The sequence below is a fragment of the Mustela nivalis genome (assembly GCF_964662115.1).
Source record: "Mustela nivalis genome assembly, chromosome: 6".
In the NCBI taxonomy this organism is placed as follows: Eukaryota; Metazoa; Chordata; class Mammalia; order Carnivora; family Mustelidae; genus Mustela; species Mustela nivalis.
Window position 1 is genome coordinate 123600890 of NC_139025.1, and position 72089 is coordinate 123672978.

At 35.4% G+C, this 72089-nt stretch overlaps 2 protein-coding genes and 1 long non-coding RNA gene across 9 annotated transcripts in view; all 3 read right to left on the reverse strand.

The window, feature by feature from the left end:
- Positions 1–4153: 4153 nt before the first annotated feature.
- On the reverse strand, positions 4154–43924 carry LOC309867601. 3 transcript variants are annotated; one of them, XR_014313261.1, is made up of 9 exons: positions 42642–43317; positions 41900–42051; positions 25802–25931; positions 24378–24489; positions 23064–23214; positions 20821–21923; positions 6000–6128; positions 5111–5148; positions 4154–4391 (listed from the first exon to the last, which is right to left on the reverse strand). It is a non-coding gene; the product is annotated as an uncharacterized lncRNA (long non-coding RNA). The 3 variants fall into 3 exon arrangements; XR_014313260.1 differs by lacking the exon at positions 5111–5148; XR_014313262.1 differs by lacking the exons at positions 4154–4391; positions 5111–5148; positions 6000–6128 and having other exon boundaries at positions 21301–21923; positions 25802–34269; positions 42642–43924.
- A 3307-nt stretch (positions 43925–47231) lies between these two features.
- SNRPN (small nuclear ribonucleoprotein polypeptide N) lies at positions 47232–55142 on the reverse strand. The gene is made up of 7 exons (XM_082736600.1): positions 55004–55142; positions 53609–53760; positions 51248–51359; positions 50674–50826; positions 48070–48208; positions 47511–47636; positions 47232–47407 (listed from the first exon to the last, which is right to left on the reverse strand). Exons 1-7 carry the CDS (start codon positions 55004–55006, stop codon positions 47370–47372), a joined length of 723 nt encoding a protein of 240 aa, XP_082592726.1. The 5' UTR covers positions 55007–55142; the 3' UTR covers positions 47232–47369.
- Positions 55143–59433: 4291 nt separating this feature from the next.
- Positions 59434–72089, reverse strand: part of SNURF (SNRPN upstream open reading frame) — an 18178-nt gene continuing 5522 nt past the window's right edge. The window contains exons 2-5 of one of the 5 annotated variants that reach the window (XM_082736603.1): positions 70049–70088; positions 67668–67763; positions 60213–60366; positions 59434–59465 (exon numbers count right to left, since the gene is read on the reverse strand). In XM_082736603.1, coding sequence (XP_082592729.1) covers positions 60261–60366; positions 67668–67763; positions 70049–70088 — 242 coding nt within the window. In that variant the 3' untranslated portion in view covers positions 59434–59465; positions 60213–60260. Of the gene's footprint in view, positions 59466–60212; positions 60367–67667; positions 67764–70048; positions 70089–70343; positions 70420–72089 lie in introns of all 5 variants that reach the window. The other 4 variants (XM_082736602.1, XM_082736601.1, XM_082736604.1 and 1 more) reach the window with 4 other exon arrangements.

Sequence of the window (72089 nt, forward strand, 5' to 3'; positions counted from 1 at the left end):
GGTTATTTATTTAACAATTTGCATATTCATTTAGTTGATATTTCACACATTTTCAATCATTAATTTTCGCCTTCTGTTTTCTCCTTTATGTATTTTATGAGACCATTTGCTGAGCCTCTGCTAACAAGCTTGTCACTAAAGACAGTACACAGTTTGATATAGGATGTGGGGAGTATTCAGATTCCATTTTGATCCAAAGCCTTGGACCATATCCATGCCTCTATAAATATATTGCATTTAGTTTACAATTTATAACTTGGTATGATGTTTCTACTCATATCAGAGGACCTGCACTTCAGCAACACCAAGCCTGCCTTTGAAAATCATATTCATATGACTAAAAACATTTCATTAAATCAACCAAGTCATTTTTGGAAACTTAAAACATCTTTATTCTGGAAACCTTCCTTTAAATAGCATGAAATTTATGATTGTGAGTAGACTTCTTAAAATACCCCTGTCATAGACAGCACAGAACAGAATTTAGGGATATACAGGTTTTAGCAAACATAACCACTGCATTGTCTGTATCATCTGCACAGACAGCACTACAGAGGGATGGGGAAATATTGAGTTATAACATGAATAAAAGCTCAGAAAGCTGAGGGTACATCTTCAAATAGCACCTCAAATAAAGTTCATTCACTATCAATCTCAGACTCCGTAAAAGGTTATGGCAACTTAAAAAAAAAAAAAATGACAACAAAGGAGAAAAACTATTGATTTACATCTACACAGAATATCAGATGCATCTGAACCAACTCCACTGCCCTGCCTCACAGTCAGTTCAAATTAAAAACAAAAACAAAAACAAAAAACACTGTTGAACACCCTGCCAATAATGATACTACCATCACATTTCCTTGATGGAACTTATTGCTAAAAACCATGCTCTTCTCAGGCACCTGGGTGGTGCAACTGGTGAAGTGTCTGCATTCAGCTCAGGTCATGATCCTCAGGTCCAGGGATGGAGCCAGCATCAGGTTCCCCCTACTCTGCAGGAAGCCTGCTTATCCTTCTCCCTCGGCCTGCCACTCCCCCTGCTCATTATCTCTCTGTCAAATAAATAAAAAACTTTCAACAACAAAACAGTAATATACTCTTCTCTGTGATGTGAATGCATTTCATTAACCATGCCTAAAAAAGTTCTACCTACCACCTGCATTTCAGACCATAGTTTAGAGATGAGCTTCACCAAATCCTTTAATTAACTCATTCCCTTCTTTGTCCTGTAGATCACAATCTCATTTTTTCACTACATATTTTCAATAAACATTTTGTTGAAAATTTCCCACAAGCCATTACACACAAATTCCTCCTGTGAGAATAAGATACACAACCAATAAAAGATTTTGAAAAATCACCAATGATTCTACCTAAGAATCACCTGTAACTGTTAAAACTACTAGCATAAAAGTTTGATGATAAATAGGAAATTTACATAGATTCCCTACAGAATATTTACTAATTACAAAGGAATGTTAACTTTAAAGTGGATAAATCTATTGGACATCAACTGAAACAAGTGATCAAAATTAATGCCATTAATAACAGGAAAAGAGGTATAATTTTCCACCTGTTGTGAATCGCTGAATTGGACAGACAGAAGTATGAAATATGCTTGACAAAATTGTAGAACCTAAACCTATTCAGGAGGAAACAAAAAAATTCAAATTTGAGGGATCTATTAAAAACTATTAGCCAATACTTTTTAAAGAATATTGATGTCATCAAAACACAAAAATGAATGAGAAACTGCTCTAGATTAAGTGAGACTAAAGAAACATGACACTTGATTGAACACAATATAGAATCTTTTTTCCAGGTCCTGAAGGATGAAAGAAATTGTCATAAAGAACAGTACTAGAACTGGTGAAATCTAATAGCAGACTATATATTACTGTAATATGTTGGTACTATTAATAAATTTCCTGATTTAAAAAAACTGTACCAGAGTTAAGAGGATTTACAGGCTCTCAGAAAGTCGATTCTGAGACATTTTAGGATATAATTACATAAAATCTCTACCTTACTTACGAATACTTAATAAAGTAAGAATAACATAAGGTGGGGGAGAGAGAGAAGAGACAGAAAAAAAGAGGGAAGGAGGAAGAGCAGGGAAAATAAAGAACAAACAATGTAGAAAGAAAGTTTGGGTAAGAGCATCTGAAAGGGATCTCTATGATTCTTACAACTCTAAATCTAAAATTATTTCAAACTTAAAAAGTATAAAAAAAAATACTACTGGTATAAGGTATGCTTAAGACAGTATGCTTATGTACTGGGGATCCTGGGTGGCCAGTCGTTTAAATGTCTGCCTTCAGCTCAGGTCATGATCCCAGCATCCTGGGATCTAGCCCTGTGTCAAGCTCCCTGTATAGTTGGGTGCATGCTTTTCCCTTGGCCTGTCACTTCCCCTTCTTGTGCACTCTCTCTTAAAAAAAAGAAGCTTATATACCTCCAAGAATCCCTCCACCAAGAAAAGGTCAATGGTTTCTACCTCTAAACAAACAGGATGACTCTTGTGATTGGAGGAAATGTGTACTATTTTTATTTCTTTCTTAAATAAAAACCATAACATTTATGGTCTTTATTTTAATCCATGGCCGGTTACTGTTTAAGAATTAAGTTAAAAATATGATTTTCACCTATTAGATTGGTTGAAAACTTAATAGATTGATAATATATATCCTATATAAGTTTTTATGAAAATTACCACAGCCACTACACCATAGCTATGTGCTGGCAATTTCACAGTATCTACTTAAATTAAAAGTAAGCAGAGCTGATGATTCCACAATGCCACAATTAGAAATCTATCTTACAGAAATGGAAGCCCAAGTGTTTTAATATTATAGATATATACATATATATGTACATATATATATATAATTATATACATTAAAACATTTTATGTAGCAGCAAAAATAATGGTTTAATCTGCATTTCCCAAGATAGAAAAATGGATAAACCCATTATATCTACTTTATAACCAATGAAATGTTTGTAGGTATGCTTCATTTACTGGTTTAGAAATATGTCTACAATATATTAAAGAAAAAATATAATTGCAAAACCATAATGACATCATATTTAGAAAATATGTTCCAGATAAACTTCTATATAAGCTTAGAAATGTTATAAACCACTAGCACAACTGATTAACACGACACACTTAAGAAATAGGAATCATGAGAGACTATGGACTCTGAAAAACAATCTGAGGGGTTTGAAGTGGCGGGGGGGTGGGAGGTTGGGGTACCAGGTGGTGGGTATTATAGAGGGCACGGATTGCATGGAGCACTGGGTGTGGTGAAAAAATAATGAATACTGTTATGCTGAAAATAAATAAATTAATAAAAAAATAACTCAAAAAAAAAAGAACAAGTAGGAATGAAAGAGGATGAATGACCACATTTTGCACATTTTGTTCTAAATTGCTTAATAACCAATTCATCCCTTATGGCCCTGATTCAATGTACTAGGGATCAAACTTGTCTATTGAAACAGGCTGGGCAATGCACTTAGTAGTTCTCTGATGACAGTGTAGTTTATGCTCCAGAAAACTCAGTTAAAACTTCCAAAAAACACAGCCATTTATATTAAGCCCATTTAGGTTAAACAGAAAACAAATGAAAATCAGAATAATGTGAATGAAAGTAAAATATCTTCATGGCTTGGGTTTTTTGGTCCAGTTCCAGTGATGGCAATAAAATGATAGAACTGTGTGTTCTACAGTCTGGATCTTCCTTACATAGCTGGAATTGTGATAGCATCTGAGTCTTAAATCAGGGTGCTAAGGAAAACATCAACTATAATCAGGCTCAGATCCTGTTCTAGAGGGAGACCTAGTAGGTGCCATAAAAAGTCAAACTATAAATGGTCTATTTGCATGTAACACAAATATTTTAAAAGGATCTATTTTGGGGACCTCTCTAAAAACTGTGGGCTCATGATTCAAATGAGAAATAAAGTATTTTACAAATAGTATCCAAACTGGCCTATGGCAGGCTTGTGACAAAGCCTGGTTAGAATCCTTTAGTGTGACCAAGATGTCCATGGGATTGCATTAATTATATTTACTACACACAAATCTTATTCCCGCTTCTAATGGAAAACATAGAGGGGGGAAAAATCAATGAGGTAAACAACAATAGAGGAAAGCGTAAGATATATTCAGAGAACAAAAAAGTACTTAACATTCTGGGCAATTACTTGCCAAAAAGAAGATCACTTCTATTCCTGGTGGTACATATATAAAACTTGTGCCTTTTGAGATATAAAGATGCAATGAGCTTCCAAAAGTGGACATAATGACAGGAAATAGGTGATGCTGTGCATGGTACCACTGCAGAAGGTATTGATGGTCCTCTTGTACATATGTTCAACACCTGGGATAGTGCAGAGGGTTGATTACAAATGGAAATAAACAAGTTATCACAAAGCCATGCATCAGGACTGATGGATATCACCCTTCCAGTCAAGTATTCTACTGTATCCATGAAAAACAATTCCTATGAGCCAGATACTAAGTATCTTCCAACTACAAAAACCAGATATATTTACAGTAGGAAAACAACAAAAACTTAATTTTACTTCCTCAGCCCATTTACTGTGATTTAAGTACCAATATTGTATTCCAAATTATTTTCATGTCATTTACACACCCATACATCCATTCTTTGAACAACCATTTCTAGTGTTAACTTCACAGTGTTAATTCATATACCAGTCAAAGGTTAAAAAATAAAAGATAATGGTACAAGAAAATACTAATAATCTGCCCTGTAAATTTCATAGGAATCTTTCCAAAAACCAAACCCCATTATCACAGTACCCACATTATCTATTCTTCCTGCTTTCCCAGAAGTTTATTGTGCTGCTTTTGATAGCTTTAACTAGAAGAAAACTTCTACATCCTTAAGTGTTGCTTACATACAATTGAGAATACTAAAACTTTAAGTTAAACTATAACCTCAAAATAATCATGTAGGTCCTATGAGGTTTGATGAAAAATAAATTTACTGTCAAATAACTCGAAAACTTAACTATCAATATAGCCAAAAAAGATCTCTTAAAGATCAGAATATACACACCTCAGTGTCCTTACCTGTAGACAGTTTCTTTGATCCTTGCTTATGAAACATGCTAGAAAAGGAAAGGAAAGGAATAAGGAAAAAGGGAAGGGGAAGGGAAAGGGGAAAGAAAGGAAAAGAAAAGAAGGGAAAGGGAAGGGAAGAAAAGGAAAGGAAGGGGGAGGAAGAAGGAAGGAAGAAAGGGGAGGAAGGAAGGCGGGCAGGCATGGAATGAAGAAAGAACAGAGAAAGGGAGGAAGGAGGGGAAAGAGAGAGAGAAGCTTGAAAATAATTGAAAAATATCTTCATTCATCAAATGAAAGGGTGTTAAGGATCTAACTTCTTAACATTAATAATAGAATAGAATATTCCTCAACTCCTGTCTATCTACCTTACCTAAACACTGATAATATTACCAATACACTAAATTATTCATCTGGAAAAGTATTTTAGCTTTCTGCTATCATTAAGACCCACATAATTTGCAGCAAATTGTACTTCCTAATGGCTTTCCTTTCTAGTGCCATTTTATCCTCTTTTCACTTTATTCCTCACCTGCCTGACTTCCTTGTCTCCATTTATCCATCCATCACTAATGCATGTACTTCAAAACATTTAATATTTAAATGAATTTAACATTTACTGAGTGTACCGACAGAGATTATAGTCTCTGCACAACATCACATTTTATGATGAGTATATTAAAAGTAGTAAATCAAAATCTACACAATCTATGTATCAACACTGCATCAAAATTTAATGCCTTTTTAAATCTATTCCATTCCATATAATTGGCAATCACTCCACAATTTGATAAACCTATGATTTTCTGGAATTTATATATGGTTTAGAACCTTAAAATATTACCAATTTATTCTACATCAAAAAAGAAACAAATAATACACCAGTGTTAGTGATTCTTACCAGTACTTTTGAAGAACGAAGTCCACAGAAATGAGAAATAAGTACAAGAATTTGGATTGATATAGAAATGTCAGATATTGAAGCATCTAAAATGTCTCAGTTCTTAAGCTGGTAACACCTCAGTTAAAACTGTGGAAAATATGGGAAAATTGTCATATACCATGATCAACATAAAATACTGATGGTAAAGTTGACTCTTGGATCAATCTCTTAAGAGTCCCCCAATTATTAAAATATAAAATGGAAACATAGAAAACAACTCTCATATTTTCACTATAGTTGGTTTTTGGTTTCTTTTTGTTTTGTTTGGTACTTTAAAAATACGACTATCACAATACTTTGAGAGCGCAATCACTTAATTTTTGTAAAAACTTGTAAAAAACAAATTAGCCTATATCCCTCAACAGTTGCTCCATTTTTTAATCCAAATTTAGATACATCATTTTATGATATTAGTCTATTCTTCCAGTAACAAAATTCCTATACCATCCCTTCTTGAATTAAACCATCTATGCATCCGTATATCTATTAATCCACCCTGAAAGAATCAATGATATTATCACACTCACACAAACCATTTATGTATGCATTGATCCTTACATTCATCATTAATGTAGCCAGCCATATGTGCACCTATGAATCTAAACACCCATTTATTTGCAGATGATGCCTGCATCCAACAATCCATTCTAGAAACCACTTAGATTCTAACATCTATGTATCTAAACAACTATACCTTCACTGAACATTAAGTCCACCAATCCATATATACCTCTGTCTTTCTGAAACATTAATTCTTTATTCTTGCATTAACAATCCACTTAAGATTCTAGTTTTGATTCATTCTTTCAGTCATTCAATTCTGCACTGATTCATCCATTGTTGTACCCTCAGTTACATAAAGCATTAGTTCATTATATCTACTTTCACAGCTGACTTTTAAAGTATCCCATCTTACATTCCTTCATCCACTAATTTTTATTTTATTTGTGTATTTATTTGATAGAGACACAGTAAGAGAGGGAACACAAGCAGGGGGAGTAGGAGAGGGAGAAGCGGGCTTCCTGCTGAGCAGGGAGACTGATGCAAGGCTCAATCCCAGGACCCTAAACATCATGACCTGAGCTGAGGGCAGAGCCTTTAACCCATTGAGCCACCTAGGTGTCCCTAGATATTATTTATTTGTCAGAGAGAGATCACAAATAGGCAGAGAGGTAGGTAGAGAGAGAGGAGGAGGCATGCTCCCTGACAAGCAGAGAGCCTGATGTGGAACTCAATCCAAGGACCCTGAGATCATGACCTGAGCCAAAGGCAGAGGCTTAACCCACTGAGCCACCCAGGCACCCCCCATGACATAATCTAAGTTTTACTACCTAAGGAACGAAAAAATGCATGAGTGTTTAAGACTTAAAATGAGTTTTAGGCACAACTCTCTATAAATAGAAAAGTTCTGTACCTCCCTTGGAGGATATTTCCTACATTGCTTTCTTAAAGGCTCTTTCTCTCTGACAAAATCTTTAAAAAAATGAATACTTTAAAAAAAAAAGGAAGTTCCTATGTCTATTTATCAAGAGTAGGAAAAGTGAGATGTAACACGCACATCAGTAGAAATCACCTCCGGATAAGAGCGCACAACTGAGAAATACTGGACTTTGAGCTAGATGAATCTTTTTTTGTTTGTTCCCAATGAGAAGGACACACAATTTTACGTGTAAATACAAAGTAAACTCATTATATGAAGTCTGAGAGGTGTCCTATGGTAGATATTACTATTGATTCATGTTCTACTCTCCCTTTGAAGACATGGGAGAAATAGTTTGTAAATCCTCTAAGTTTAGAGACGTGTATATGATTGATTTTACCCAAAACAAAATCTAAAATATTATTTCTCAAGTTATGTAATTTTCCAAACATCTCCAAGTGACAATAAACTCTTATGTTGTGATCATAGTGACATGAGAGAATCATGGTCTTTCTGGTATTTGGCCTATCAGTGACTGTTATTGAACCCAGGACACCTAGCAAATTCTTGTTGCAACAGTCTTTAAGAATACATCCTCGTAATTTAACATAACCGAAATTTATGAATTAACCTTTCCTGAATCAGTCTACCCATATATTCTTTCAGGGATATATCCATCAAATCATTCATCGTTATAACCATCTATTCATCTGTTCATTTCACATTATCAGTGTACATCCACATGTTTCTTATCCATACTCCTTTCCACTCTCACATCAGAACTGAGAGTAGTAAATAGGTCCTAAATTATTTGCTTAAAATGTGCATCAAATCAGTCTGACCACAGGATTAACCTCAAATGACATCTCTACTTTATAATCTTTGCAAAGTTATGATAAGAACTGGGTGCTGTATATAAGTGTTCAATCACTATATAGTATACCTGAAATTAGTATTACACTGTATGTTAGCTGGAACTTAAATAAAAATCAAAATCTGGGGGCGCCTGGGTGGCTCAGTGGGTTAAGCCGCTGCCTTTGGCTCAGGTCATGATCTCAGAGTCCTGGGATTGAGTCCCGTATCGGGCTCTCTGCTCGGCAAGGAGCCTGTTTCCTCCTCTCTCTCTCTCTCTTTGCCTGCCTTTCTGCCTACTTGTGATCTCTCTCTGTCAAAGAAATAAATAAAATCTTTAAAAAAAATCAAAATCACTAAGTAAAAATAAAATAAAATGAAATTTTTTCATAGAACCTCAGGTACCTCTATTATGACTTTGCAGTATTGGCCAAATGCTTCAAGAGCTACCGTGAATCATTATGAGGGATTGGGTAAATGAGAGTGGGAGATGAAGCAAGAAAAACTGGATGCTGAGAAACAAACTGAGGGTTTTGGAGGAGAAGAGGGTAGAGGGAATGGTTGAGCCTGGTGGTGAGTATTGAGGAGGGCACATTTGAATAGAGCACTGGGTGTGAGGCATCAACAATGAATCTTAGAACACTGAAAAAAATAAGATAAAATTAAAGTGTTTAAAAAAATCATTCTGAGGGAAAACAAAAGGAGAGAAGAGCTCAGGATTTTGGAAATATTCATTATCCCCAGTACCAAAAAAAAAAATGCTGTCTTTAGATTTACACATTTTTTTTTATCTTCAGCATATTTCTTTTAAAGAAATACCAAATCTTTTCTTTAGAATATTAACAAAACCACCAATCGCTTGAATTGTTACCTAAATCAAAATGTATCCAATCCTTTTATTTCTAACTTATTGCATTAAAACAGCATTTATTTTGTAGGACATTGAATATAAGAATTAGCTATTCATAAAATTCTGTAAATAGAATTTACAAATTCTATTTAATTCTTACAAAAGACCTGAACTGTTTTCAGATACTACCCAGGCAACAGGAACAAAGAACATTCACATAATTGTGATGATAAAAATCATTGTTTTGGACCACCTGCATGGCTTGGTTGGTTAAGTGGCTGTCTTTGGCTTGGGTCATGATCCCAGAGTCCCTGGATGGAGCTCTGAGTCAAGCTCCTGAATAAACCTTGGAGTCTCCTCCTCCCTTTGTCCTTCCCTCCCTAATCCCTCCCACACAAGTGCACACACTCTCTCTCAAATAAATAAGTAAAATCTTTCTTATAAGCCATCATTTTGTAATCATCACTTCCTACATCCCGACACTTATATCTTATTTATACTTATATCCCAGAAATTATTCCATAGTACCTTATATGTACTTACCAATCAATTTTAAGATTACATATTACTACAAGATGTATAATGAATTTGCCACAAATTAAATAAATTCACTAAATACTCAATCCCTATCCATGTAAGTTTTACGTTCTACACTACCACCATCATATGGTTTTACCAGATTCCCCTCCCTTCAGCTTGCTGAAAGAGAATGTTGTCAAATATCTGGACTTACTGGAAATCTAATAGCTGAGACATTTATTATATCCTGTTTGTATTGTTAATTATAATTATACTTAGTATAAACAAATCCAAGGATACTTCCATATCAATTTTTACTCCTTCCATGACTATTTAGTCATAGGTGCCTGGGCTGCTCAACCCCAGCATCACGGGATTGAGTCCCACATGGGCTCCCAGCTCTGCAGGGAATCTGCTTCTCCTTCTGACCTTCTACCCTCTCATGCTTTCACTCTTCCCCACTCTCTCTCAAATAAATACATAAAATATTAAAAAAAAAGTAAATGACTTGTCCTTAGATTTTTTTTGGTAGTTTTCTACCCCATATTAGGATCTATCTGTATTAGAAGATTTCAGCATTCTTATATTACATATCCTTTCTTAATTATCATTTGGTGTTTGCTTTGCCTATTATGTTATTTTAACATTATGAAATTCATCACTTCTTTTCTTAACAATTCTAGAATTTTAATAATAAGGATTTAAATATCCTTCACTCCTAGGTTAAGAAAATCAGCATGTTCTGTAATTCTGTAATTTCCTCAGTTTAATTTAAACCTCTGAGTCACGTAAAATCCATCCTGCTCTATACTGGAAGAAATGCATCAAACTTCATTTTTCTGTATTTGGCTAACAACTCCCTCCAGTGATGGCAGGTAATTCTATTGCACTTTCTATGTCCTAATGAACCTGTAAAGTTCTTGATTTTCTGTACTATTGCATTACTGTGCATTCATGTGTAATACATTTCTTCTTTTTGATGTTCAATCTTAAGATAAACTTGGTGGCAGTTATCACTGCCAATTTTAAGACCTCAACTCTCAATATTCTATCGTTTGCAGTAATAGATATAAGGAACAGATCTATTGAGAACAAGATTCTTCTGTAACATATTTATTGCAGATATAAATATCTGGGGGCCCCTGGGTGGCTCAAGGGGTTGAAGCCTTTGCCTTCGGCTCAGGTCATGATCTCGGGGTCCTGGGATCAAGTCCGCACCTGGCTCTCTGCTTAGCAGGGAGCCTGCTTCCTCCTCTCTCTCTCTCTCTCTCTGCATGCCTCCCTGCCTACTTATGATCTCTGTCTCTCAAATAAATAAAATCTTTAAAAATAAAGGAATAAATAAATATCCAAATCACTCTAGAGGAAACAGACAGCCTGTATATTTATATGTTCTTATAAATATAATGCTATCCTTAGCCTAGAAGAGCCTTTTATTTGAAATACAGACCTATTCCAAATTTCCTTAATACTTCTGTCTTCTGTTTCACCTTAATATCAATAAATATTGCTTAAATGATTACCAGACATGTGATTATTTAATAGAGCAGAAGATGAAAAGAAAACAATAATCGAAGAAATCATACTGTTAACTTTTTTAGAAGCTAACAAGGTCATTATTATTTTACTCATATGTGCAATTTAAGAAAAAAAAAGGGGGATAAACAGAAAAAAAAAATGTCTTAAACCTAGAGAATCGTTGGTTACCAGAGGGATGGTGGGTAGGAGGATGGTGAAATAGCTAAAGGCAAATAAGAGGACACTTATTGGGATGAGCAATGAGTAATATATAGAATTACTGAATCACCATATTGTGCACCTGAAACTGGTATAATACTGCATGTTAACTACACTTGAATAAAAAATTACACTTAGGGGCGCCTGGGTGGCTCAGTGGTTTGGGCTGCTGCCTTCGGCTCGGGTCATGATCTCAGGGTCCCGGGATCGAGCCCCGCATCGGGCTCTCTGCTCCGCAGGAAGCCTGCTTCCCTCTCTCTCTCTCTCTCTCTCTCTGCCTGCCTCTCTGCCTACTTGTGATCTCTGTCTGTCAAATAAATAAATAAAATCCAAAAAAAAAATTACACTTAAAAGCTAACCAAAGGCAACTTATGAATACACCTGAAAATTTTTTACTTTCCCCTATTCATCACTTATCTGCATTAGAAATTGTTTCCCATGAAGAAATGACTAGGTCTTCCTGAACTTTTTCCTAATCAAAACCTTTCATGCATTTTCTATCCATGAAGACCAGATATGTGAGATGAAAAGCACATTCAGTGTAGAATATTATGTGACTTGTACTCTGAAAGAAATCTGAGAAGGTGCTATCAACCATAACTAAAAGAAATTAAACAGTACTTTCTGGGTGCCACTTGATAAAACATATGGACCACAGAAAAACACAAAATGACAAAATAAGATCCTCTACTATCCTTACGAACTAGTTTTCAGAAAATAATTCAACAAATTGCCACTGCAAAAATGGTATTGGATTAACTAACAGCCAACACATTTACTTGATTCTCATACATTTTATTAATTTTTATTTGCTAATGCCCTCCCTCTTCTTAAACATATGAAAATATTCATGCAACCTACAATCTTCCAGTAACATATGATGTATTGACCTTTATACTGAGTTTATGATGAACGTTGCCTACAATCTTTAAGAACATAAAACTAGGGGTGCCTGGGTGGCTCAGAGGGTTAAAGCCTCTGCCTTCGCTCAGGTCATGATCCCAGAGTACTGGGATCGAGCCCCATATCAGGCTCTCTGCTCAGCAGGGAGCCTGCTTCCCTTCCTCTCTCTGTCTGCCTTTCTCCCTACTTGTGATCTCTGTCAAATGCATAAATAAAAAATCTTTAAAGAGTTAATACTTATTCTTCTCAAACTATTCAAAAAAAAAATAGAAAAGAAGCAAAACTGCCAAATTCCTTCTCCATGGACAGCATCATCCTGGTAACAAAACTAGACAAAGAACCCACTAAAAAAGAGAACTACAGGCCAATTACCCTGATGAACATGAATGCAAAAATTCTCAATAAAACAGTAGCAAAACAAACCCAACAATAAATTAAAAAAAAACAATCATTCACCACAATCACATGGGATATATCCTTGGGATGCAATGTTGGTCCAAAATTTATAAATCAATCAAACTGATAAATCTACACTGACAAAACAGAAGAACCATATGATCATTTCAATAGATGTAGAAAAATGATTTGACCAAGTAAAACATCCATTCATGCTAAAAAAAACAACCTTCAACAAAGTAGGTTTAGAGGAAACATACCTCAATATAATAAAAGCTATACAGGAAAAACCCAAAGCTAATACCTTCGTCAGTAAAAACAACTTTTCTTCTACAGTCAGGAACTAGAGAGGGTTTCTCACTGTCACATGTTATTTACCATAGTACTAGAAGTCCTAGCAACAGCAAACAACCAAAAGGAATCCAAAGTGGAAAGAAAGGCAAATACTTTTCACTCTTTGCAGATGACTTGATACTCTATATTGAAAACTCAATTAACACCACCAAAAACCTGCTAGAACTGATGCACAAACTCAAATAGTCAAGTCACAGTATACAAAAATCAAAGTACAGAAATATGTTGCTTTTCTCTATGTCATTAATGAAGCAGTAACCCTAGAGAAATTAAGAAATCAATCCCATTTAGAACTTCACCAAAAGACCACATTAACTAGAAATAAAGCTAACCAAAGAGGTGAGAGACTATTCACAGAAAACTATAATATATTGATGAAAGAAACTGATGAAAACATAAAGAAATGGAAAATCATTCAATACTCATGGATTGGAAGAACAAATATTGTTAAAATGCATACAGTATCCAAAGCAATGTACTCACTTACTGTCATCCCTATCAAAATACCACTCATATTAGAGCATGTTGGTGGCTGGATGGGGTAAGCCTCTGCCTTTGGCTCAGGTCATGATCTCAGGGTCCTGGGATTGAGTCCCGCATCAGGCTCTCTGCTCAGCTTGGGAGCCTGCTTCTCCTTCTCTCTCTGCCTACTTCTGACCTCTCTCTCTCTTTATCTCTATCAAATAAATAAGAAATCTTTAAAAAAATAATACTACCTGTATTTTTCACAGAGCTAGAATAAACATCGTATAATTTGTATCAAAGCACAAAAGACCCTGAATTGACAAAGCAACTTTGCAAAAAGAAAGCAAAGCTGGAGGCATCACAATTCTACATCTCAGGTTACACTGCAAAGCTCTAGTAATCAAAAGGTTGTCGTGTTAGACAAAAATGGACACATAGAAAAGTGGAACTAAAAAGAAAATAAACCCACAGCTATATGATTAATTAATCAACAAAGCAGGAAATCATATCCAATGGCAAAAAAAGTCTCTTCAATAAATATAATGGGGGAAACCGTAGACAGCAACACACAAAAGAATGAAACTGGACAACTTTCTTACATTGTACACAAAAATAAATTCAAAATGGATGAAATCGCTTAATGTGAGATCTCAAACAATAAAAATTCTAGAGAACACAGGCAATAAATCTGCTGATATCAGCTGAAGCAACTGTTTTTCTAGGCAAGTCTCCTGAGGCAAGGGAAACAAAAGAAAGAATAAACTAACATTAAAATAAACACATTAAAACACATTTAAATAAACACATTAAAATAAAACAACACATTAAAATAAAAAGCTTCTCAGGTGCCTATGGGGCTCAATTGGTTAAGCTTCCAACTACTAATTTTGCCTTAAGTCATGGTCTCAGGGACATCAGATCTGTGCTGAGCATGGACCCTGCTCCATGGACCTCTCCATTTCCCTTCCACTCACTCTAACTCTCCTGCTCTAAAAACAATAAAATATAAAAAAAATAGAAAGCTTCCATACAGTAAAGGAAATAATCAACAAACTAATGAGCAACATAACGAATGGAAAAAGATATTTGCAAATGACACATCTGATGAAGAATTCATTACCCTAAATATATAGTCATATAACTAAACACTCAAAAATCATAATAAATAGCAAATATATGAACAGACATTTCTCTAAAAAAGACATACAGATGGCCAAAAAACACATGTAATAGTTTCAAAAGGCAAGTATCCTGATATTTTCCAAATATAAATAGAACATATTATTTTTATAAGGAATTACACATTAACAAGCCACGTGGAATGGAATGCATCATTATTCAAGTGCTGATTTGAATGTAACTATTTTAAAAACACATTACAGGGGCACCTGGGTGGCTCAGTGGGTTAGGCCTCTGCCTTCGGCTCGGGTCATGATCCCAGGGTCCTGGGATCAAGCCCCGCATCGGGCTTTCTGCTCTGCAGGTAGCCTGCTTCCTCCTCTCTCTCTGCCTGCCTCTCTGCCAACTTGTGATCTCTGTCAGATAAATAAAGAAAAAATCTTAAAAAAAAAATAAAAAAAAATAAAACCACATTACATATGAATAGTATTTTTTTTAAGATTTTATTTTATTTGACAGAGATCAAGTAGGCAGAGAGAGAGTGGGAAGCAGCCTCCCTGCCAATGCAGAGATTCAGGGCTCAATACCAGAAGGCAGAGGCTTTAACATACTGAGCCATGCAGACATCCCTGAATAGTATTTTTTTTTTTTTTAAAGATTTTATTTATTATTTATTTGACAGAGAGAGATTACAAGCAGGCAGAGAGGCAGGTAGAGAGAGAGGAGTAAGCAGGCTCCCTGCTGAGCAGAGAGCCCGATGTGGGACTCGATCCCAGGACCCTGAGATCATGACCTGAGCCGAAGGCAGCGGCTTAACCCACTGAGCCACCCAGGCGCCCTAGTATTTTTTTTTATCTAGAAATACCTCAAAGTACTTTATATCCCCCTGTGATACACTATAATGATTTTACTATATATTCTTCACCAGGTAGCATAATGATCATCCTTTAGAAGTAATGGGACCCCAAATGAGGAAACCCAACAAAATACATTGAGAAGACATTATAGAAGCGATGTAAGCCTTAATTATTATTTCTAGGATAAGACATGAGAAAATCTAAGTACATATTCACCTTCTATTTTCGACATAGTTAAGAAATGATCATGAAACATTGACAGAATGGTCAAATATTCAACATGAAAAGAAACAAGAAGAAAATTGAGGTTAGGACACCAATAGCAGGTCATATTAATAAGACTAAGATGGTCCCTATTAAAGATAGAGATACAGACCTATAACAATAGTGAACCTGTCACAATTACTTATAGTGCTTTGTACATAGGAGACTCCTCTTTCCATGTACCCGTCATGTATTTAAAAGTCTGAGCTATACTTTTGCTATGGTCTAACACAGATATATATATCTAAGGTATATATACATATACATATATATACATATATATATTCTATATATAGAATATGTATATATTCTATATACAATATAAAAATGTATATAATATTCTATATATAGTCTATATAATTCTGTAATGTTTATAGATAGTTACATAGGTATGTGCCAGAGAATACAGGAAAGAGAGAATACCTCAAGGTAGAAATAACATGTGTATTAGTCATAACAATGAACTTAATACACTAGAAATAGTGGATAAAATCAATAGGAATATAAAAGAAACAGAAATATTAAGTTCCTGTCTTAAGTCTTCACTTCCGAATGAAATGAATTACAAAATATCAAGTATCTTTAACATATTTAACACATGAAACAAAAAAGCAAGAGAAAATGTCCTATATTAAAAGAGAGAAAAAGATTTAATATGAAGACTAGATTACTATAAATAACCAAATATAAGATAAAAATGGCCTAGATAAAAATGCACGGTCCCAGCTTGGATCCAGGTTTTCCAATTCTTATGGTATCTTGGGACCCACTCACACATTTACATGAGAATTTATTTTTAAACTCATTAAGGGATTCTACTTAATAACACAGTAATAGACATATTATATTATAGTTATTTAAAATTCTTTTCTAATTGCATGCAGAAAATTCAAGATTGAAATTTCTTGGAATTTGTAACTTTCAAAATATGGCAAAATATTGAAAATTATTCATTTTAGTTGCTCAGCATGTTTAAGTTCATTATTATGATTTTATATATATATGTAATTTTTTCTTCCACCATCATATCTATTTTATGAACAGAGAGAGAGAAAAGGAGCAGATGCAATAGCAGGCAGAGGTAGAAGGAGACACAAAGAGAGCACAAGCAGGCAAAGTGGTAGGGAGAGGGAGGGAGCAGCAGGCTCTCTGCTGAGCAGGAGCCCAATGGAGGACTGAATCCCGGAACCCTTGGATCATGACCTGAGCTGAAGGCAGAAGGTTAATCAACTGAGCCACCCAGCTGCCCCTGAATATGAAAATTTTTATAATAAAAAGAACCCAAACTTCAAAGAGTTCAACATGATAATACCCATGACTCCTAGCAAATTCCTTAAATATATACCCAAATGAAATGAAAACAGGGACTCAAGACATTTTCACACTAATATTCCTATCAGCATTATTCAAAGTGGACAACCATAAGCCGAACTATTATCTAAGTGTTAAAAAAAAAAACTAGTAAAACTGGACATATATATACTTTGGAATATTACTGGGCCACAACAATAAATGAAGTTCTGAGGCATAACTTATTTCCTAACTACCATTCCCTATAAGGAACCAGGTATCCTCAGAGAAATTACTGTTCCCATAACTAGAACAAGAGAAAAAATAAACCCAGATACTGTTAGATGGCCAGAAAGTATATGGTCCTCAGAAAAGGACATATGGATCCAGAAGCCAAATTAAGACAGAGGCCAACTAAAGAGAGACCTGACTTGCCAAATGAGGGAAAATTTGATTCAAGAGTAATGAATTTAACCCAAATGACGAGTAAGAAATGTCCATGTGTCCACACTGAATTGAATAATCCAAACTTAAATGGGGGACAAGGAATAACTCTTAATTATAGTACAAAATTTCAATTCTAATTAATAAAATGTAGGACTGACAAATTTTTAAAAATCGAAATTTGCATTTTCAACATAGTATCATGTCATCTTAGAGGAGTGAAAGTTTGACTTTTTCTTTGCCGATTTGGATGTAACTGTTTTTGTTGTCTGATACCTGAGGTTAGAACTTCCAATACCGTGATGAACAATAGTGATGAATGTGGACATCCCTGTTGTGTTCCTGACCTCAGGAGAAAAACTCTCAGTTTTTTCCATTGAGGATGGTAATTGCATAGATCATGGAATTTAACTATATGGCTTTTGTGATAATGAGGTATGATCCCTCTATCCCTACACTATAGAGTTTTAATCAAGAGAAGATGCTGTATTATGTCAAATGCTTTTTCTACAACTATTGAGAGGATTATAGGGTTCTTGTTCTTTATCAATGTGGTTTTTATCACATTGACTAATTTGCAGATGTTGAACCACCCTTGAAGCCCCAGAATAAATCCCACGTGGTTGTGGAGAATAATCCTTTTAAGATACTGTTAGGTCCTCTTAGCCAATTACTTATCAGATAAAGGGCTAGTATCTAAAACCTATAAAGAACTTCTCAAACTTGGGGCACATGGGTGGCTCAGTGCGTTAAAGCCTGCCTTCAGCTCAGCTCATGATCCTGGTGTACTGGGATTGAGCCCTCTATGGGGCTCTCTGCTCTGCGGGAGCCTGCTTCCTCTTCTCTGCCTGTCTCTCCGCCTACTTGTGATCTCTTTGTCTGTCATATAAATAGATTAAAATCTTTATCAGGGGCACCTGCTTTTGGCTCACGTCATGATCCTAGAGTCCTGGGTTTGAGTCCCGAGTAGGGCTCTCTGCTCTGCTCAGCAGGGAGCCTGCTTCCTCCTCTCTCTCTGCCTGCTTCTCTGCCTACTTGTGATCTCCCTCTGTCAAATAAATAAATAAAATCTTAAAAGTAAAAAACTTATCAAACTCAACACCCAAAACAAAAAAATCCAGTCAAGAAATGGGCAGAAGACATGAACAGACATTTTTCCAAAGAAGATATATAAGTGGCCAACATGAAAAAAATGCCCAGCATCCCTCTGAATCAGGGAAATACAAATCCAAATCACAATGAGATACCACCTCCCACCACAATGGCTAAAATTAACAAGTCAGAAAGTGATAGATGTTCCCAAGGATGGGGAGAAAAGGGTTCCTACTGTTGATGAGAATGCAAGCTGTTGCAGCTACTCTGGAAAACAGTATGGATGTGCCTCAAAAAGTTAAAAATAGAACTATGACCCAGCAATGGGACTATTAGGACTATTAGGTATTTATACAATTGATACAAACAGAGAGATTTGAAAGTACACCAACACTGCAATGTTTATAGTAACAATGTCCTCAAAATCCAAAACATGGAAAGTGCCCAAATGTCCATCAACAAGTAAACAGATAAAGATGTGGTACATATATACAATGGAACATTATTCAGCCATAATAAAAATTAAAATTTCATGATTGGCAACAATGTGGATATAACTAAAAAGTGTTATGCTAAGCCAAGTAAAAGTCAAAGAAACACAAATACATGATTTCACTTGTATGTGTAACTTAAGAAATAAAACACGATCATAGAGGAAGTTAGGGAAAATTAAAATAAGACAAAATCATGGTGTGAGACAAACTCTAAGAGACTCTTAACTCTAAGAGATGAACTGAGTGTTGCTGGAGGGGAGTTGGGTAGGGGAATGGGGTACCTGGGTGATGGGCATTAAGGAGGGCACAAGATGTAATGAGCACTGGGTATTACATGTAATTGACAAACCACTAAAATTCTACCTCTGAAACTAAAAGGAAAAAAAGTGTTTTGTCAAAAGAAATCACAATTTGTCAAACACCATTGTGTATTAATTATTACAAGCAACAATAGTCTAAAATTTGCAGATAAGTATAACAGTATTTATAGTATCTTCTCCAACATACTTGCTACGTAACACTGTAATCAAAGTTACATCACTAGTCACAAGGCGTATCAGCATTATGTGATCTCTAGTGATGATCTGAGAAGGGAGTACCATTTCTGTAGTAATCTTATGCACAACCTCAATTTCAATGACAAAAATCACACAAACCCATATGGAGTTATGTTAATAAATATTCTGTAGACTCTTCAAAAACATCAACATTGTGAAAATAAAAGAAAACTGGGCATCTGCCCCAAGCAAAGTGGCATTAAGGAGACTATGACAACTATATGCAGTGCAGGATTCCACTTTCAGTCATGGATTATAAAAATATCAGTTAACAGGACTATACCAATTTCCTAGTATAGGTAACTGTGTAACACATATGAAAGATTTAATACAAGAGGAAGGTAGAGAACAATATACATTTTTGTAAGCTGAAAGTTATTTGAAAATAAAAATTAAGCTTTGCGCAGTGGCAGTATCGTAGCCAATGAGGTTTATCCGAGGCGCGATTATTACTAATTGAAAATAAAAATTAAAAAATTATTGCTAATACTTCTGGTTTTCAGTTGATAAAAAAATAATACTACAAATATATTGATAGAACAGGTAAACCAAATACAAAAACCTGACAAAAGCAGAATATAAGCTATTTATTTAGGATATTTTCAGAAATTGCAAAGAAAAATTCTAGCAATAGGGAAATATTTACGGATATATATGCACAATAAATAGACCTCCACGTTCATACATACACAAAGTATAGCTCAAGAATGTTCATTTTTAGGAAGTTACTTTTTAGCATTATCAATAATTATAATGGCATGTGTGATCACCTATAATCACCTATAATATGTGACAAATATAAAGCATTTTACTAAACTGTCAACAAATTTTGCATAAATGCCCAGGATAGCAAAGTTACCTAAAATGACCCATAAGTAAATGAACCTTAAAATAGTAAGACTAATATTCACTGTCAAATAAGCGAGAGCTGTTTCTGCTTCCATATTTCTGGAAGAACCATGAATTAGGAAAGAAAGGCAAAATTCTGGAATTTTAATGAAATGTCACTAGGAAAGTAAACAAAAATGGCTCTTTATGAAAATAAACTAGTAGTACTATTCCCGTAACTACAGTAACAAAACTATGAAATGACTGGGAATGAATTTAAAAAACCACACCAGCAGTTTCCCAACAATTTGATTAAAAAAAAAAAAAGACAGACATACCTTGCAGATGGATAGGAAGACTCACTTTTAAAGACATCTATTCTCTCCTAATTAATCTATTAAATTTGGTGCAAATGAAATTAAAACTGCATTTTTCCAACTTGCAAAATAATTTTAAGCATCAATTGAGAGAAAAAAATGTGATTATAGAAAGGGAATATTCTGAAAAAAAAAAGAGAAATGAGATAGATCTCAATGGAATAGACAAAATCATCAGTAACTTTAAAGTATCAAAAGACAGTAAGGCAAACAAATAGAGATGCAGATGATTCTATGTGGGAATTTCTAAGTAACTATGGTAGCATTTAGCTAAGTGATAACTGCTTAAATCAAGGTAAATAATTTCACTGGGTAATGGTTTAAAACCACAGTAACAATTAACGGAAAAAATGAAATGACAGAGTGACAAAAAACAGAATACAAAGAATGCATGAGAGTGATGGACACATATCTGAATAAAAACACAGAACTCAAAAGGCATAAAGCAGAGCACTATATTTGAAAACACAACTTTTGTACAACCAAAACATCACAGTAAAATGGTGATGAGAACATACAGTATGAAATTTGCAATGCATGACAAATGGTTAACATACTAACATACTTAGTCATAAATCATCTTAGAAACCATTACAAAAACATTAATATTCTGAGGGAAATGAAAAAAAAAAACAACAGAGGAAAATGAAAAAACAAGTGACTAGTAAGTTTTAAGGATATATGAAGATGACTGAACTGAACAGTTTAAGAGAATAAAAGCAGTTTTTTGTAACACCACATTGTCAAAGATTAAAATTCCGAAATGTAATGTTTGTACTATTTAAGATCATACGGAACCTCTCTGGGTAATAACATCTCCACCATTCAAGCTCCTGAGATTTAGTCCAATGTCATAAAAACAGTCAACATGCCTGGTTACAATTCCCTCCAATGACACTCTAGTAATTTTCAAACTTGAGTTTTCTCAGTCCATTTTTTCTGATCTGCGAGGAGTATCCACTCTAACACATGAAACAGAAGTCTCCATACATTATTAAGACTGTTTTTTGGATTTGAAGATGGTAGCAGAAGCAATAGCATCAGTTTTTCTGTTTAGTCACCACCTGAGAGACATATTGGGGAATGGTTAAAAATCAGAAACATACTTTTTTGTAATTATCACTAGGAGCTAATAAAATTATGTACAATGAAATGCAACATCCATTAAATTGTGAAGAAAAAAACAGATGGATAAAAATTACTTTTGGAATTTTCTAATAAGGCTGAAGATGGTAACTACACTCACTGTGTTGACCATTACATAATGCACAGAATTATCTATTCACTATTACTATTCACTACTGATACACGTGAAGCTGATGTTAACATTGTCAACTTAAAAAAGCCAATTACTGGTATTCTTTCTTCTCATACCTTTCTAGTTCTCATGTTATGTTTCTGTTCAGCTATGTATTTGAAGGATTGCCTATATCCCTAGATTGTTCATTCACATACATTATTATTTGACATAATCTACATGCATTTCTGTACACAGGGTAACAACGCCAAAAAATTCCCCCAAAAATAACAAATGGACCTCAATACGTTTGGGGAGAATAATGGTATCTGTAAGATATAGAGATAATGGCACTTAGATCTTAAATCCTTAGGTCTAACTTAGATCTAACTTAGAAATAAATCCTTCAATTTAGATCCTAACCCATTATTCAAGCTATCAAAAAATTGTTGAGTAGACACTTCCTCCAAGAAGTCTTAATCCTAACCCAGAATAACCTTAAAGGTGAAGACGTTAATCATAAAGTATTTTTTTCTTAGTATTAATCATTACTAAATAGAAGATTAAGGACTTCTTCGGGAAGTACATTATGTAACCTGAATAGACCTCAGTTCCCACTAGCTATCACCATAAATTCATTAATCTTAGTAAAAGCATAATATTGGGACATGTGGGTGGCTCAGTTAGTTAAGCGGCTGCCTTTGGCTCAGGTCATGATTCCAGCATCCTGGGATTGATTCCAGCATCCTGGGATTGATTCCAGCATCCTGGGATTGAGTCCCGCATCGGGCTCCTTGCTCGGCAGAGAGCCTGCTTCTCCTTCTCCCTCTGCCTACCACTCTGTCTGCCTGTGTTCGCGTTCTCTAACAAATAAATTTTTAAAAAATAAAAAATAAAAGCATAATATTAGCTCCTGTCTAACCAAAGTGTCCCTTCCTGAATCAAATGAGCACTTATCTGTTCTTACAGTAATTTCTCCAAGGGGTATTTGTGGAAACAGAGATCAGAGATGAAGAAACGTTGAATGAATAATACTGTCAGTGAGAGGTCTGATGATACCAATTCTTGGAATTACAAACCAGGAGGGCGGAAGTGTGTTTTCATGAAACTATCACCTCCTGATAGGAAAAAAAGAAACACAGTAAGATAAGGTATAGAACATTCTTATAGAATAGCTAAAGCAGCAGGTTAAGTGGATACTCATCTTAAACTTTTTTAGAACTCCTTAAATTCTTAGAAACAATTCATCATTATGATTAATGATGATTAATCCCATAGTTGATGCAACTCTTCAGCATCATTACTTTACCCATACTTTTAAGTTTTTAAATTCCAGTTACATACACTGTATGTACTAGTTTCAGATGTACAATTTAGTGATTCAACACGTTCATACAATAACCCTTGCTCTTCACAAGTGCCATCCTTAATCCCCATCACCTATTTTCTCCATGCCTCCTACTTGCTTCCCTCTGATAACCATCAGTTTGTTCTCTGTAGTTAAGAATGTTTCTTGGTTTGCCTCGGCCTTTTTCATTCCTTTGCTAGTTTGTTTCTTAAATTCCACATGCATGAAATATATGGTATTTGTCTTTCTTTACTGACAACTATATGACTGCAATCCACCTCACTGCAAATGGCAAAGTCTCATTGTTATTTTATGGCTGAATAACATTCCATTGTTTATTTATCACTTCTTCCTTATCCATTCACCAGCTGATGGACACTTAGTCTATTTCCATAGTTTGGCTATTATAGACAACACTTTTATAAACACTGGGGTGTATTGCATCCCTTTCAATTAGTATTTTTGTATTCTATAGGTAAATGCCTCTTGATTCAGTAGCTATTATCATATTTTTAACTTTCTGAGGAACTTCCACACGCTTACACAGTGACTGAACTAGTTGGCATTCCCACCAACAGTGCAAGAGGTTTCCCCTTTATTTGGTTTCCATGAACTTCTCCCTTTAACACACTACAAAATTTACCTGCAAAAATTATGTCCAACTAATGAACAATTGCTCATTACCTTTATAATATTATGTCATGATATATCATTATAAATAAGGTCATTAATTGAAAGAATACACAAATAATCTCCTACATTCTACATCTAATCCACATCTCTATTTCAGCAAAAATTATCTTTGTAAAGAATTGGTTTTCTCACCAATTCTCAGACACCATTCAATATTCCAAAGTCTGCCCCAGTGATATTTTCCTGAGTCTTGCCAAAGCCTTGTATTAAAACACTACTTATTGGTCCAGAACTTCTTACCTATTATTCCCAGTTAACACTTTTACATTAAAGAAGTCCATAGCATGAGGAATATTCCTGATGTCAATTGTTCTCAGGTTATCTATAAATCTCTTCTTTTCATCATGTACTTCTGCTAAGTAAGGATACAATATAGACAGTTACAAGTGAGACACAAGTACACACAAGTTAGGAGGACTACAAAATCATCAGGTGTAATGAAGGGAGATAAATAAGCAATTAATAGCACAGTAACTTTTTAAAAATTTTCTCACCTTGTCAGTGAAATTTTAACACAAATTTATTGAAATGTTTCTCATGTTTATTCTGAATAATATTAAAAAATGTGAAATTCTACTTGAAAGCCTTCTGGAAGACTGTCACTAGCAGAAAGAAAGTGATGAAACCATTCTCTAATTACTCCCATTAATTAAGAGTAACTTCCAACTTATTCCAATAACCTCTCCCTCAAACAACGTGATCTAGAGAGTAACCACAAATACAGCAGTGAATTATGAAAATATACCCTAATGAGCAGAAACTTCTCCAATATAGACCTACAAATGGCTAGTAGATATATGAAAAAATGTTCATCATTATTAGCCATCAGGGAAATTCAAATCAAAACCACACTGAGATATCTCCTTACACCAGTTACAATGGCAAAGATTAACAAGACAGGAAATGACAAATGTTGGAGAGGATGTGGATAAAGGGGAACTCTCTTACATTGTTGATGGGAATGCAAGCTGGTGCAGACAACAGTGTGGAGATTACTCAAAAAATTAAAAATAGAGCTACTCTATGACCCTGACACTGCTCTCCTGGGTATTTACCCCAAAGATACAGATGTAGTGAAAAGAAGGGCCATATATACCCCAGTGTTCACAGCAGCAATGGCCACAATAGCCAAACTGTGCCAAGAGCTAAGATGGCTTTCAACAGATGAATGGATACAGAAGATGTGGTCCATAAATACAATGGAATATTACTCAGCCATCAGAAAGGCTGAATACCGAAAATTTTATCACCACAGTTGTGACTGGAGCAGATTATGATGACTGTTATAAGTCAAGCAGAGAAAGTCAATTATTACAAGGTTTCACTTACTTGTGGAACTTGAGGATAACGTGGAGGACATTAGGAGAAGGAAAGGAAAAGTGAATTGTGGGAATCAGCAGGGGAGATGAACCATGAGAGACTGTGGACTCTGAGAAACAAACTGAGGTTTTCAGAGTGTAGCAGGGAGGGAAGAAGTGTGTGTCTGGTGGTGAGTATTAAGGAGGGCATGTATTGCATGGAGCACCGGGTGTTACACGCTATGAATAGTGGAACACTATATAAAAACTAATGATGTAATGTTGTAGTGACTAATATAATACAATAAAAACTTCAGTTAATCATTCATGTGTTTGTAAACCCAAATACAATTTTGTAGCACCTACCTCATATCCCATCTTCTCCCATATTCTTTTCGTGTATCCCACAATACTGTTTCAGTGTGTAAAACTCTGCTGTACTAGTCTCTAAATCACACGTTCTTCGTGATCACTCACAAACTATTCATAATGGCCACTGGGAATACAAAATTCGATATAACAGCCCAATACTCTCAAGATGTCAACAGGCAAGGATACAGAAAGGCACAAGTTGGTTTTATCTTTTAAATCCCCTTTTGTTGTTTAAATGTTCCTTTTGAAGTATCTTCACAATTTCAAATGCCAAAAGCAGAAGCAGCTCTTCCATTCCCAACTCTCTATACAGTAATGTAAAATTTTTGCCATATTATCTTCTAGACAACTTTCTATTCAACAATTCATATATTTCAGATTGTCAAGTAGCAATATACAGATTAACAATGTTTTACCATTTAACTTGAACATGTACAAAAATCTTATAAAAAATGCTTAAATAATCACCATTATATCAACTCTGATGACTAAGCGTTACTTAACTCTATAAATCATGGCAGAATAATTAGATTCTTTGGGAATAGTAAACATTAACACTTTCGTCAGAATAGCTAGAAGCACATGGATACACCTCTGTAAACATACTACTGATGTTTGTTTGAAAAATAACATAATTAAAAAATATTCACTTAAAACACCCATTCATATCAGAATATCCTCCAGTGTTTAAATTGTATTCATATGATGAATAAGATATAACCATTATGATCTTTTAGGGATGTCAGATGGTCCAATTATTTAATACTTAATATATAACATATTTTCTTCTTTATAAATTTGAGACTTTGGAATAGATAAAATCCCAGCAACAAGTTATACCACTTCAAATGTTTACATACTTTAATTTCAACTATTATTGCCAAACTGCTGTTCAAAAAATATATTAATTTATATTTTCATTTATATTCTTTATTTCTTAGAAGACTACCAAGATGTAACACTTTTTACATTTGTTTGACTACGCATAACATACAAATATAACTACACACTAGATATTTTTGATAAGTTCTTAGAATAATAAAATATTCATAATTAAAGTAATTATTTTCATTTAGATGTATATATACATGGTAACAGAAAACATACACAAGAGCTAACCATTTTATATTAAAAATAATATACATTTAGATATATCATGAAGTGGAATTATAGAAATGTTTAAGCTTAGATTTGAAATATTTCCATAAATTTCACAAAAAATAAAATGCAAAACAATATGGTAATAAATGAGAAAGAGAATAATATCAGGTTTATACTCCTAAAAGTACTTTTACTGTATACAGGTGCTTAACATTTATATTATGCATGTGTATGTATATATACATATAAATTTGCCATAGATCTATATAACACAGTAAAATAACAATTACTTAGCAATAAAAGTATCATTTAACTATGAACAGACCTGTGATTTTAAACAATTCCCTTTCTCATGCCTTCCTTTTTCTAAGGATAACATACATTCTGAGTTTTTTATTTTTTTTTAAGATTTTACTTATTTATTTGACAGAGAGAGAAATCACAAGTAGGCAGAGAGGCAGGCAGAGAGAGTGGGGGAAGCAGCTTCCCCGCTGAGCAGAGAGCCTGATGCGATGCTGGGCTCAATCCCAGGGCCCTGAGATCGGGACATGAGCTAAAGGCAGAGGCTTAATCCACTGAGCCACCCAGGCACCCCTTGTTTGTTTTTTAAGTATAAAAGTTAATCTTTTCTTCTATATGAGAAGCTAAAAATCTAAAGAAAAAGGAAGCAGTCTGAGGATTTGATGATCTATCTATCCCTCTGCCCAAAAACCTACCTAACATAAATCAAATGTTATATAACCTTAAAAGAACAATTATTACTTATTACACTGAGAAAATATTTATAAAAAAAATTTATGGTACTTGACAATGTAGTATTTATAAATGTATACATTGTGAAATTTCATGTCTGGAAAAACTAGGTATTTATAAATAATATAGTCATCTGCTATTTACAAAGTTGTCTTGAATGCTGTCATACTGTCCAGTTAAATACAAAACTGAATAGTTCTAAGACAGGGAATAAAATTTCTTATGTCGCATATTTTCTATGATTAAATACATAATGCCCTTTCAGCAATATACCTATAAAATTATGACTTTGGATTCTTAATGTTTAATAAATACAAGGACTAAACAGTGATTAAAATGTAAAATTTTCTCTGAGAGAATTCGAGTGGTAGTACACCCTTCTAACTTTCTTCCTCCCCTAACAACTCCATAAACAGATACCAAAATATGTATAGCTCAAGAAACCTAAAATTTTTATCAGTTGCAATGCTATTATAACCTTTGATAATGACTATGAAATTTTACAATGAATTATTTACAAAATTATACTTTGTGAGACTCTACACATCTAGAAAGACTAGATGTTAAAAAATAAAAAAAAAATCTGTATCTGCCCATTATTTACAATTGTCTTGAATATTGTCGTGCAACCAAAGGAACACATACAGAACTGTATATTGTTCCATGAGGTAGTATAAAAATCTCCTTAAGAAAGTCATTTATATATCCAATCTAAATAACAATAAAACAAATATGGGAGAGGGATGAATAGGTGGAGCATAGAGAATTTTTAGGACAAACAGAATAGTCTGTATAATACCATGAAGGATGCAGGGCATTATACATTTGTCCAAACTCACAAAATGTACAACACCAAGAGTTAGCCATAACAAAACATGGACCTTGGCTTAGAATGATTATGTCAATGAATATTCATCAGTATTAACAGATGTACCAGTCTGATAAGGGATGTTGATAATGGGGGGTTATTATGCTTGTGCAGAATGGTTAATGATGGAGATTATGCAAGTGTTGGGCTGGGGCTATTTGGTAAATCTTTGTACCTTGCCCTCAATTTTGCTGTGAACCTAAATCTGCTATAAAAAAGTCTTAAAAAAATAAGATGTATATATATCAGGAAAATCCTAATAAAATACATCACAATACATTCAGAAACATCAAATGAATTTACATGGTGTAAGTTTAATGGCACACTATTTTACTATAAGAGTGGAATAAAGTACAATCTATTTCTCCTCTTAACAACCAAATAAATAGATAAATGTTTTACAGCTCCAAGAGCCTATACATAAATGATCAATTTCTTTGCTATGCTGATTTTAAAAGACAATAATCCTAACACATTTACAATGAAAACATTTAGATTATACTGTGATACTCAATACATCTAGAAATATTAAATCTTTAAAATAAATATTTCACTTGCTCATTATTTACAATGTTGTCCTATTGCCACACAACAGATATACACAGAATTTTCTAATTTAGATTCTACAAAATGTTCTTTAGCAAAATGAATTTCATCAAGAACCTCAGTACATCTGAGAAAATAAGATATACCTGCATGTCCCTTAAACTGGCAGAAATATTTTTATATAAAATGGGTACAATTTAATTACTGCAGTCTAACTTTTCTTCTAAATAAAACTGGAGACAAAAAAATTTTGACCACTCTGTCCTCTCTGACTGTATACATTCGTGTGCATGTGTATAAGAACACTAATGTTAACAAAAATAGGACTCATAATCCTTTAACTCAATTTTTAAATAATCTGTCTTTAAAAATCTCAATCCAGGCAATTCTACACAAAAGTAACAGTATCAAAAGAAAACTGTTTCTTCCACTATCATATTTATCAGCAATTCTATGTACTTCCTTAGTCAAATGTTATAAAGTAGCCACTATAAATACCATTCTTTAACAAATCAAAAAAGCTACCCATACAGAATTCTTAGAATAATGTGAAAATGCTAACCATGTCAAACTTACATTTTATCAATAGCATGACTGCAACATATATGAGATGTTCACCATCTCTTTAAACCAAAAGGAATAGTTAACAATCAAAAAATCATACATTATAGATGAGATTGGAAAACATTCACCCCTCCACCCATATCCCTCACAACAAACCACTGAACATGCAGAAAATCTAATAACTATACTGATTTTTAAAAGTATGATATTTAAAAGTATTTCTGGCAGCAATAGTTATATATCTAGAAATAACAAGTGTTTTATAAATAATTATATACACAGCATTCTAGACATTATTCTTAACAACAGAAGGTTATATTATCATGTCTACAAGCATTTAATAAAGTTTATGTGCTCTAATTTTAGGTGAAATATATTCAAATATAGAACAGCAATATCTGAACATCTATAAAATTATGGTATAAAAAAAAAATCTGATCACATGTGCATAACTACTTAGTAACAACCCAACAGACACCAGGTGAAAACACAGAAGTGGTCTTGTAACAGTTCTGTTTTTGCCCTAGTTGTTCAACATTAATAGGTTTGCTATGCACGTGTATGCATGCTGTGTGTTTATGTGTGGAGAGGTTATTTCTATATAGCTAGAAATTAAGATGTTATATAAGGTAGTGAAAGGTTTCCCTGCACTGTTCTCAACATTTAACATCCAAAATTTTTATTGAAATTATTCAAGTTTCACATTTAAAAATATGAATGACAGTTTCTGTACTTTAACAAAAATTGTTGAAAAAAATCTCAGTAACACAAAGAGAGAGAAAAAGAGAGAGGCAAACCAAGAAAACACTCTTAACTATAAAGAAATAGTGTTACCAGAGGCGGAAGGTGGGTGAGGGCATAGATTAACTAAGTGATGTGGATTAAGGAGTGCACTTGTGATGAGGACTAGGTGTTGTATGAAGTGCTGAATCACTATATTGTACACCTGAAATTATTACTATGCTGTATGTTAACTATCTGAAATTTAAATAAAAAGTTCATAAAATACACAAATATTTTTAAAAAATCAAAATCAAGCCTAACTCATGAAGATGCTCACTCTATCTACACTCAATGTTTCTACCTCTAATGTTTCAATGAAAATATATTTCTAAAATTATTGACAGAAATTATATATCCAGCAATGTTTTTGAAAATGACACTGATCTTCTATATGCAAAAAAAAAAAAATAGTAATACAATCTCTAGCACCAAATACATCCTAAACAGACATGGTATAGTGATTCAACTTGCCAAAATAAAATGTCTCTCAGATTTGTATTAAAAAAATAAGTGCCTATCAGCAAATCTTATGCAGATGTTCTGAAACAAAAACTAGCACTGGTCTATTGACTTAGCTAGCAATCTAACAATATATTCAGCAACTAAAGCTCAAACTGCAACTCCCTTTATCACTCTCCTTTATGAACCACAAAATGACTTGAAGAACAGACTAAACCTGAGTGATAATGTTTCTTTGCTATGATTTTTAATAAACACTTATTTTATAGATCTGTTTACTATACAGCTGTGTGTATATTACACAGGTGTACATGAAAGAAACCCTGTAAAATCAAGGATTAAAAGTTTAAAGCAAAAACTATTATATATCCTAACTATTTCACACAGAACAATGTAACAAAATCCCATGAACTTCACTGCCTAACCTGCCTAAGTTTTTACTAAGAGATAATTTAAAAACTGTTACAATAATTTTTCACTCTATTTATAATTAATATATTTACAAAACATGCTGATATAATAGTTCCTTGGCTTTAATAAAACGTAGTAACTGTGTCTATTATATACACATTATATAAAATATTTCTTGGATCATCCCATCCTTTAATGACCATAGGTTTGATAGATAATTGTGAACATCCCCCCAAAAAACTTACAATCACCTATACCTATATAATTAGATGTAAATATATTAAAACAAGAACAATTTGGTTATTATTAAATGTGGAATTCCACTGACATGAAAACTTTTCTAACCTGTTACATTTAATCACATGTAGGATTTATCTAGTAACTGTATTTTCTGTTGATATAAACAGAAAATAAACATCTCAAAACCATGAACAGAGTCAGACCAATAGATATGACATTTCCACCATGATGAACCTTACATAAAACAATGAGATATTATACTAGACACTACACATTTACCACACCTAAAAATTGAGACTAAATATCTGAAGAGGCTAGATATAATAATATCACTTTTGGGAAATAAAAATGTCTGTCCTGTAATTTACAGTTAGGTCTATACATGTAAAAAATTAGATGTTAAAAAAAGTTACATTATATATAACACTGTAATAAAATATGTAACATTATCAACGGAAAAGGAATTAACTTTTGGAACTGAGAGGCAATTCCACAATTCCATTTTGTTACTGGTTAAAAGAGTAACAAAAACACACACCAGTTTAACATTATAGTATTAGTAAAATACATGTAAGATTCCCAACATCTGAACATGGAGTAAAGCCTGGCTGATCCAGAACTGTCTCTGTACATATGCATACTCATATAGCCCTCAAAAATTTCTTATTCTCTATCTTCTAAATTCTACTTTTATTTGTTTAAAACAAACAAGGCAATCTAGAAACTCTCTCTGTAATCCAACGAAACTACATTCGAACAATTTAAATGATGAAATGTCAGCCATCACCGTTCTTAAAAGGGTGTTTTAACAGTACTTTTTTTCTATTATATACAGAGAAATAAAAAAGTCCATTATATCCTGGTCCATCAAACATGCATAGAGACTGGCCTCTTATGCAGCAATTCCATCATGAGAATTAAATCCTGTACCATACAAATATTAACATAAAGAGCATTTAGAGGATAACATCCACAGCCATAAATAGCAGCCTTAAAAAATTTCTTATTATGACCACTGCATACAGAATAATCCCTACCCCAACCCCCAAAAAAGCCACAGCAATCCCATCATATGATATTAAATATCCATCATTCAGAGGTAACTCCTATTTCTATAGTCATGTTACTAAAAAATATTTCTTCTACATATGTTAGCAACTACCTTCTTAGCAATCACAGTGCCTTAAGGTCACAAAGCAATTATATTTGGTTATTTCATATACAACAGTCTCAAAATGCACGTAAATAACCACTGCCTTACTTTTTTTCCTGATTAATGTAGTAAACGCTCCCATGCCCATTTCCTCTTTGCTTTACATAAGCACTTGAACAATCAATATAGAATTCAGTACATCTTAACAAAATGGCCCATTTCTTTCTAAAATATTTTCCAGAAGGCAGTTTTACCAAACTTCTTTTTATAAACTTCCCTAGAAAACCTCTATTATCACAGCAACCATTTTTAAAAGTACCTAAAAACAATAGATTTGTTTATAAATGTAGGCCTCTGCATTTCAGCATTAGATTCCAAAAAAGGTTAAACAAAGTACAAATAAAATACATAGAAAATTACTATGTTTAATTTCATTCCCTTTACCACCAAATATCTAATGAACAGTTCATACATATTCATCATTTACTGAGTTCTTTATATTTCCATTTCAATACCATTACCCAATCACAATTTTTATAAGTATTTAGATAAATTCTTAAGCTATCTATATCCAATAAAATAGTTAATAGATGAGGTTCCTAGCTCTTTTAAAATGGCAGGCAGTGGAAGAAAAGAAAAAAAGAAAACTACTACTTGTGTTTATCACATATGCAATCAATATCACATATGCAAGGCTCTCACTAGTAAATATTTCGATGGTGAGTTGATACTCCATAAAAAGCAAAATAGTGAGATTTTTTTTCCAAATTCAAAGACTATCAATGAAATATAAATATTTGAAGGGCAAGATGAATTTCAGGACTGTGTGCATCTTTATTTGTCTGTGATTATTTGTAGTTGATGAAGCTTCTAGATTAATTCATGATGTATTGTCCTTCCCCTTCTTTTCATATTTTCCTAGAAGGCTGGCATAAATGTACTTGAGATTGTCAACACTAGACCAATACTATTAAGTGTCATCCACTTGAAATAATTTTCAATTCAGTAGACACCTTCACACACTTGCATTTTGGGGAATAATTTGGAATGAGAGATGCTGTGCTGATCATGTTGGACAATGAAATAGAGCAGAAGATCTAGACTGTCTCTACAGGAAGGTCCTGGTCAGTGACCCCTTAAATCAACATCAGATTTAGACTTCCATAGCAGTCCATAAGTAAAATTGCACAGGATAACCCAGAATAACTTGAGAACTACAATTTTATCAATGCAGAGGCACTCAAACTATCCTTCCCTGTCCATGTTAATGGAAAAAAAGGTTTGCACATTATCCTCTATCATTCTGGATTTTAATCACATTGTTTCTTGCTGCAAAAATTTCTCCAGATTCTTATCAGGGGCATCTTATTCAGGGAGTGAAAGTAGAACTTCCAGTTCTGTCAGAGTCAAAAGATGCTCTAAATATTATCAATTTATATAATCTTTGTCCTCTTCTCTGATTATTGCTTATTTCTATCACTCTTGAAACATGTCAACTGCAGATTTTTGAAGCAACATGATGATATTTGTCATTATCTTTCCAAAAGACTGCTCTGGCAGACAGATGAATTAGAGAATCTGAAGCTAGAAGTAAGGGCATCAATTAGAAGTTTTAATACAGATAAAAGACAGCAGTAACAACAAAACTAATCTAGAAGGCAGCTCCAGAACAACCATCTAATGGAATTTATACAGCATCTACTGTCCAATAAGTTTTCTAAGCTTCCGGATGAAATACTTGTCCTTGTTTCTTAGCCTCCATTCACATCAATGAATGAGAGCCACTTCCTAACCTAGCTGGCATCACCTTTTTATGTCTATGTAAAATTGATAAACAAATATATCATATGATGATATCTAAAGGATGTTTATGAGTGATTTTCAGACATTTCATTTTACTTGCAAATACTTTCTTCTTTGAATTATCTGTACATGTTTTTGTCATTTTGAATACAATCATTCCAAGTCTTTAAGAGTTGTACAAATGTTTATGTACATTACAAAAACCAAGAAAATAAATAACTGATATATTTTTCCAACTGAAATGATGACACATTTTCACATGTTTTTATGTGCCCAACTACTCTACTACCTACTAACAAGTCATATACTCAAAAACAATGCTCTCTTGATTTCTAAGAGATATGCACAAAGGGCTAAGTTCAACAGAATGCAGACTTTTTAAAATATATAAACTTGGAAGATTTATTCTCCTTTCAGTTGTACTGAAACAGGAAGAAATATCCAATATGAGAAGACAACCTTAAGGAACATCATTTTCCATTTCTACCAAGGTCACAAATTAAAATGTGGCACTCTCTAAATGACAAAATGGACAAGTTGATTTTAAGATAATAAATGGACTCACAACTCTATGGTCAAATAAACTTTGAGAAAGCAGGAAAAAAAGATCTAGTGGAAAAAAGCCTCTTCAATACATGGTGCTGGAAAAATTGGACAGCTATATATAGAAGAATGAAACTCAACCATTTTCTTACACCATACACAGAAACAAACTTGAAATAGATAAAAGATCTCCCCATTAGGCAGGAATCTATCAAAATCCCAGAGAACATAGAGGAGAACTTCAACATCAGCTACAGCAACTTCTTTCAAGACATTGTCTCCAAAGGCAAAGGAAACAAAAGCAAAAATGAACTTCTGGGACGTCATCTAGATTAAAACCTTCTGCACAGCAAAGGAAACAGTCAACAAAACCAGGAGGCAACCCAAGGAATGGGAGAAGATATTCATAAATGACACTACAGATGAAGGACTGATACCCAAGATCTATAAAGAACTCCTCAACCTAAACACCCAAAAGAGATAATCATGTCAAAAATGGGCAGAAGTCATGAACAGCTTCACTAATGAAGACATACAAATGGCTAGTAGACATATGAAAAATTGTTCATCATCATTAGCCATCAGGGACATTCAAATCAAAACCACACTAAGATACCACCTTACACCAGTTAGAACAGAAAAAATAAACAGGGCAGGAAATGAGAAATGTGGCAGAGGATATTGAGAAAGAAGAACTCTCTTACACTGCTAGTGTGAATGCAAGTTGGTGCAGCCACTTTGGGAAACAGTGTGCAGATTCCTCAAAAAATTAAAAATAGAGCTACCTTATGACCTGACAATTGCACTACTGGGTACTTACCCCAAAGATACAGACATTTGAAAAAAAGGGCCATATGTACCACAATGTTCATAGCAACAACGCCCACACTAGTCAAACTGTGCCAAGAGCCAAGATGCCCTTCAACAGATGAATGGATAAGAAAGACATGGTCCATAAATACAATGGAGTATTACGCCTCCATCAGAAAGGATGAATACCCAACTTTTGCATCAACATGGATAGGACTGGAGGAGATTATGCTGAGTGACAGAAGTCAAGCAGAGAAAATCAAGTATCTTAGGGTTTCACTTATTCATGGAGCATAAGGAATAACATGGAGGACATTAGGAAAAAGAAAGGAAAAGTGAATTGGGGGAAATCAGCAGGGGATACAAACCGTAAGAGACTGTGATTTCTGAGAAATAAACTGAGTGATTTGGAAGGGAGGGGGTTGGAAGGATGGGTTAGTGTAGTGTAAGTATTAAGGAGGGCACATACTGCACAGATCACTGGTGCATATATAATGAATCTTGAGACACTGAAAAAATAGAACAAATTTTTTTAAAAAGATATTATCACTTAATTTGTGCATAATAATATGTCCATATTTCATGACTCAAAAAAATTATAAAGAATGAGAAATCTGAGTTTTAAACTGAAACCAAGTTTTGTCTATACATAAAGAAAATTTCTTGTGCCATTTGCTCATTTATGTATTAATTCTACCAATACCTGTGTTAATATCAATATAACAAAAATTGCTACCTTCCCAAACTCCTACAAGATTCCAATTATTAATGTTTTGTTCTCCTTATAAGGAAAGGGTTAAATCTATGGCTTCATGCAACTATTTTAATGAATCTTCCATATTGTAACCTTAGACATACAAATATTGTTTGGTAAGTCACGGCTTTTATGCATTATTTCTCCACTGTGACTTCACCAATCTTAGAGGAAATGAATATTTCTATTGTTACTTTGATAACATGAGTCGTTTAGTTGAGAAAACACCCCATCTGGGATGCCTGGGTGGCTCAGTCAGTTAAGTGTCTGCCTTTGGCTCAGTTCATGATCCCAGTGTCCTGGGATCCAATCTCCCACTGGGCTCCCTGCTTAGCAGGAACTCTGCTTCTCCTTGTGCCTGAGCTCTGTGCTCATTCTGTCTCTCTTGGTCTCTGGCAAATAAACAAAAGCTTGAAAAAAGAGAGGGATAAAATACCCCATCTATCTAGAATGCAAAGCCATTGTCTAGAGAACTAGAGAAGCTCACCAAAGCAGATTATACATTATACAAAACATAAGTAAGAAAAATACAATGTGCAAAATGTTCTTCCATGGGGCTCCTGAGCGGCTCAATGGATTAAGCCTCAGGCTTTGGCTCAAGTCATGATCTCAGGGTCATGGGATCGAGCCCCCCATCGGGCTCTCTGCTTAGCTGGGAGCCTTCTGCCCCGCCTCTTTTCCTGCCTTTGTGCCTACTTTTGATCCCTCTCTCTCTGTCAAATAAATTTTTCAAAAAATCTAAAAAAAATTCTGGCGTTCTTCAAAAATAAGAAAACCAGTTTCACTGCAATAATTTATTTTCAGAAGTCATAAGTTATAATATTAAAAAATCCTCTGTAATGTATTTTACTTACTCCAAGCCACAGAAAACAAGTCCCCTCATTTCAATTGTGGGTTCCTTATTTCCTATAGCATGGGGAAATGGCTCTGATTTGACCTACATCCTATATTCTCCAGACTGTATATCCTAGTGAAATCCTTGGCTAATTTTCATTGTTTCTAAGTAGAAGTAGACAGTCCATTTTAACATTATTCCCATTAAGAAGCACTATTAGAAAACAGCCCTAGATTTTAATAACCATATAGAGCCACCAGAGTATTTACAGCTAAGCTATAGCACAGTGGTTGAAATTTCCCCAGAAAACAAACTCAATCCCAATATCAACACCCAGAAATCCATTGGTATTGCCAGTTTCTGGCCTACTTAAGATGATCCCCAAGTGGCTGCTTAAAACAAAACAAGGGCAGCTGGCTGTCTTAGTCATTAGAATGTGCAACTCCTGATTTGGGGGATAACTGTTAAGTCTGATCTTCACACTGGGTGTAGAGATTACCTGAAAATAAAATCTTAAAAAAATGCCCAAATGCAAAGTAATTCAAATTATGATGTTGTGTGATTAACAGAACACAAACCAGATAAACCTTGTCCCAGAAGTAGAATTATTATACAGAAATTACCATGTCCTGGAAATCACACAATTCACTGAGATTATGTCTAGTTAAAAAAAAAATTATGTTTGTTTGGGTTTTTTTTTAGATTTTTGTTTATTGATCATCTTACCAAATTAAAATTTTACATTTGTATAGTTAGGTGAAAATTTGTATAGTTAATTCATTATCAAAAAGAAATATGGGGCGCCTGGGTGGCTCAGTGCGTTAAACCCTCTGCTTTCAGCTCTGGTCATGATCCCAGGGTCCTGGGATTGAGTCGGACATCAGGCTCTCTGCTTAGCGTGGAGCCTGCTTCCTCCTTTCTCTCTGCCTGCTTCTCTTTTCTACTTGTGATCTGTCAAATAAATAAATAAAATCATTAAAAAAAAAAATTTAGGGGCGCCTGGGTGGCTCAGTGGGTTGAGCCTCTACCTTCAGCTCAGGTCATGATCCCAGGGGCCTGGGATCGAGTCCCACATGGGGCTCTCTGCTCAGCAGGGAGCCTGCTTCTCCTCATCTCTCTGTCTGTCTCTCTGCCTATTTGTGATCTCTCTGTCAAATAAATAAATAAAATCTTAAAAAAAAAGAAAGAAATTTACTTCTTCAAATGATGTACATAATTTAAATGTATACTATTTGTTCTCTGAAGAAAATCCAACTGTTTTCTACATGTGGTACTAAAATCAGCATCTGTCAGCTTCTCAGACCTAGACCTACTGCTGATCCAGAATCCCTCACTCAAACTACACAAGCCCTCCTCGTAATTCATTTTGTAAATTTTTTAAAGATTTTTATTTATTTATTTGAGGTACAATAAGTGAGTAAGTATGCACATGCTGCAAAGGGGTGTGGGAGGCAGAGGGAGAAGTGGACTCCCTGCTGAGCAGGAAGCCTGACTTGAGTCAGGGCTTGATCCTGGGACCCTGGGATGATGACTTGAGCCAAAAGCAGACAATAGGCAGACAACACAAGAGTGTGGTTATTTGCAGGCACCCAGGTGGCACAATCAGAACACTGAAAGTAACCAAACAAAATATGAGGTTATGAATATTCTAAAATTTCTGGCAGGGAAACAGGGACTTAAGAGAAATATCTGTGAAAAGACTTACCCTCCCTGCTCCTTTAAAAAAAAAAAAAAAAGGAATGTAATTTTTCTGAACCTAAAAAGCTTTTCCCTATAAACTACCACTTGTCATAGTATCAATACCCATGTTATTTACACACACACACACACACACACACACACACACCCCACATACTCCTTAAAAAATTAAGATAGCTATTTAAGAATTATATCCAGGTATATTCAACTATCCATAGTACATTTCTATAAAGGCTTTTCCCAATTACCTGTTTAATTACTCAATTCCCTCATAACTAAAATAAGCAAATCAGAAGGATCTATCATAGAATGCCAATCACAGATAACAAAAGGTCCATTACTCACTCAAGTAAACATAAATAACAAAGAATAATGGGAGATTAAGGTCCTGATTCAAAAGAAAACGTATGGTACTTAGCAAATCAGTTCCTCTCTAGAGCTCAATATTAACAACTACGAAATGTCACCTTCATCTCCTTAAATCACAGTCCAAACTTCTACATCTCCATTTAGGACTTAATAAAGATGCAGAAAGTAGTAGTTTATTAAGAGAATTAGAGTAATCCACCTGATGTATCTTTAGCATTCTGCTTAAGGTGTAACTCTAATTTCAAACTCATTTCAAACCAAAGCAGTATCTCAACAACAAACTAGAAATTTCTTACTCATATGTTAACTGGAGCTGCCTCATAGTTTGGGGACATGCTCTTGGGAAACAGACGTAAAGGTCGAACTGAATGATGATAGTAATATAAAAAAACCAGCAAAATATCTACCACATCATTACTCACTTGAAATTCCTAATAAAAAAGATCAGATATACAAATGTTACAAACATAGAAGACATACTATAAAAGGAAACTGCAGTAGTGGAATTTAGGATTCACTTCCCTTTACATCTCTGGGAAAACCTACACTTCCATATTCCCTAACCTGTACAATATTGCTGCAATACCTTATGAAATTTACAGGCTAAGAACTTACGGTCAGGATATGTGTGTCCCAAGTAGCTGGACTGACTAAGGCTGTACTTCAGAGTAATCATGTTCAGCCTCATTTCATCATGCTCAGTTTCCATAACTCATCACAAACCCAGTTAATGTCTTTTCCAACAACTACTACAACTCTGTAAAGGAACTGATATCTGCAGACAGTGTATCTCTACTAATGCAAAATCTTCTAGCTTAGGAAAACAAATGATCGTCTTCATGTAATGAGGTAAGTTAAATGCCAGCAGTATCATTCAACTGACACAGAATAAAGGTAAAAATATGGGAAAAAAATTAAAAGACAGCAATGTGACATAACAACATTAAGATCTTTGCTGTCTTAGAACTAAATATAATAGTTTATAATCTGCTTCTACAAGCAAATCACCTAACAAATTTAAAAAAATGAAATATTCGAATATATTAAGGATCTAGATTACATTGAAAACACCTACAAAAATATTCGAGTTAAATTAGAATCCATGTAAATGGTCAAATAAAATTAAGGAAAATCAAATAAATAAAACACAAAGTCCAACAAGTCCACTGATACATGGTGTTGAGGATTCTGAAGGAGGTCTAACATTTCTAATACAAAGAACACAGTGAGATGATAATACAATCGAAATTATCATGGGACGAAGAGAGCACACACTACTTTTCCTGATACAGATCTCCTAATGGACAATAAATTATTCCTATCAAGAACTGTACTTTTTAACTTTCTTTCTTTGTTGGGTTAAATATGTGATGGACGATTAATGAGTGTACCAGATATTATATAGAAGTGTACTATATGTTAACCAACTACCATTTAAATAAAAACTTTTTTTTTAAATAGAAAAAAAAGTAACTAGGGGTACAAATAAATTTTATATAAGAACAGATATTACCATTTACATCGAAATGGATGGAATTGGAGAGTATTATGCTAAGCGAAATAAGTCAATCTGACAAAGACAATTATCATATGGTTTCACTCACCATGTGGAATATAAGAAAAACTGCACAGGATCATAGTGGAAGGGAGGGAAACTGGACTGGAACTTATCAAAGGAGGAGAAAAACCAAGAGAGGCTCAAATTAACTACAGTAAACAAACTGGGGTTTTCTGGAGGGGACATGGGCAGGGGAATGTAACTGGGTGCTGGGCATTAAGGAGGGCATGTGATATGATGAACACTGGGTATTATATGGAACTGATGAATTACTGAACTCTACCTCTGAAACTGATGATGTACTATAGCTTGTCTAATTAAATTTAACTTAAACATATGGGAACAGACAGTCCAATGATTGCAGATGTACAAATATCTCACCCATGGGTCAATGTGTTACCCTTGTTAACAGTAAAACTAATACAAATGATTCATAATCATCAAATATCTGGCTGGTCTTTGAGGCTTTTTATTACACCTTGGCTACCTCACCTCATTTTTAAATTATTTTGCCCACCAAAGAAAATTAATCCAGTCCAGACTTCTACTAACCAATTCTATTCTACATTAGAACTTCCTAAATTAGAGGCAAAAAAACCATTGATGTTAGCAACATGGACTCCAGAGCAAAACTGAGGTGACACTGAATGCAGAAGACCCACTGGGACTATTTTTTTTTTTTTTTTTTGGTCTGCACCCCTGCCAACAGAGGATACCAGAGGCAAACGGCACATCACTTTTAATACAAAGAAAGTCCCTTGAGGTTCCCTCATCTATCATTTAAGAAGTCGAATGAAGTATACTGCAGCCAACACCCAGCTGCTTCCCTTCACATTCTACTCACTTTTGGCATAGATGGACTTGCTGCATTTAACACCTGAAGTCATTAATCAACATTCACATCTAAAACAAATATATCCTTGGAACTGGATTTCAAAAACTGCTCTCTTATTGGTCCTTCATCATCTCAATTAAGCAGGAGAGATCCTCTCACCCCTGTAAAATCAAACAGAATTTTCTTATTTCCACTCTTTGACCAAAAATGACTCTGAGGAGAGCCTACTTCCTCCTCTCTCTCTGCCTGCCTCTCTGCCTACTTGTTATCTCTGTCTGTCAAATAATTAAATAAAATCTTAAAAAAATACGGAGCTAGTTATTAGTTAGGCATAGATTCTAATCACAGACATTCCACTACATGGAAGGAACTATAATAAATCTTAAGAACTTGCACCCTAACATTTTTTAAAAAATTGGTAATGCTGACACATTTTTAAAAATTATTTTTATTAACATATAATGTATTACTTGCCCCAGGGGTGCAGGTCTGTGAATTGTCAGGCTTACACATTTCACAGTTCTCACCATATCACATACCCTCCCCAATGTCCATAACCCAAACTCCCTCTCCATAACCCCCATTCCCCCAGCAACCTTCAGTTTGTTTTGTGAGATTAAGAGTCTCTTATGGTTTGTCTCCCTCCATGTGATAGGGTCTATGCCCACTGATCACTGCAGACAACTGAAGAAAAACAAAACCAAAATAAATTGTCTTCAAACACCAGTGGTGTCCATGTAAGGACACTTACCATACTCACTGCATTTTATAATACATGTTCCACAAATATGAGTTCCCCTCTTTCCTGGACATCACTAATTCTGGCATTCTATGTTTTATTGAAGAGGTGGTCGTCTCCCTTTTACATGTCCTTGCTTCCATCTCAATATGTGTGTGTACCTTCTGGGATTTAAGGTTGAGTTTCCTTTTTTGCTTTCAACAGCATACATGTTTAAAAAGAAGGGAAAAAAAAATGAGCTCAGAATATCTTATGAAAACTTTAAAAAAGATGTCTGAAGAATTGGCAATGTATACTGCCAATTTACACCTGACATTTCTAAGTATTCAAAGTTCCACAGTAAGTCAAAATATCTGTTGAAAATAATGTTCTATGAAAAGTCTACTGAGGCACATTGACTAGATTTCAGAGTGTCATTTAAGCTCAAGTTTTGAAATCATTATGTTCAGACAAGGTCCTTTGTCATCATGAACCTAGCCAAGGCCTCTATAATACACTATAACTTTTCTTTACAAGGTTATTTTACCTGGAATGATTTTTGTTTGTCCTAAGTGCAGCTAACACCATTTTCAGCTTCCTTCCGATACTACTGGGTAGGATCCAGTGACATGTCAGAAAACTGAGTGGTTAAATTCTCTCCTCGTTTCAGTCATCAACTATGTGGGCAAAAAGACCTTATTAAGACCAAAAAAACTGTAATACAAAAAAAAATGATTAGAATATGACCCCGAAGAAATAAAAAATTAAATTAAATTTTTAAAAAAATGTATCTTGCTTTACTTATTTACTATAATTCAAATATTGAGCTTTATTAAATGAATGGCCAGTCGCAGGGAACTGGAATGTAAAGATGAGTAAGAATCTGGCAATGTATTATCAATTGGATAACATGTATTTGAAAACTTCATATAATCTTACAGAGGGTATAACTGACTACTGGCTGAAATCAATTAAGTTTTATTGGAAATGAACACAATAAATTGTTTTCCTGATCACTGAAATCAGATTATATAAGTTCCAGACAAGTATTATTATTATCACATAACTCTGTAAGTTAGTTTCTACTACATTATTATTATAATGCAAGTTAAGATCTACAAGAAATAAAACACCGGTTAGGTTTAAAAAAATTACAAGACTTCGGGGCGCCTGGGTGGCTCAGTGGGTTGTGCCGCTGCCTTAGGCTTGGGTCATGATCTCAGGGTCCTGGGACAGAGTGCCGCATCGGGCTCTCTGCTCAGCAGGGAGTCTGCTTCCCCCCCTCTCTCTCTCTGCCTCTCTGCCTACTTGTGATCTCTCTCTGTCAAATAAATAAATAAAATCTTAAAAAAAAAATTACAAGACTTCTGGGCAACCCCCTTGGGTCCCCTCCCTCCTTAGGAGCTTTGTATTACCATTTGTTATCACTCAATAAACCTTGTATTGTTGCCCAAAAAAGAAAAAATAAAAGACTTCTGGTATCACCTGCATGTGAATTCTGAAAAAGTTAAACTCACTGAAACAGACTATAATGGTGGTTGCCTGGGGCTGATGGGGTGTGTAAAATGGAGATGCTGATCAAAGGGTATAGAATTTTAATTATAAAATGATTAAGTTCAAAGGATCTAATACACAGCATGGGAGCTATAGTTAACAGTATTATAATATTCGAAATTTGCCAAGAGTAAATCTTAAATGTTCTCATCACAAGAAAAAAAAATGGAAGGGGCACCCAGGTGACTCAGTGGGTTAAAGCCTTTGCCTTCAGCTCAGGTCATGACCTCAGGCTCCTGGGATCGAGCCCCCAATTGGGCTCTCTGCTCAGCAGGGAGCTTGCTTTGTCCCACTCTCTCTCTCTGCCTGCCTCTCGGCCTACTTGTGATCTCTGTCAAATAAATAAAATTAAAAAAAAAAAAGAAAAGAAAAAATGGAACTATGCAAGGTGATGGATGTGTTAAATAACCTTGTTGTAGAAATCTTTTCACAATAGCGGTGTATAGTAAATCATCATGTATCATACCTAAACATTACATAGTATAATTTATCAATTATATATTGATAAAGCTGAATAAAATTACAAGACTTATAAAATTTTACATGACAGAAGAGTAATGAGTGTATGAGGGCAAGAAGCCACATCATTTTTATATGAAGTCCAGTGTACCTATCATATAAACACAAATACCACAAATAACTCAAAATCATGAAGATTTAAGGTAACATTAACTATTAAATCCCAGAATTCTATTTAAAATTATTATTTAAACCACAATCAAAAATCTGTACTGATGTGCTATGTGTATATATTTATGAAATTACTGCTAATAAATGTGACCAGGAAATCAAGAAGTCATTGCCCAACTGTGCTTTAGATATAATGTGTATTTCATGTGAATACAGAATGGGATAAAACCATAAGGGACAAGTATTACTGCCATGAATGTTTGAAAACTGTTATTATGTGTTTACAACGGAACTCTGTAGCAGCTCAGATCTAGCAATCCATAACAAAAGATCCACATTCATCTTACACTCCACATGCAATTACAGGAGTATCTGTACCAAGTATCTTTTTCAATATGTGTTCCCACAACCAAGGTTATCGAACAATTAGAGAAGTTCTAGGAAAAGAATATTACCACCAAATCAAAACACCATTAGAAGTAAGCATCTTGCAGAATCTAGAGTTCTTGTCACTTACCTCTACCTTGCAAAAGTAGCCATCAACTTTACTTAAGGAAATATGAGAGAACAGGTTTTCTTTGAATATGATGCACAATCACTCATGCCAAAATCTAAGGATCATCCACATTAGCAGGTCTATGCAAGTAGGAAAGTTTTTCTTTCAAAACAGGAAAAAGTACCATAAATTATTCAAAAGTTGGTCCAGAAAGGCCATCTGCATAGAAAACAATGCTCTTTGCATATCACACACACAATTTTAAGAAGTTCTAAGTCATATATATCAGTCAATTTTATCTTAACAGAATTGCTTTGCCTGCAGAGATCCAGATCCATCAAGTACTTTGCCTGGTGCTCTAGTAACCAAGAAGTTCCACTGTAACATTTACAATCTCTAAAGTATTACACCTGCCTTATATAAACTAACTAAACAGAGGTGGACCTGGCTACTTTACGTTCCCTTCCTAATAGCGGCCATCAGTATTAAAAACTACTTTGGGAGAGACCACACAGATTTGGTGACAACAACTGCAGTAATTTTAAGGGTCCCTTTTCCTTGGGAGACTATTAGTTGAAAGGCCATGATTTAAAAGATGGAAATTGAAGGAGCACCTGGCTATCTCATTCAGTAGAGCATATGACTCTTGCTCTCAGGGCTATGAGCTGGAGCTCCACTTTGGGTGCATAGATTATTTAAAAAAATATATCTTTAAAAAAATTAAAACTAAAAGATGGAAATGGTGATATACACACATTTTTTTGTAAAATCAATGGAAAAGACATGATCGATCTACTGAAGTTTGAAGTTACTGAGGAATTAAAACCATCTTTAACTCATATTTTATAAGCCACAATTAAAATCGATAAGGACTGACTCATTGCCCAGTTGAAAGCTTAGCAGTAAAACCTAAAAAATTCTACTATTTCCCTTTTAAAAGTGAGTTCACCATTGTTGCATAACCATCACAAATAGACCCAGATATCTGGGCATCCCTCAGCTATTTAACTGGAAGATATTTCCCATTCCTCTAAACATTTCCAGTACACCACTAAGTGATGTGATTGGATAATTTGTACTCAAGAGTTATCAACTAATAACACAACTTATCCCAAATAATGAACTCTCCCTGGTTCCCAGTACCCAGCCTTTTCCATTCATTAAAAAAAAAAATGTAAGTAAGGGGCGCCTGGGTGGCTCAGTTGGTTAAGCGACTGCCTTCTGCTCAGGTCATAATCCTGGAATCCTGGGATGGAGTCCCACATTAGGCTCCCTGCTAGGCAGGGATTCTGCTTCTTCCTTTGACCTCTCCCCTTTCCTGCTCTCTCTCTCTCTCATTATCTCTCTCTGAAAAGAAATAAAATCTTTAAAAATAATAAACTAAGTAAAAAAAAATGTATAAGTAAATACTTACTGGTAGACAGTGATGATTATTCCAGTATTGTATCATCTATTCTGATCACACAAGGCCCAAGGGCACTGTAAAAGCTTATCACCTGATACAAACTTCCATGAAAAGGAGTATCTCCAATTCCAAATGCTTTGATTTAATGAACAAAGTTTGTTTCAGTACCAGTTTCTTTCCATAGGTGGCCTTACATGGCCTTTCATCCCACCCCTCCTTCCTTTTGGGTATGTATGACATAGCAAAGAGGAAGATGCCATATGTAAGTTTTAGCCTATCTACTTAGCCCCCTGGTTAAGGGTTTTCTTTGGTGTCATGGTTGCAAACTAATACCAGTGAATGCACAAAGTGGAAGTTAGGAAGCTTAATCAAGTATCAGAACAATTTTATCTTAAGAATCAGAGAGAAAATTATTTAAATGCATTGCTTAACAGAATTCACCTTATCCATAATAACTTCAAAACCAGAAAAATCCCAGTCTTCACTTTGAAAACAACAAAATCAACAGGCAAAAAAGTACAACATACAACAGTACCTCGCAGTTTAATTGCTCTGTGCATTTATTAGCTAGTATTAATGCAGCAAGGAGGGAACAACAGCTCACAAACACTCTACACAATTTCACAAGACACATCGCAGGGGAAAAAGTGACTTTTTAAGAATGATCAACAGTATCCTAGGGTCTTGGTGGACGCATTCCTGGGGGAGGTGGACCTGGGGAGGAAAAAAAGCAAAATTCCATGGGACCATTAGAAAAACGTCACATAAATATTAAAGGGCCCAGCTGGCACCAATGCACAAAAGTGTAGCCACTCACCTCTAATTCCTGGTGGAGGGGGTCTCATTCCTGGTGGGGGCATGCCTATTGGCGTCCCTCGAGCAGGGGGAAGCCCAATTGGTGGTCCCATGGGGGGTCTCATACCAGGTGGAGGAGCCATAATGCCTAGAGAAGAAAAAATGGTAGAAATAAAGACCTCATAATTAAGCTCAGCTAAGATGATAGAATAAAATACAAGATAATATTTAAGGAAATGTGCCCAGATACTAAGTAGAGGGTTGAACAATTTCTCCTAGACCATTACCATGTAAGCCCATCCCCAACTTCATTAATAAGAGTACACAGCTTTCCATTAAAAACTACTTAAAAAGAGGTTTAAAAGTGGGAAACATAATCTAAGCAACTAGTTAGATAATTGAGCTGTTTCTTAGTTCAGTATGTTTTTAGAATATTTTTTGTCGTCACTTCCTCCAGAAAATACAAATTTTTCACGTAACATCACACATACACACACACACACACACCCCACACACACATATGTATTTAATATCTATATAGATAAATAACAAATTCTTACTTTCTATTATCATTTTCTTACCTGGAGGTGGTGTTGCTCGGCCCACAGGAGTGGGTGGGGTCCCCCGTCCTGGTGGGTATTGAGTTGGGGCTCCGGCAATGCTGGCAGTAGCAGCAACTGCAGCAGCTGCTACAGTGCCTCTCCCCTGTGGAGTCATTACCTGACAAGGCATGATCAGATATGTAAAGGTAAGGCATATTCTCCCATTATTCAAACAAAGTAATCAGTGGATACCATGGCCTATTAAATATGATATAATAATTTTGTATTTCTCCCATTTTCATTTCAAAAATCTTAACACACTCATACATCCTCCTAAAACCCCATGTTCCTTATTTTCTTTTACTGTTATTTTTCATTTCTTTTCAGTGTTCCAGAATTCATTGTTTATGCACAACACCCAGTGCTCCATGCAATACGTGCCCTCCTTAATACCCACCACCAGGCTCACCCAAACTCCTACCGCCCTCCCCTCCAAAACCCTCAGTTTGTTTCTCAGAGTCCAGTCTCTCATGGTTCATCTCCCTCTCCCAATTTCCCCCAACTAACTTCTCTCCATCTCCCATGTCCTCCCTATTATTCCTTATGCTCCACAAATAAGCAAAAGCATATGATAATTGACTGTCTCTACTTGACTTATTTCACTCAGCAAAATCTCCTCCAGTCCCATCCATGTTGATACAGTGATAGAGAAGTTGGGTATTCACTGTTTCTGATGGAGGCATAGTATTCCATTGTATATATGGACCATATCTTCTTTTTTAAATTTAATTATTTTTTTAATTTTTATAAAGATATATTTTTATCCCCAGGGGTACAGGTCTGTGAATCACCAGGTTTACACACTTCACAGCACTCACCATACCACATAACTCCCCAATGTCCATAACCCCACCCCCCTCCCCCCCAGCAACCCTCAGTTTGTGAGATTAAGCGTTACTTAGGGTTTGTCTCCCTCCCAATCCTGTCTTGTTTCATTTATTCTTCTCCTACCCCCTTAACCCCCATGTTTCATCTCCACTTCCTCATATCAGGGAGATCATATGATAGTTGTCTTTCTCTGACTGACTTATTTCACTAAGCCTGATACCCTCTAGTTCCATCCACATCGTTGCAAATGGCAAGATTTCATTTCTTTTGATGGCTGCATAGTATTCCATTGTGTATATATACCACACCTTCTTTACCCATTCATCTGTTGATGGACATCTAGGTTCTTTCCATAGTTTGGCTATTGTACACATTGCTGCTACAAACATTCGAATGCACGTGCCCCTCCAGATCACTACGTTTGTATCTTTAGGGTAAATACCCAGTAGTGCAATTGCTGGGTCATAGGGTAGTTCTATTTTCAACATTTTGAGGAACCTCCATGCTGTTTTCCAGAGTGGTTGCTCCAGCTTGCATTCCCACCAACAGTGTAGGAGAGCTCCTCTTTCTCCGCAGCCTCGCCATTATCTGTCATTTCCAGACTTGTTAATTTTAGCCATTCTGACTGGTGTGAGGTGATATCTCATTGTGGTTTTGATTTGTATTTCCCTGATGCCGAGTGATATGGAGCACTTTTTCATGTGTCTGTTGGCCATCTGGATGTCTTCTTTGCAGAAATGTCTGTTCATGTCCTCTGCCCATTTCTTGATTGGATTATTTGTTCTTTGGGTGTTGAGTTTGCTAAGTTCTTTATAGATTTTGGACAGTAGCCCTTTATCTGATAAGTCATTTGCAAATATCTTCTCCCATTCTGTCAGCTGTCTTTTAGTTTTGTTAACTGTTTCCTTCGCTGTGCAAAAGCTTTTGATCTTGATGAAATCCCAATAGTTCATTTTTGCCCTTGCCTCCCTTGCCTTTGGTGATGTTCCTTGGAAGAAGCTGCTGCGGCTGAGGTCGAAGAGGTTGCTGCCTGTGGTCTCCTCAAGGATTTTGATGGATTCCTTTCTCACATTGAGGTGGACCATATCTTCTTTATCCATTTCTGTTGAAGGGCATCTTGGTTCTTTCTAGTTTGGTGACTATGGCCATTGCTGCTATGATCATTGGGGTGCAGATGGCCCTTCTTTTCAGTACGTCTGTATCATTGGGGTAAATACCCAATAGTGCAATTGCAAGGTCATAGCGTAGCTGTTTTTAATTTCTTAAGGAATCTCCACACTGTTTTCCAAATACATTCCCTATTTTAACCTACTAAGTCCTTTCACATTTTTTCAACTTTTTTTTTTTTGAAGATTCTGTTTATTTGACAGAGAAACATCACAAGTAGGCAGAGACGCAGGCAGAGAGAGAGGGGCAAGTAGCCTCCCCACTGAGCAGAGAGCTTGATGCAGGCCTCGATCCCAGTACCCTGAGATCATTACCTGAGCTGAAGACAGAGATTTAACCCACTAAGCCACCCAGGCATCCATCAACTCTGGTTTACCAATCCATATTTCTCTTTACTCACCCATTCTGAGAAGTTCCTCTTATCAAGGTGGCTTTAATCCTTTCCCCTCCTGATGTGTATTTGTCTTTCATCACCTTCTACAACATATGCTGCTTACATAGTTATAGGATGTGCACTCAGGCTTTTAAATCTATTCAGCTTCTAGACATATTCTCTAAATAATATAAAACCTTCTCCTATCTCCTCACCTGTTGGGATGGCCCCCCAACCCCTCGGACAGGGCCTGCTAATCCAGCAGGAGCCTGGGGGATTGGAACACCAGCTGGCACTCCTCTGCCAGCTGCCCTGCCAACCCCAGGACCTCCTGCAGCTCCAGCAAGTGGTACCCGAGCAATTCCAGTCTGAAACAAGAAAAAATTGAAATCAAATTATTTACCAATGTCACAAATAATCTTATTCCTAAAATATCACTACCTCCCACTATTTTCTTACATCATCTAGTTTGTATTAGTTCCATACTCAAAGGAATAAGCAAGTACACCATGGAGGCATTCAACACATTACAAGTACATAGAATTTTTAGTACACAGAAATCTACCACTCCCACCCTTATATAGGTAGTTCCAGCACATAGAATAATTCACTGAAAAGTCCTTTATCACCATATATGGACAAGTAAGCACGGACATTAAGTGCTAGGCATATTTTACTTAACAAATGTATATTATTATTATGCCTTATTGTACCTTCATTTAGCAAACATCTCGAATAATCTAATGTCCTTCCACATTAATGTTCTGTCCTACCCTACAGCTTCCTTACATCTTTGGGGGGTGGTCCTTCCACAGTCATGGATACCAAGTTCTCCCCACGTAGTAATACCAGACCTAAAACCCGCTTTTCTTCACGCTCTGGCTGCTTAGCATTCTTTGGCCTATAAATCAAAAGTAAACATTGTTGAGATTAAATTAGTGGTCACTCACTAAAATTTAAGTTAGGTATCAACCAAAACAATAATTGATGGAAAATATTCATGCTCAGTTACTAAGTTATTACTAAGTTATAACAAAACAAAGACCAATACAAAAACACTAGACTCACTGACATATAAGGAAAAATGGTAAACCCCTTTCCTATCAAAATTTTTAAGAATGTTACCTCAATGTTTTATTCAGCAAGATTAATTTCTGCTTTGTTAAACAAAATGCAAATTATGCAGCTGAAACTTTTAAGACAAGTTAATTGTAATGTGTTTTCATGTTAACATGGGAAGTAACTTTTTTTAAATCATATTTTAAGTAAATCTGGATGACAGACAACTAAAATAGTAATAAGAGGCAGTCTTTTTATTCCAAAAGATAAAGGCAAAAAAAAAAAAAAAAGGATTTGAATAAGGCATGACTATGCATTATTGGCATTACCACTTACATAATAAAATAAAGTAAAATAACTATAAATAAAAACAAAATTTAAAAAAAAAACTTGTGTAGTCACAACTGTCAACAGCAAAAAATCACAAATTCATGAGGCATATACTATGTAATATGGGTAAAAGCAACTGACAATGTCATTCAACAATCCTCATTAAATATTATCATAGAATAATGCAGTTTAAAGCATTATGCATGTGAAATTATCCTTGTATCTTAGTGAGAAAAGTGAAACAGAGAAATTAATATGCCTAAAACTCTCAAATACCTTTAGAATTTGTATTTTAGGGAAAAATCTACATTATTTACACACAAGAAAAAGCACTGAAACATGCCATCATCCTAGAATATCTGAAATAATCCTACTTGGTGTGCAGGGAGATGGAGAATACATGAAAAGGGGAAGATGTGGAATATGTTTTTGAATATGTTTTTTGCCTGAGAGGAAAAGACTTAAAAGAGTACAGCAGACAACTCATGCTGAAAATTATCTTTTTCTGGCACCTGGGTGGCTCAGTGGGTTGAGCCTCTGCCTTCAGCTCAGGTCATGATCTCAGGGTCCTGGGATCGAGTCCCACATCGGGCTCTCTGCTCGGCGGGGAGCCTGCTTCCTCCTCTCTCTCTCTCTGCCTGCCTCTCTACCTACTTGGGATCTCTGTCTGTCAAATAAATAAATAAAATCTTTAAAAAAAATTATCTTTTTCTGCATATTTAATAAAATTTATATGAAATAGGCAATTTAAACTTCTGGATATCACCAACTGTGGAAATAAAGTAAATGAAGCCAAGAATCCAGGGTGATGCCTCATAAGTTCTACCCCATGATAAAAGCCTAAAACAAAGCCATCTTGAATGTCCAGAGGTATTACAAGCACCAACTCAACTCCTCTGAATGAAAAGTCAACTGAGTGGAAGTAGGATGCCACTAAGATCCACCAATTTCTGTGATCTTGCTGCAGATAGTCAACAGCGCCCTATGAAAGCAAGCTCCCTGGTCACAGGTATAAAGATGGTAGCCTAATGTGGTAAAGCATAAACATAAAGGTCATTCCTGAAGAAATGAAGTGGGCAAATGATAAATACAATAAGCAAAAAGGATTAAGAATGGACACCAAATCAACACTGGACATGATGAATTTGGCCAACACAAGGAAGATGCAAAGAGGCTAGTAGAACCAAATGTTGAACTTAACCTGGAGTATTCTAATCATATCCCAACTCCTCTACCACTAAGACCGAAAAATGTTATTCCCTCAGGAATGCTGCAGAACCAAACCTATTAATAACATCTTCTAACTTTTAAGATTTTATTTATTTGACAGAGAGCTCACAAGTAGGCAGAGAGACAGGCATAGAGAGGGGGAAAGCAGGCTCCCTGTGGAGCAGAGCCTGATGCAGGGCTAGATCCCAGGACCCTGGGATCATGACCTCAGCTGAAGGCAGAGGCTTAACCCACTGAGTCACCCAGATGCCCCATCTCATAACTTTTTAAATAAATGCAGATACTCTGTTCATACTGTGAGTTCTATTTCAAATTAAGTTCATGTATGTTTGCAAACTTAAAACAGTAGTGTAAATACAGCGACTTTATGACTGGGAGACCCTAATCCAATTCAGTAATGGTTTAGGTTGTAAGGCAATAGACTAGCCCTGCCACATTTTTCCTCCTCTCTTAACAGTTACCCTCTATAACTCCTTATGCCTATTACCCTCTCCCTCATTCTCCCACCAACCAAACCCAAAATAGTCTTACTTGATCTTTCTGAATTCATCACAATCACAGAGGATCAAGTTCATATGTTTGTCAAAAGCCTTAAAGGTGCCAATGAAGATTCGGCCATCTTGCAAGATACATCTCATTCTATAGTCAATGTGCTGCAGCATCTTGCTGCTCTTTCCCACAGTCTGAAAGAAGTAAGAAAGTTGTCAGTCACTCATAAGCCAGTTTGTAAATATGTTATAACCTTCCCACCATGTCTTCCCTATTCCTTTGTCAATCCAAACTTTGTTTCCTTAACACATCCTGCCTCCCTTATTTTCTCCAAAAATCCCTTCAGTCTCAAGATACTGGACCCAATTTAGGCCCAGAGCAACTATGCTCTTCTATGGAACCCTCTACTTCTCAGAATGTATTAAGTGTAGTCTCCCATCATCCTAACTATATTTCCCTAACTACATTTCTTCCCCAACAGAGTCACAAACCCAGTTCCATGTTAGTATTCTATCATTCTAATTAGTCTCCTTTCCCAATTTTGATCCCAAATCCCACTCTCTTTCAGAACACTCAACCCTATGGATTACTTCTTTTCTCCTAGACCTGTAGCCAAACAGTGGGAAATTCCTACCTCCATCCGAAACTTTCCAATTCCCATTGACCCAATGCAAACACAAACTATTATTTAGTTCCCCAAAGACCTTTATCCTTGTTATATCACACCCCACATCCCCTCCCCTTCAGAGTTTGGAACAGTTGTTTCTCAAACCTTTTTCAGTTTGATTTAACCTACTAAGTCACTTCTAAAAATATTTTTACCTTAAATCACTCACTCTACTGAAATTTCAATATGCTGATAATACTGTATCTCTATTTATATACTGTAGTCCTTAAGAAGACCACAAGCTATCATAAAATCTAATATTCCTTCTACTTTCCAAATCAACTTTTGCTGCCTTAAGGTATCTTTACTGCTGGGAATACATACTGTAAGTAATCTAAACTTTAAGAGAACCACAAAACAGATTATTAGGGTGTTTTATTAAAGATATAAAACTGTTTATTATTATGCATTTCTCATGCCCTGAATTGCTAAACCCCTCCATCTTTAATGTAGAATTTATGTCTATTATAACCTGAGTCTTCTATCCACTGGATGGTCCCTTACTATTTTAGGTCATAAGGAAAACTCTCTTCTGTATTTTCTCACATGTAATATCCCTCCTTAGGATATTTTCAACCACTTTATCACTACTATAGGATGACAGACATAACTGTTCTTCAGTTGATACTTCATACAATGAGATACCATCTCTTAAAGACTGATTTCTTATTTCTAACATTAAGAACCCAAAGATACCCCACACTCTGGTAAACCATTATACTAGGTCTTTCCAGTAGCTTTTCACCCTCCTGTCTTAATATACACCTTACCATGGTTGCTGTTCCACCAAATCCAATGTCCACAGGAAGGTTTCAGGATCCTTAAGACCTAAGGAAGGCTACAGATAAAGGTATGACGCAGGTTCTCCTATAAACAATGCAAGCTTGGGGCAGAAGCTTCAAACAGGAGATGGAGCCTGCAGAGGAAAGCATGATCTAGCTGCACTGCAATATACCATGTTTAAAAACAGGCAGATAATTTTTCATGAAAATCATTTTAACAGACATGTTCAAAACACTTCCCATGTTCTTACACCCACCAAGTGAATACCAAATTTCACTATTCCCATACCTTAATTCCCCCGTTTGTTTATATGCCTATCTGGGCAACTTTCTTAGCAGTCAAAAATATGCATTATGATAAAAATTATTTTTCCCAATATACTAATGAAAATACTCTTAAGTCTGGCAACCAAGAGAGTCAAAACTGGAAAAGGCCTCAGACTACTAATTATACTTATCTGAAAAGTGAATACACAAATTAGACTTGAATAGGAATTTGGTTTTATGCATAGAAGCAACCCCATATCATAAACAGAATCTGATATAATTTTACTTTTAACAATACAGACATTTCTAGTAAAACTGTTCGGTTTCCAATTAAGGCACTTTTCAAACAACAATGTACACTGCTTAAGTAAATTATGAATTATCTATTTCAGAATATGAAAAAAATATAGTGTGAACTGTAACATCAAAACAATAAGGTTAAAGAAATGTTTTGAGGATACAGTTTTCCATGTGGAACTATAGGACACTAGATCAGAAGGTAACAGAATGGTATGAAAGAAGTAATTCCATTAAAGTGGTAAGATGTAGACGTTTCTCCATAATTACAAAAATGTGATGGTAGTTAAATACATTTCTATGAAAATTTGGAGTACCATATTGTCTAAAAAATAAATTCATCATTACTCAGAATATCTCCTAAACTTTGTTCTCCAAGTGCAAACTGCCATGCACCATTTGTGCCTTTTTTCTGAAAGACAATCTACCTATATCCTCAACACTGTCCATGCTTCTCTTTCTTAAAATAGATTTATTTATTTGAAAGAAACTGTGCACATGCACGTGCATAAGCAGGGTGAGGGGGGTAGAGAAGGGCAGAGGGAGAATCAGACTCCCAACTGAGCAGGGAGCCTGATGTCAGCTGAGCCAGTTAGATGCTCAACAGACTGAGCCACCCAACAATGCCTCTTAACATTTATCTTAACTGACAATAATAGCTATACACTTTTTTCTTCTCCCATCTACCTAATTTACATCTTTAAAGATACAATGACATCAGTGATAACCCCTTTTGTAGCATCCAGTATTTGTACATGAATTAACATTTTGCATAAAACTCGCATGTAAAGATCTCAAAAGATCTATTCAAATCATCATACTAATGCATGCTCCCCTCCCCAAATAATTGTAGTTTCTTTTTAATTTAAATTCAATTAGCCAACATAGGAGTAGTTTAAGGCCTATAATATAGATGTTCTTAATCCTGAGGGCATTATCTAGGAAGCAGAGTCTACAATCCTATACTTGTTTAAGTTAGCAACTCTTTTAGCAATTTTCATTTTTATAATATGTATCTATTACGATATAAAGTCTTCAGCAATCTATTATAGAAGAAAGTAAATTATCTACAGAAATGGAAAAAAAAATAAACACTGAAACAGAAAGTAAATTAAATGGTAACCTGAAGTTGGGTGTGGAAACAGAGAATGTATGTAAATGAGCATGAAGGATCTTACTTTGGTAATGCAGCATCCTAAAACTACCTGGCAATAGTTGCAAAAGTCAGTAAATTTATGAAAAAATTAGGTACATTTTAAAGTATATAAAATATAAATCAATAGAGCTGTTCTTAAAATGTAAAAAGTGAAAACCTTCACATAATATACAAAGTCTGTAACATTACTTTTTACATCGTCATTATTGAAAAAATAAAACAAAAACAAAAAATGCTAACCATTCAACAAGACACTATTACTGGAGTACACCCCCTCTACCATCAACAATGGAGACATGCTACCAGACACTAAGCCACAAGACCATGATTATTACAACAAAAGAAAAAAAATGTAGGTTTAGATTTCAAGATTTCATTTAAGGGAAAAAATGTAATCACTGAAAAGTTTCTTAGGTAAATATAAGTTTCTTATGCAATGGGACCCAGCATCCAATGTGCAAATTTAAGGTAAAATTTGTAGTCAGTCACCTTTCCAATGAAAATTTAAAATTCAGAAACAAGACTTTTACCTTCAAATGCCAAAAAGATTTGAGTACAGATTTCCCTATCAGCTTCAGTTTAAATGTTCTGTCCCAACTGGCTTTTCAGTGAACACATAACCATCAGACCTAATTCATAGTTTAACTATAAGAAACCAACAAGTTCAAAAAAGATTTCCGGGCGCCTGGGTGGCTCAGTGGGTTAAGCAGCTGCCTTCGGCTCAGGTCATGATCTCAGGGTCCTGGAATGGATTCCCGCATCAGGCTCTCTGCTCAGTAGGGAGCCTGCTTCCCTTCCTCTCACTCTGCCTGCCTCTCTGCCTAGTTGTGATCTCTCTGTCAAATAAATAAATAAATAAAATCTTAAAAAAAAATTTCCTTGTATAGTGAAAGAGTAAAATCGAAAGGCCGGTCAGTGCTGTTTCTGTTCATCACCTAAACTGTTTGAGCTTCCAAACCCTTCCCACATTCCTACTAGATGTTGTTAGCCAGTTACCAAGTATAAAAATGTACCTAGAGATGTGAGTCATAACCTAAAGAACTGGGTACATGGATGTGTAATATAAAATAAAATATTCTATATAAGTAAGAGATACACATTTTACTCACACAGATGTGTAATATAAAATAAAATATTCTATATAAGAGATACACATTTTACTCACAACTCAGATTAAAGGTTGACTGAAGTGATTTAGAAGTTCCCTAAACTTAGCAAACCATAATCCTGAACCCTTATAAGGGAAAGGATGTTTCACTGAAGAGATTGATCAAATTTATCTCCCTAACAAATGACAGTAAAATCCTTCATGAAATAGAGCATAAGAGCAGCAACATGACACCGCACTGATGAATTAGCAGTTATGATAAATCTCCTTATATCAAAAAGCCATGTAAGCAAATAAATGGCCCCAGGTCCCTGACTGGGGCCCACAGGTTCCTCATAGGAAAAATTCTTAAATTTTTGGAAAGTCTGGACTTTCAAGTGATTAAACTTCATAAAAATATAAGTGAAAAATATAAGTGAAAAGATAAGATGCTCAAACTTGGCCAAGATACATACAACAAATGAGAAATCATATAATAATGGTAATGTATTAGTGCTCATTCAAAACTGGTAAAGTATCACCCCTCACAGAAAATGTGCATAGAAGTTAAACAATTAAAAGGAGAAAACACACATAAATGGGAAAGTACTCACCCACAAAGCAATGCCAATTAAAACCACACACACACACACACACACACACACACAGATTTTCAATTTTTGGAACTGTTTATTAAAGAAAAAGACACACAAATATGGTACTGAAAAACTAGCGCTAGTAGTAATTATCCTTGATAACAAGCAACAATGCTTATGCTTCTGTCACAAAGCAATGTCACAAAACATTTAAGAGTCATACTAATACGCATACCCTGCACTGCACAACTGGATCCTTATCCTAATAAATTTAGGATACCAAATGTATCTTTAAAATATAGAGTATTTATAAAGCATAGCAAACTAGAAAAAAAAAACAAGTACAAGGGAAAAGTAAATCATGAATGAACTATCATTTATTCATTACAAATGATAATTATGTAACTATAATAAAATGAAAAAATATTAGTGATATACATTTAAGTGAAATAAATACAAAATAAATTTATTTAAAAGCATGATTCCAACTAAAAAAAGCAAATGGGCAAAATTAAAGAAAATTCAATAATTTTTTCTTTTTCAATTCAACCTTACCCTATGGTTTAAACATGGGTTTTAAAATCTTTGGTTTACCTCCCCATTTTTCTTGTCTATCACTTGGAAGCTTTAGATTTATATTGTAAAAAAGGAAACATAACAATTGTCAAAACATCTTTAAAAACTACCCAATCTACATTTACTCTTTAGATATAATTCTTTAACATAATTCTTAGACTTGACCCTCATCCTAGAAATTTATCTGGTTCCCTACCCTTTAATGTTTACTTTCATATACCTTTCTTCCTAATAAACCCTTTCTCTTCACCACCTTCTATAGTATCACTAGATCCCCTCTTGTCCCAATTTGGTGTTTCATCTTTAAATGTGATTCTCTAAGAAAGATGCCTGAGAACTTTCTTTTAAGGGAAAAGATAGTATTTCAATTTTAAAATTTAAAAAAGGTCACATAAAACAAAAAAGACAGACTGTAAATAAATCTATATCACATTGAAAATATCATGGATAACAGTTTTATTACATTGTCAGCTGAATCAAATACATTGACACACTGTCAGCTGATTCAAATACATTGTTTAAAAAAGTGAAAAAGACAAAACAAAAAAGGAATAATTAGTAAATATGCATGGGAAGTTATTTAACTTACTTGATTATGAATGTGGTATGTATTTATAATTCAGCAGGCAAACTGATAATGTAATTAAAATAATCAATGCAGGCAAAAGTATATTGTAACTAGTATTCCCTTTTTTCAGGGTAACAGTGACTAATAATTCATAATACAATTAGAAAATGTACCTAAGCTTGTATTTCTTATTTAGTTTATTTTCACATCTGCTTATCTGAGATGATCCTAGTATGTTATGCTCAGCAGTTCACTGAATCTTTTACTAATCTACCAGGAAAAAGATTAAGTTTTTCACAAATGATAATTACAAAGCATTCACTAGCAGGACATTCAGCAGCTATTTATAATGCAGTATGTTTATATAATATTAATTGGAAAATGAACAGAAATTAGACACAAATAAAACTACCTAAAAATCATGAACTAGAATGACTGGGAAACTAAGGTTGGATTAAGACGACCAAGGTCCTAGTGCTTGATTTTACTTTTTTGATCTTTCCTCAATGTGCCTACAATAAGAACTTTTTAATTTAATTTTAATTAGGAAATTTTTAAGAAAAAATCTTATTTCAACACATCCCAAATAATTAAGTGACCTCCAAACACATTATTTATTTATTTTTAACCATTACTCAATTAATTCTAACCTGGTTTTTCACTTGGAAATCAGCTACCTGGATGTTCCAATAACTGCTTTAACCACCTCTCGGTGTCTCAGCTAAGAATGCCTGTCTCAGTTCCGCCTGGAAATCCACCACAAGTACTTGCTGCTGCTGAGATCTCCTTGGGTACAGCTGACACCTATGAACAGAGCACAATACATTAAAATGAATATAAATGGAAAGAGAAAATTAAAAGGGTAACAATATGAAAGAAAATGTGTAGATCCTTACATTTAAGGAGAGCCTCAATTGGGGTCAGAGCTTCCCATTCTCTTATAAATATATTATAAGAAGAAACAGGAGCCTCTGTACACAGAACATGCAAGGAACAGAAGGACACTTACTACTTTGGGGATACTATACAAAGAAACTTTAAAATTTAAAAAAATTTTAAGACATTAATGCTGTTAGCCATACTGAATACTCCAAGGAGTAACCATCTAAAACAAGGAAATACCAGAGCCCAATCTTTTAGGTTCTCAAACTATATAAACTACCTACCTGTTAGTTGGAAGGGAATTCCAGACAAAAGTTCTCAACATATCTCTATGGATCAGTTATTTGGCTGTGAATCTGATTCTATGAATAATGATTCAGAAGTATTGCTGGCTAACAAGTCAAGCGTAAAAATAAATCACCAGCAATTCTGCTCCTGTTAAGTGTGTATGTATGTATCACGCACATGTGCATTATATATATGTGTCTATTTATGAAACTACTCAATAGTAGTCACATTTGGAAATAGGACTGATAAAAGGTATTCCACTATTTTTTAGTTTTTAAATACACTTTAAACATTCTGTTATATAATAACGAATTAGGTTGGACTTTGTCCATGGCTTGTGGGAGGTGCTCTCTTAATTTCTCAAATTCACCAAGTGATAAAAATATCTTCATTATTCTTGATGGGCCCCTTGGATCACACCTGAGCTAATGCTAACAAGAGGATTCAGGATAGGCACTGGCCAAGCCACAAAGAGCAAGTATGTGATTAGAGTGTAGGGCCATGGATGAAGGGATGGCTTCAAGGAAGATGGAGTTCAACCCCATGCTGAATGATTCAATCATGTTTAAATAATGAAACTTTAATAAAAACTCTAGAAGACAGGGTGCCTGGGTGGCTCAGTTGGTTAAGCATCTGCCTTCAACTAAGGTCATGATCCCAGGGTCCTGGTGGTCCTGGTATCAAGCCCCAAGCTCCTCGTCAGGATCCCTGCTTAGCAGGGAGTCTGCATCTCACTCTGCCACTCCCTCCACCCACAACCCATGCTGTCTCTCTCTCTCAAATAAATACATGAAATTTTCTTTTCTTTTTCAATTTTTATTTTTTTCTTTTAAGTGTTCCAGAATTCATTGTTTATGTACCACACCCAATATTCCATGCAATATATGCCCTCCATAATACCCACCACCAGGCTCACCCAACCTCCCACTTCCTGCCCCTCCAAAACCTTCAGATTGTTTTTCAGAGTCCACAGTCTCTCATGGTTCATCTCCCCCTCCAATTTTCCCCAACTCACTTCTCCTCTCCATCTCCCCAAGTCCTCCATGTTATTCCTTATGCTCCCCAAATAAGTGAAAGGATATGATAATTTACTCTCTCTGCTTGACTTATTTCACTCAGCATAAGCTCTTCCAGTCCCGTCCATGTTGATATAAAAGTTGGGTATTCAGGGCACCTGGGTGGCTCAGTGGGTTAAGCTGCTGCCTTCGGCTCAGGTCATGATCGCAGGGTCCTGGGATCAAGTCCCACATCAGGCTCTCTGCTCAGCAGGGAGCCTGCTTCCCTCCCTCTCTCTGCCTGCCTGTCTGTCTACTTGTGATCTCTCTCTGTCAAATAAATAAAATCTTTAAAAAAAAAAGTTGGGTATTCATCCTTTCTGATGAAGGTATAATACTCCATAGTATATATGGACCACATCTTCCTTATCTATTCATCCGATGAAAGGCATCTTGGTTCTTTCCACGGTTTGGCGACTATGGCCATTGCTGCTATAAATATTGGGGTACAGACAGCCCTTCTTTTCACTACATCTGTATCTTTGGGGTAAATACCCAGTAGTGCAATTGCAGGGTCATAGGGAAGCTCTATTTTTAATTTCTTGAGGAATTTCCACACTGTTCTCCACAGTGGCTGCACCAACTTGCATTCCCACCAACAGTGGAAGAGGGTTCCCCTTTCTCCATATCCTCTCCAACACAGGTTGTTTACTGTCTTGCTAATTTTGGCCATTCGAACTGGTGAAAGGTGGTATCTCAATGTGGTTTTAATTTGAATCTCCCTGATGGCTAGTGATGATGAATACTTTAAAAAAAAAAAGCCTCTAGAAGGTACCCAAAGTTCTGGTGAACTTCCTGGTTGGTGATATAGATACACTGATGAAGCTGAGAGTATTACAACCTAAGGTCATGAAGTTATGGATCGTGTCCTAGGAGTCTCTACGTTTGGCTTATCCTGATTTTTATCTTCTATAGGAATCTTAATAGTAAACGTAAGCTTTTCTTTTGTGCTGTGAATCAATCCAACGAACTATGGAACCTGAAGAAACAATGGAAACCCTGAATCTCTATCTGGACATTCAGAAGTGCAAACGGCCTGGAAACTCGAGGATTTGCAATTGGTAACTGCACCGAAGGTAATCTTAGGGAGGGAACTGTACCCTTAACATGTCAGATCTGCACTAGCTCCATTAAGAATCGGAATTCCACTGCTCATGCTTTTAAACTGTCCCATTTTTATTGTCCCATTTACTTATTTATTTCCACAAGGCAACTAAGAGTCTCACCTAATTTACTTACTTATTTACTTATTTATTTCCAAAAGGCAACTAAGAGTCTCACCTAATATGATTCTAAAAGTGTTTCAGAGAAAAAAAATATATTCTTTGGAATTTTAAAACTCCTGTTAGAGTGTTCCTCTTGGTTAACCTGAAACCCAGCTGTAATTAGAATTGAGAAAATAAAATGCAATACAGATTTCATTTCATAAAATTCAAATATAATTTAGAAAGACACTGAAAAGGATGCATAAAATATACTCTCCAGGAGACTCTCCAGCCCCCATCTCCAAATTCTCTCAAATTTATAATACATCAAGAAATGGTTAAGACATTCACCAGCCCCAAAGATCAAAAACTGATTTACTTGACAGATTTATTGGAAGATGGTATAACCATAAATTCCAAGAATAAAAACCAATAAGCTTCTATTAATAATAACTGTTGGTCTACGAGAGGTTTTGTCTGCCTCGTTTTGGCTTTTATTCATTTTGCTTTGTATCTTAGATGGAACATGAATAGCAAATCTTTACTAGCATTAGAACCACATTAGCATTATGGTACTAGCATTAGTACCACACAATTTCTCTGGAATACTGACTTTTAGCACTATGGTCTGGTAAAATGTGGGATATTGATGAGTTATCATTAAAATAAACAGACTACAGCTATTAACTATCCAAAATACTGAGAGAATTCTGAGCATACGTATCAGTACGCAAAGCTTAGCAAGTAACAATACTGCTTCCCCATTTTATAATACACTTACTCTCAAAATGAAAGAAATGACTGGGGAAATTACATTATTTTCCTAATTTGAAACTCCCCTCCCCCATTTAGCACCCTAGAGTACTTATACATGATATAAACAGCAGAGGTTTGGAAATGAACTTTTTTCTTCTTTGAAAGCAATAAAATGTTTCCATAGATTTGGAAAAGAAAATGACACAAGAGGGCTTAGAGATAGTTATGAGATTTTGTTATGCTGGTTCACACTAGTCCTGCGCAAGATAAAGGCTCTAACAAAATTTAACTATGATAAAACCATTATCCACTAACAAAAGAGTCTCCCTTCAAAAGAATCCCCCATACCTCGACTACAATCTTTTTTTTTTTTTAAAGATTATATTTAGTCATTTAAGAGAGAGAGAGAGCACAAAGAGGGAGAGAGGCAGGAGAGAGAGCAGCAGTCTTTCCACTGAGCTTGAGCCTGATGCAGAGCTCAGGCCTCCATCCCAGGACCTGGACATCATGACTTAACCATATGAGCCACCCAGGCACCCCTCAACTGCAATCTCTAAACAACCTTAAGATAATTCCAAAGGATCTGGGTAAAAGTAGCACTTTAAAAAAAAAAAAAGATTTTATTTACTTATTTAACAGACAGATCACAAGTAGGCAGAGAGGCAAGCAGAGAGAAAGAGAGGGGGCAGGGGAAGCAGGTTTCCTGCTGAGCAGAGCCAGATGTGGGTCTCCATCCCAGGATCTTCGGATCATGACCTGAGCCGAAGGCAGAGGCTTTAACCCACTGAGCCTTCCAGGTGCCCCAAAAATGGCACTTTTTAAAGCTCTGAAGTTCTATGGGATGCTTGGCCTGCTCGGTCATTAAGCATCTGCTTTTGGCTCAGGTCATGACCCCAGAGTCCTGGGACTGAGTCCCGCATTGAGCTCTCAGCTCAGTGGGAAGCCTGCTTCTCCCTCTCCCACTCACCCTGCTTGTGTTCCCTCTCTCACTGTGCCTCTCTCTGTCAAATAAATAAATAAAATATTTTTTAAAAAGGCTTTTAAGTTACAAAAGATATTACCATACAAGAGAAAATTAATATGGCAAAAGGCTATTATAAAGGGCAAATTATAGGGGCAACTGGATGGCTCAGTTGGTTAAGTGGCCAAACTCTGATTTTGGCTCAGGTGAGGATCTCAGGGTTGTGGGGTTGAGCTCTGTTCCACGACGCTCAGCAGGGAACCTCCCTGAGAATTCTTTCTCCCTTTGTCCCATCCCCTCTCACTTGCGCATGGCTCATGATCTCTCCCTTGTTCAATAAATCTTTTAATTTATTTTTTTGTTGTTGGTTAGAACCTATTTTATTTTACTTTACTTTTATTATGTTATGTTAATCACCATACAGTACATCATTGATTTTTGATGTAGTGTTCCATGATTCATTGTTTGTGTATAACACCCACTGCTCCATGCAATCTCTGCCTTCCTTAATATCCATCACCAATACATCTTTTAAAAAATAGAACAAATTATATAGAATATCCATTCAGAAGATACTTCTTTTAAAGAAGTTCCCAAACTAAAAATGTAATAAAAGAATAATGAGCTCAGAAGAATAGCCTCACCAGTAATTCAAAATGTGCAAGTGAATATATTGCAATTTTCCCATATAAAATAAGAAAAAAACAGAAATAGAAGACAAAATTTTACCTCCATTTATTTATTTATTTTTAAAGATGTTATTTATTTATTTATTTGACAGAGAGAGATCACAAGTAGGCAGAGAGGCAGGCAGAGAGAGAGAGAGAGGAGGAAGCAGGCTCCCTGCTGAGCAGAGAGCCTGATGTGGGACTCGATCCCAGGACCCTGAGATCACAACCCGAGCCGAAGGCAGTGGCTCAGCCCACTGAGCCACCCAGGCGCCCTTACCTCCATTTTATAAGAGCCCTTTTTTTTTTTAAAAAAAGCTTTGTATTTGAGGAACTGAAATAAAATGTAAATAATATTAAAGAATATTAACTTTCAAAGTGACTGCCCTTATCTTTGTTGATAATAGCTAAGAAATGCAAACCTATCAGTAAGCTAATGATAAATGAAATTATTAAACCACCCATATTCTACAATTTCTAAAATATTTATATGTACTGACAAGCAAGATCCCCAAGACCTATTGTTGCAGAACAATAAATATTGCATATGTAAAGAGATCACAAGTATGCCAGCATTCTTCTCCCTCCTTCCATGTGTGCATACACATGAACAAACAGGAAAAGGTATGAAAGTATAGACATCTACATATCTATGGATACTCTCTAGGGAGGGAAGGGGAAAGGACAGATGGCAAGTTGAAGTAGATACTTTCTATCTCAAAGTTACCTGTTTTATAAAGAGACAATATTCTTTTACTTTTAATATGTGTAATTTTGGATAATAACTAAAATAGCTTTAGGAAAATAAAGAATGCTACACACTGATTCTGTCAAGATTTGTGATAACAAAATGGAAGATCCAATAAGTTGTATCAGGTGATTCAAAATGTTGGTATATTTTGTTAAAATCCCCCTTTTGGAAACTAAATTTAGAAGTGTCGAAGGGTATCAGGGTGGTTCAGTTGGTCAGGTGTCTAACTCTTGATTTTGGCTTGGGTCATGATCTGGGGTCCTGGATTTTCTCTCTCTCTCTCTGATCCTCCCCCAGCTCCGTCTCACACTTTTTCTTCCTAAAATGAATAATTAAATCTTTTCAAAAAATTAAAAAATAAAAGTGTGTATATCCTATGTAGATTTCCTATGTAAGAAGAGGAATAAATGGGGCTGCCTGGGTGGCTCAGTGGGTTAAGCCTCTGCCTTTGGCTGAGGTCATGATCTCAGGGTCCTGGGATTGAACCCAATGTTGGGCTCTCTGCTCAGCAAGGAGCCTGCTTCCCCCTCTTTCTCTATCTGCCTCTCTTCCAACTTGTGATCTCTCTCTGTCAAATAAATAAAATCTTTAAATAAAAAAAAAGAGGAACAGATGTATACACTTCAATCTTTTTTTAAGCTTTTATTTATTTGAAAGGTGCCTGGGTAGCTCAGTCTGTTAAGCAGCTGCCTTCAGCTCAGGTCATGATTCCAAGGTCCAGGGATCGAGCCTTGCATCAGGCTCCCTGCTCAATGGAGAGCCTCCTTCTCCTCTCTCCCTCTGCCTGCTTGTGCTCTCTCTCTCTCTGTCAAATAAAAAAGTAAATAAATCTTTAAAAAAAAAATTTTATTTGAGAGAGAGAGCACGACTGAGAGAGCAGAAGCAGGAGAAACAGAGGGAGAGAGAGAAGCAAGTTCCCTGCTGAGCAGGGAGCCCAATGCAGGGTTAGATCTCAGGACATGACCTGAGCCCAAGGCAGTTGCTTAACTGACTGAGCCACCCAGGTTCCTTACATTTCAAGTTTTTTTTTTTAATATTTTATTTATTTAACAGAGAGAAAGATCACAGGTAGGCAGAGAGGCAGGCAAAGAGAGAGGGGGAAGCAGGCTCCCTGCTGAGCAGATAGCCTGATGCGGGGCTCGATCCCAGGACCCTGAGATCATGACCTGAGCGGAAGGCAGAGGCTTAACCCACTGAGCCACCCAGGCACCCCACATTTCAAGTTTTTAATTGGATAAATGTACTAATGAAAAATAAAAATCTGAATAATGCAGCACATGCATGAATACATAAATTAACATTTGGCCAATGAATAAAAAAAATTGCAAACATAGAAGTGAATTTAGTAACAACATAAATTAAATAATTTTAATTTCAAAGTTGAAGGATTTAGAATTTTATTGATAAAACCACCTACACATTTAGGGAAAAATGCATTTTTATTGAAATTATTAACATAAGTTAGTACTACCTGGTTAAGATTGATTCGACTGCTTTGCTGTATCTTCTATAAATTGGTTCTCAAACGAGACTACTCACTCTTGGTTGCTCAGTGAGGCTGTCCTCCTACGTTTGACTTGGACTTCCACCTCTGGCACGTGCTGTTCTGTAGTCCGTCTCAGGTGTAAGCGGTCCCTGAAGCAGAAAGAAGAATTTATTTGATAAGACTTCATCAATTTTAAAATAACCACACTTACTTAAAGGCTATATTTATTTTTAAAGTGTTTTATTTGAGAGAGCAAGTGAGAGAGAGCACAAGCAAGGGCAGAGGAAGATGCAGACTCCCCACTTGGCAGGGACCCCAATGTGGGACTTGATCCCAGATCTCCAGGACCATGACCTAGCTGAAGACCAGAGCACCGACTGAGCCTCTAAAGGCTGTATTTAAAAACTCTATTTAATAGGACAGAGTTTTTAAAGTGCTTATAATTGGGGCACCTGGGTGGCTCAGTGGGTTAAAGCCTCTGCCTTCGGCTCAAGTCATAATCCCAGGGTCCTGGGTTCCTGCTCCGGAGGGAGCCTGATTCTTCCTCTCTGCCTGCCTCTCTGCCTACTTGTGGTCTCTGTCTGTCAAATAAACAAATAAAATCTTAAAAAGAAAAAAAAGTGCTTATAATCCATTAAAACAAGGTACAGTAATAATGTATGCCAACTATATCTCAATAAAAATGGTGGAAAAGAAAGGAGGCAAAATTTAATGACTATATCCTCCAGTAGTCAGGATCTACCCTAAAGTCACTTTCTCCCTCCTTTAGAAGCCCCTTAACGTCCTAGATGCCTGAGTATCTTAGTTGAGCATCTGACTCTTGATTTCAGCTCAGGTCATGATCTCAGGTGGGTAGATGGAGCGGAACCTCTTGTCAGGCTCTGTGCTCAGCAGGCTGTCAGCTTGGTTTCTCTCCCTCCGTCCCTACCCTCACTCCCAAGCACCCTGTCTCTCTCTTTCCCCTTCACACTCTCTCAAATAAATAAATCTGTGTTTAAAAAAAAAAAAAAGCCCTCCGAGGTGCAAGAGGCTGGACGGCTTAGTCAGTTAAGCATCTGCCTTTGGCTCAGGTAAGATCTCAGGTCCTGGGATCAGGTCCCACCCATTATCTGGCTCTGTGGGGAGCCTGCTTCTCCCTCTGCTGCTGCTTCTGTTGTCTCTCTCTCTCTCTCTCTCTCTGTGTCAAATAAATAAACAAAATCTTAAAAAAAAAAAAACAACCCTGACAGCATGAGATATCAGAAAACTGGGGGCTTGGATATATCAGAAAAATAAGCAAAAAGAAAATATTTATTTTCACGTATTTTTATATATGCAGATATAAAGCTATACATTTACAGAGATATGCACTAACCTCCTACCCATACCTACATCACCTGAAAAAAAAAAAAAAACAGCAATGTTGATTCCAAAACTGGATTGAAAATATTTTAAAGATACTTTGAATTTATTTATTTTAGAGAGAGAGAGAGAAGTAGGAAAAGGGGGACAAAAAGGAAGAAGCATATTCCCTGAGTAGGGAGTCAGAAGAAGGACTTGATCCCAGGACCCTGAGGTCATGATCTGAGCTAAAGGCAGACACTTTGACAAGCCACCCAGGTGCCCCTGGTCTGAAAATATTTAATTGGGACAGATCTTTTAGTAAAACGGAAAAAGCGTCACATTTAAATTATAAAATTTCTACTTAAGCAACCCCCTGTGTAAATGCTGTTTTCCTAGGATTTATAAAACAAGAAATAAAAAGGATGCTTAAGTAAAAAATAAATACATAAAACCAACATATCTACCAATGTCTGATGATCGACAGAACAGCTCACAAAATGGCTGCTCAAAGGAAGTGAGCCTGTAAATTTCCCACTCGGGTTATCCATCCATGTTAGAAACTACAGGAACCACTCTTAAAACTGCAATTTAACAATGCTAATCAGAGAGGATAGCAGAAACAAGATTTTACAAAAGTCGTGCAATGTAATATTTCCATGGCAGAATTCAAAAGAAGCATCTCACAAACTAATTCTTTGAACCCTTGTTATTTTCAAATTCATATTAGATTATGCAAAGTAACCCAATCAAACAGCTTTCCAATAAGCCCAAGTTGTTTTACTGCTTAAAAAAGCTTTACTATTTTGGGGCGCCTGGGTGGCTCAGTAGTTTGGGCTGCTGCCTTCAGCTCGGGTCATGATCTCAGGGTCCTGGGATCGAGCCCCGCATCGGGCTCTCTGCTCCGCAGGAAGCCTGCTTCCCTCTCTCTCTCTCTCTCTGCCTGCCTCTCTGCCTACTTGTGATCTCTGTCTGTCAAATAAATAAATAAAATCTTAAAAAAAAAAAAAAAGCTTTACTGTTTCAATCAAGCAATAGAAATCATTTAAAAAACATATATGTACATATCAGATTTTTTAAATGATAAAAGTATATAATTTACTATTCTCCTTACCTTTGATTAGGCAATGGTTTTCTTAAGATACCTGAAGTACCTGAGAAAGGAATCTATAAAGTAAAAAATGTATTTGCTTCAAGGACACTTTATGTACAGCTGGCCAGCCAAATGGAAGAAAATATTTGTAATTCACACAGCTTGAGGACTCTTACAACTCAATAAAATGAAAAAAAAAAAAAACTCCACTTAAAAATGGATGAAAAGATTGGAACAGACATTTATATGAGCACTAAAAAAATACTTTACATCACTACAGTTATTAGGGAAATGCAAATAAACACTACAAACATACCATTTCATATCTCCAGAGTGGAGGAGGTGGAGAAACAGGTAGTGGGAATGTGAAATGGTGGAGCTTCTGGCACTTCCTAAAAATGTGTACCATGGAGTTAGCATATGACACTAATCCCACTCCTAGAGGGAGTAAAATTATGTACTGCCAAAATGAACATAAGAGGGAGTAAATATATATATATATATATATATATGCTTGAGTGTGAATGTTCCTAGCAACATTTATAATAAAAGCCAAGAAGTGTAAACCACCCAAAGTATAACCACTAAAAAAATGGATAAACCAAATATGGTGTGGTATGGTAAAGTCAATACAATGGAAACGTCATTCAGTGCCAAAAAGGAATGAAGTATTTATTGATTAAACATAACTTCACAAATGTATGTGTTAATATAATAAAATTATGTAATAAAAAGAACCATCATAAACCTTTATGGCTCACAGGCCATCAATTATGATTGATCAAATCGTATAATTGAAAATATTACATTACAAAAAAATTAAATAAAAATCTTCAGTTCTTTTATTCCTTCATAGCAGTTGCTCAGTATGAAAAGGTCTGAGTTCATGGGATAAATGAAACAGCACATGGAATTATTCAATTTTCTAAATCCATTTTTATTTTTATTTTTTTGAAGATTTTATTTATTCATTTAACAGAGATCACAAGTAGGCAGAGAGGCAGGCAGAGGGAGAGGAGGAAGCAGGCTCCCCACTGAGCAGGGAGCCCAATGCGGGACTCTATCCCAGGACCCTGAGATCATGACCAGAGCCGAAGGCAGACGCTCAACTGACGGAGCCACCTAGGCACCCCTAAATCCATTTTTAAAGCTACATGTAAAATAATCAAAGAGCAGCATCGTTTTCACAATATAGAAAGTGTGTTCTAAATATACACACATATGAATGCATTTACAATCTTCTACTGCATTCCTAATCTAGTAACCAGCTTTCAGAAAATAAGCATTTAAAGGGAAAATAAGCATTTAAAGGAAAAACAGAGAGGTGCCTGGCTGACTCAGTCAGTGAAACATGCAACTCTTGGGTTCAAGACCCACACTGGGTGAAGAACTTACTTAATAATGAAATCTTAAATAAATAAGTAAACAATAAAGGAAAAAGTGATGTGTTTGTTGGCTCAGTTGGTAGAGCATGTGACTCAGTTTCAGGGTTGTGAGTTCAAGCCCCACATGTGACAGAGAATACACTTTTAAACGTTAATGAAGGGGCGCCTGGATGGCTCAGTGGGTTAAAGCCTCTGCCTTCGGCTCGGGTCATGATCCCAGGGTCCTGGGATTGAGCCCCATATCGGGCTCTCTGCTCGGCAGGGAACCTGCTTTCCTCTCTCTCTGCCTGCCTCTCTGCCTACTTGTGATCTCTGTCTGTCAAATAAATAAATAAATAGATAGATAGATAGATAAATAAATAAATAAAACTTAAAAAAAAAGTTAATGAAAAAACGGAAAAAATTCTATGGGCACAATGTTAATTTTTTTGCTCCAAAATTGCTTTCCATTAAAAAAAATACTAATTTGGAAATACACTGAGAAACAAGTGATGAGATCAACACAATGTTTTGCCAAATAACCTAACATTCTTTCAAATATATAATATGCCTTACGTTCTGCCCAAATAAACTAATAAAAATTCAATTACTAAGAACTCAAGAACAAAAAATTTAAAAAAGAAAATGTGAGGTAATCTTAGTCTACAGATCTTCCCATAATCATGAGAAAATCAGTG

Bases quoted from the DNA above. Each gene is read 5' to 3' on its own strand.
- SNRPN (XM_082736600.1), bottom strand. The intron at 48,209-50,673 runs GTGAGGAGATAG...ATGCCTTGTCAG, and splicing joins TTGGGGGGCCATCCCAACAG to GTAATGACTCCACAGGGGAG. The intron at 47,408-47,510 runs GTGAGTGGCTAC...TTTCCTCCCCAG, and splicing joins CCCTCCACCAGGAATTAGAG to GTCCACCTCCCCCAGGAATG.